This window comes from Bidens hawaiensis, unplaced genomic scaffold (assembly GCF_021521415.1).
Source record: "Bidens hawaiensis isolate Kalapana, Puna unplaced genomic scaffold, B.hawaiensis_p1.1 tig00012997_1, whole genome shotgun sequence".
Taxonomy (NCBI): domain Eukaryota; kingdom Viridiplantae; phylum Streptophyta; class Magnoliopsida; order Asterales; family Asteraceae; genus Bidens; species Bidens hawaiensis.
Window position 1 is genome coordinate 87,373 of NW_027492087.1, and position 72,089 is coordinate 159,461.

Consider the following 72,089-nt stretch of genomic DNA (forward strand, 5'->3'; position numbering starts at 1 on the left):
CCATTTAAGACACTTGTACCTTACATGCATCAAATAATTATTTGACATTCTTATAAATATGAAATAATAATGTAATTACATCAAACAGGTTCAAAATTAATGAATCTTAGCCCTAATGGATAGGTTTTTCACTTGTTTTACATCATAATCTTTTGAAAATTGTCTACCCAGTGCAAGCTGTGATTTTTCTGTTGGTTAGCGGGTATTAGCGGCTTTAGTGAGTTGTCTAGTACGTAACTAACTTCGTTATGACCAAAAATGTAAAAATCTTTTTATGTCAAGAAAACTAGTCTTACCTTTCTCTCCTTTTGTTGTCCTTTTAATGTCTATGGGATTAAAAGGACCAAGAGCCCACAATGTTTTGTTCCGATTTCTCTCTTCATTTTCAAGTAGATCCAACATGGGTTGCCTCCATGATTCTACACGAGTTATAGATGCGACCGGAGTTTAGTTTTGCGTAATCATGTTGCATAGACGTGAACTTCTTAAACTCGGCGGTGAAACAATCCTCGAACAACAAGTGGTCATTCGTTAATACTACTGAATCAGTTATGTTGTCAAATTGTTTACGAATGTTTCTTAAAGTATACAACAATATAGTAAAAGCCGATACGCTATGAAAAGTGTAGGATTCCGCATTTGGAAGGGATACAAAGTCTTGGATCACCGAGCCCATGAGTGAGTCATGGATGATCACAAGGCGGCGTGTGGTGGTGGACAGTTTACGGAGGATGGACGCCACCGGGTGGCGTAGTTGGGTGGTGGCTTCACATAAAGGTTGAAGGTGTGAAGGGAACTTGATGGTGGAATAAGGGTTTGGTGTTGGAGACACAAAGTTAGGTGTTTGTAGTTCATGGAAATGAATACTGACAACCTTGAGTGGGTCCCACCCTTGAACCCGGAGTTTCGCTTGGCGGCAGTGGGTGGTGGTGCTGATGAAGTGGACGGGGACGTTGCGGTGGGAGACGAGGCGGGAGAGGTGGAGGAGTTGGTTCAAGTGGCCTTGTAATGGAAGTGGAACCATCACCACAACTGCCGGAGACAATGAATGAGTCTTATAGTTGCAAGAAGTGAGTTGTCTTTGGTTTGTAGGGTTATTATAATAACGTTTTTAGTTATGGTGATGTGATAATTGAATGTTGGTGACGTGTTTGACCAAGTTACACTACTACAAAAATAGGCATTTGCTACGGTCAAATATGTAGCTAATCTGTAGCAAACACCCATTTTGCTACGGATTTGCTAGGATTTTAGCTACGAAATACAATTATGCAACGGTTTTAGCTACAATAAAAGACGTGGCTGTTTAGCTATCAATTTTGTTACAAAAATGTTTGCTACGTACTTTTAGCTACAAATTTTGCTTCGGATTTTATTTACAGATTTTGCTACGGTTTGGTTACAAAAAAATTGCTATGGTTTTTACTACCAATTTTGCTATGAAACTTAGCTACCAATCTCGCTACTGATTTTATATAATTTTTGCTACAAATCTAGCTACAAATTTAAGCAGGTTTTTTGCTTTGGATTCTGTATGGCTTTTGCTACCGAATTTGTCAATATTGTCCAAAGCTTTTTATTTTATTTTACTTTTTTTCTTAATTAAATTCAAATTTTAATAAATATAAAGTATATACCAAAACAAAAGTTAACATCAAAATCCAAAAAAAATATACATATATCCAACTAATATAAACAAAGATATAAATTATCCAAACACGATACAACAAATATTCCGAATTTTGGTGTTTACCGACCAACATAGACCCATATCATATCCTTGTCGGTGGTTTTGTTGCCATCAATTGGAATTTCCTATTCATGTGGACGTATAACCTTACATGTTCTTCAACTTTCTCCATCATAACATGCTTCTCTAATTTATCTTGTTCAAGTTCAGCTATTTGATCTTTCAACATTTGCACCTATAAATAATAAATTAACAAATCAAACTTAATAGCACATTAATACCGATTACTGAATACACAAGGGCCTCTTATGATACATTATAACAACTTACAGGCAAATATAACTCACAGTAAGAATGTATACCACTTATGATACACTTAAAAAAAATAACCCATTAACCCCCTTATAACCAAAGTTAACTCAATATAACCCAGTACATTGCAAAATGAACTGTCAAGACTCGTTGTCACATATTACAACAAATTATGACTTAATATAAGTCAATGCACCCAAATACAGTGCTCATCGCTTGTATGAATATGAAATACGTCTAATTGTGACTTTCTTTGTTTCGTAACACGTGTAGCTTGTGGGGCTTGTTGCTTAAAACAAGCATAACTTAATTTATGAACTTTATGCAGTAGTCTAGTTTAATGTTAATCTGTTTGGAGTTTTGTTGTTGCTTAAAACAAGCATAACTCAATTTATTAACTTTATGTGGGAGTTTAGTTTAATGTTAATTTGTTTGGAGTTTAGTTAATGTTTATGTAAGACGAATGTTATGTATATACAAATACATTGTAAGTATACACACCTGAAAACACTCACGTATGCATCAAGAGTTTGTCGTCCACCTTTGTATGTACTATCATGACCATTATCTTGCCTGCTATCTTGGCCAGCACTTTGACCCCTACTAACTCCTGCAGTCCTTCTACATAGTGTGCCATTATATCTACAAAATACTTGTAAACTTTAACAGCATAATTTTGTTATTGAGCAATCAAAACAGAGACAGGTTGGCTACATTATGATTAATAACTATTCTTTTTGTAACTGACCATGAAGAAATAAAGAATTGACTTATCCACCAACACTCATTTAAAAATTTATGTTGCAAGATCAATGGCAACATGTTGCCATGTTGGCCTTTCATATCTGAAAAAAAAAGAAGGAAAAAAAACAAATTGTGTTAGTTTTATACATTTTGAAATCATACTAATCACAAAATCTAAAAATAACATCAAAGACTACAAACCTCAAAAACCCACCTACGAAAGATCTTTCATAAAACTGTGTTATTCTTGTTCATCAAAGTCTTCCTCTACCATTTTCTAGAAACTTTAAGAAATAAAACCAATCAATCAAGTAATCCATATATTCATAAGTAAACAAAAAGCTAAAATATTAATAAATTCAAATGGATTTTCATTTCTTAGCATCAAGAACTCAATTTAACCCTCATAAAAAAGTAGAGAGCCATGGTCGTGCTTGTAAAAATCGTGACTAGGCGCCAAGTACTCAACGAGCCATCCTCGAGTACTCGGGGAGCCATCCTAGACTACTCTCTGACTATGGCCGAGTACTCACCGACTAAGGCTGAGTACTCCCAACTCCCCAATCGACTACCTACAAAATATAGCTTTATGGTTGTGAAAGCAATGGCAGAACAGACCAGTGCCTCCCCTTCTCAACCGAAACCTTCTGAGGAAAGCTTTTGTTCGAACCAAACCCATAAGCAACGTTTACTGCATATCAAAGCCATTGAACAACAACTGAGATTACAAACCCTAAAATATTAAATTCTTTTTCCTCAAAAGCTAACCTGATAGATATTGTAGGTGAAGAAGATGATCGATTGGGGATATTGAGAAGCGCGATGGTTACTTTATTAGAGGGAAGCGATCGTATAGCATAGCGGCAGGGGAGTCAATTTAGGGGAGGGTTGAGGGAAAGAAGAGATGACTGATTAGGATGAGAGTGGGGAGGAGGGAAATTAAATTTTTTGAGAGGAGGGAATTTCATTTTCCTTGGAGGGATACGATTGACTTCTTTTGGACACTACATATGATTTAATCAATGTTTCTGGACGTCGACCCAGACACTTTACTGAGTCACCGACCCAAAAGGGTGTAGCAGTGTTTAACCCGGATGACTTTATAAATAATTTAAATATATATATATACATAATTCATATACATATAAAAAATAATAATAATAACAAACTTTAATGTTTATTTATGTTTTATATATTGCTTTTTAACTTATGTTTGATCAACAAAGATATCAATAAAGTTTGATTGTTTGGCTCATTAGGTAATTATTAAAGTTTCTATCTTGAAAAGAACCTAAGTTTAAATCTCATCATGCACATTTCATTTTGAATTTAAGGAAGAAATGGGTTTTACCGGTTCACCTGTCGGGTCACCGGGTCCAGGCCGACCGCCACCAACAAAACCCGGCCGGGTTTCCAGAAACGGCCCAAATACCCTCACCCGGCCCGGTATATGGACCGTGTCCCATTCAGACCAGTCCTACCGACCGGGCCCGACCGGGTTTCAAAACACTGGATTTAATAGATTTACTAGATCATAGTCATAAAAGTCATGTGGATCCGATATAGCTCGGCTTGGCATCACGATCTATTTCGACACCACATATGATTTAAATTACTATATCATAAAGGTCAGTAACGGATCTTACATGTCTTAATGGGCTATAGCGGGCCTTGATAGCCATTATGACTTTTAATAGATCGTGATAAGCTTTATTATGCTCATATTAGGTGATTAGATTATATCAGAAATCATTATCGGCAATATTAGACCATAAATGCTTTAAGGGACCATATCGGGCCTTAACAGTTAATGGTATGATAACTATGAATGTAACATGACAAACTATATTAGGTCTTAGAGGGGGTGATATTAGGTTATAGCGATTCATCGTATATCATAAGAGCAATAACATACCATGCATAATGGATAATTGTATGTTTTGTCGGGCTATACTATGTCTTAAAAGGGTTGTATTTAGGTATGACAATGGGCGAGTATTGCTAATATCATACTCATACCTGGTTGTTAAATTTATCCCATTACCTATCAGGTATCAATCAATCAATCAATCATACCCAGTGTAGTCCCACCAACAGCAAAGCTATAAGTAGGGTCTGAGGAGGGTGAGATGTAGGCACACCGTACCTCTATCCAAAGGGATAAAGATGTGGCTTCCAGAGAGAGACCTCAGCTCTAAAGTACATATCGAGGAAGCAATACAAAGAAAACAAAGTTCAACAGTAATATAAACATTAATAATAGTAATAATAATAATAATAATAATAATAAATGTAAAGAAAATATCATTATGGTGTGTCGAGTAATTATCCATTGGGTATCGGGTATACCCGTTAGTTTGTTAGAAAAAATTCCTTTTAGGATTTCCAAGTAGCTTGTGAGCGGCTCGACTCGTTTGCATTAACCAACCAACGAGTGTATATGATTTACCAATAAGTGGTTTTGATCCATCAATATATTTTTTTCACGATTATGCTGTAATTTGTACTCGAATTTTATTAAATTATTAAAAAAGTGGGTTTTTATATAATTTTGCTATATATTTTACTATCAATTTTAAAAATATTTATTTTTTTTAGTTTGTTATGGATCTTGCTACAGATTTTGTAACTTTTTTTAATATTTGTTTTCTCGATTTTGCTACGAGTCTTGCTACTATTTTTTTCAAGTTTTTTTAAAAGCACTTATTTTCTCGTTTTTGCTACGGATTTTGTTACGAATTTGCTCAAGTTTTTTTTAAATGCCTATTTTATCGATTTTGCAACGGATTTTGCTATGAATTTTTTCAAGTTTTTTTCTAAAACTGATTTTTTCAATTTTGCTATGAATTTTGCTCCGGATTTTGCTATGGATATCATTCGCGATGGAATATCTGTAGCTAAATCATTGCTAAAGATTTCCGTAGCTAATTCGTAGCAAAAATTGCTACCAATTTTGTTTGTGGCAAAAAATTGGTAGCAAATACCTATTTATGTAGTAGTGTTACTTCATTACGGACCACAAGTACACAATGCACTTGTCTTATTAAGAGTCATGAAACACAATGTGTACACACCAAAAGGTGAATTTCGCCAGACATTTATTTGCAAAACTTTAGTATTGGTTTCTTATAAAAAAACATGCATGCAAAACGTTTTATGAATACCAATTTGGTTACTTATAAACGTACATGAATCCACACTACAACAAATTAACTTTATTGCAAAACGAAAGTCGCGGATTTGATGAGGACATGTCGTCTCTATACGGTGTAGTTTGGGGCCAAAGGATCGTACGAAATGCATGTGCTTTTTGTCGTTGCGATGGATGTCATCATAGTTATTCCAATCCCGACAAGAAGTTGTCATCTTAAGATTGTCGTTAATAGTATTTACTAATTTAAAGAAAAGCTATGTTTAAATATTCTTGGCCTTATTGACAAGTCGTTAATATTGTTGACTTGTACGCACAAAACTTTTTTCAAATAAAAAGTACGTATTTGTTTAATTAATTAATCAACTACTTTATTTATAGCTATAGCAACGACCTCTCGTCGCCATAGGCTCACTAGGTCTAATGTTTCTAGATATTTATGGCAATGTCATGTCATCGTTATAAGTCGTTCAAGAATTAACATATTATTATTATTATTATTTCATGTTTTTTTTCATACAACGAATAACAATGACAATTTATAAAATATCATAAAAAGTAAAAACCAGCTTTAGTTCTAGTTAAGATAACATATCAAAATGTTTAAAATCATTGTAAAATATCATTAATTTCATCATGTCGTTGTTGCATTTTTTTCCGCATTTCTTCCAATAACTGTTGAAATTGTTTTAAAGTTGTTGCATTTGTTGTGAGAGGTGGAGGGGGTATGTACTCGACACATCGGGAGTTACACCTATGACACGTTATGAATCACCAAACTCGCTTTTCATTTTACTTTGTTTGAATCGGCTGATGTGTAAAACAACATATGTAAATGTATATTAATTTATTGCTGAATTTCAGTAGGACTCCATTAATAGAAACAAAACTAAAAAAATTCTATAATTAAATACAAAACTTAGTCATTTTGAAGTGAGCTCGAGCCATCTTGACCCATTTAAACTAAAAGTGGGGTATTTTAAATATATTAAAGTAGGCTTGGTTCATTTTGACTCATTTAAACTTAAAGTTTAATGTATTAAAGGTATTGATGTGGGTTCGGTCATTACTTAAATGTCAAACTTTTATTTAAAAGGGTCAAAAGTCCCAAACCCGCTTTAATATAGTACTTCACATATCAATCTTTTACATTTGGGTTATTTTCACCCACCTAAATTACTAAAAGTTAGATATTTAAGTGTAACAAGATGGGTGCTTGTTATTTGGACACATTTAAACTTATAACCTGATTATAATATAACAAATATATATATAACACGTACGTGGATAAATAATGCCACAGAAGTAAGACATGAACTATTAGCTTGGTGTTTTGTCAATGTACGTAAACTACAAACTTTTATGTAAGAAATAAAGTTTTTAGTTATTTAGTTTTATTTATAAGTTTTTAATTATCTTTTTGTAAGCTTATAAATGATTGAAAATTGAGATTTTTAAAATTTTTAACGTTTCAATGTATTTCAGAATTAATGAACTTTTGTAAAAAACATAAATAAATAATTGTGATAACGTAGAAATTGTTAAAATATAAATCATGGTGAAATTTGAAAAAAAAAATTTAAAATAAAAGTAAAATAATTTGAATTGCTTAGAAAAATTATCTAGAAGGGATATGTTTAAAGAGGAATAAAAACATGTTAATAGTACGTATCCACAACTAACCTACGTTGGTCAAACACACATCACCAATCACCAATTATTCAATATTGCATCACCATGCATAAAACGTTATTAATCCATTATATAAAATACCCTACAATTCTACAAACCAAAGACAATAAGACACAATACTTATTCCGCACATAACTAAAATGGCCCATGCTAGAAACAACGAGCCAACCTTTCCAGCAGCCGTGGTGATGGTTCCACTTCCATTACAAGGCCACTTGAACCAGCTCCTCCACCTCTCCCGCCTCGTCTCTGACCGCAACGTCCCCGTTCACTTCATCAGCACCACCACCCACTGCCGCCAAGCGAAACTCCGGGTTCAAGGGTGGGACCCACTCAAGGTTGCCACTATTCATTTCCATGAACTACAAACACCTAACTTTGTGTCTCCAAAACCAAACCCTAATTCCACCATCAAATTCCCTTCACACCTCCAACCTTTATGTGAAGCCACCACCCAACTACGCAACCCGGTGGCGTCCTTCCTCCGTAAACTCTCGGCCACCACACGCCGCCTTGTGATCATCCATGACTCACTCATGGGCTCGGTCATCCAAGACTTTGTATCCATTCCAAACGCCGAATCCTATACTTTTCATAGTGTATCGGCTTTTACTATATCGTTGTATACTTTGAGAAACATTCGTAAACAATTTGACAACATAACTGATTCGGTAGTATTAACAAATGACCACTTGTCGTTCGAGGATTGTTTCACAGCCGAGTTCAAGAAGTTCACGTCTATGCAACATGATTACGCAAAACTAAACTCCGGTCGCATCTACAACTCGTGTAGAATCATGGAGCAACCCATGTTAGATCTACTTGAAAATGAAGAGAGAAATCAAAACAAGACGTTGTGGGCTCTTGGTCCTTTTAACCCCGTAGACATTAAAAGGACCACAAAAGGAGAGAAAGGTAGTACTATTTTTTTTCGTAACCAATTATTACCTTTGCTACTGAGAGATCGAGAGATCAGATAAATTACAGTTTGTGTTGGATAACTAGTCTCTAGACGTGACACCTAAAAGTTAAGATTGGTTATTTTTTTGAAGTATGAAAAATTAAATCTTCATTTTCTACACCTAAAAGTACCAACATGTTATTATATGATTACAATGATTATTACACCATGATTATATGTTTCCTATAGGGTACAAGTGTCTTAAATGGCTAGATACACAAGAACCAAATACGGTTCTTTCGGGACAACAACATCACTCACCAAAGAACAAATCACTGAGATCGCGATCGGGTTAGAAACTAGCGATCAAAAGTTCATATGGGCACTAAGAGATGCCGATAAAGGTGATGTTTTTGACGAATACATTACGGTCGAATTGCCAAAAGGATACGAAGAACGAATCAAAGGGAGAGGGTTAGTGGTTCGAGAATGGGCCCCACAGCTAGAAATCTTGGCCCACAGGGCCACAGGCGGGTTCATGAGTCACTGTGGATGGAACTCGTGTATGGGGAGTATATCAATGGGTGTGCCAATTGTGGCTTGGCCCATGCATTCGGATCAGCCGACTAACTCGGTGCTTATTACCAATATTCTCAAAGTTGGAGTGTCGGTTAGAGATTGGAAGTGGAGAGATGAGATGGTGGTGGCGGAAGATGTCGAAAAGGCGGTGAGGATATTGATGGCGACGAAGGAAGGGGAGGAGATACGGAGGAGGGCGGTGGAGATAGGCGGCGGTGTAAGGGAATCGGTGAAGGAAGATGGGGATTCTTGGTTGCAGCTTCAGTCGTTTATTGCTCACATCAGTAGATGATTATTGTAAGGAAGAAGATATACATGAACTATGAAGTGTAAAGATATTATTTTACCTGTAATTTGTCTTCCTAAACTTAAAAAGTTTATTTTATGTGCTACAACATATTGCATGCATGTATGTGTGGGTTGAAGTGTTTACGCAACCCATATTTGTATTTATATCATTTCATCATATAAACTTAAAATCGTGTTGTGTTGAGCTTGTGTTTTGGTTTGGTTTGGTTTGGTTTGATATGTTGTTCATTTGTGAATATGAGTAAGATATAGTAACATTTGTGAATATGAGTAATATATAGTGACGCAACAAATAAAAAGAAAAAATAAATTGATTACACCGCTCAAATGAAACATGTTTATGATTTGTCTTTTTAACTGCTCGTTTATACCTCCACAATTAACAAACACATGTTTACATATTTAGCTCAGAATTACAATAAATGAACAAAGAGAGAATTGGAAAATACACTTAAAACTAATCCACGAATTTTTAAGAAATTAAGTGGTACGTACTGAAGATTTCTAAGTGGAAATTAAACTTATTTCACCTTTGTAAATAAAAAGTTAAAATATAATAAAAACTTTAGAAATTCAAATTTAAACATTACCACTTTTTAAATTTTCATCTTAACATCTGTATATGTACTAAAATAAAATACTTACAAGTTAATAAGTTAACCAGTTTTTTATTAACCTTTTAATATATTAAATGTGTTGTATTCGGATTATACTATTTAATAAAACACGTAATTTGTTAGTAATGGATACATAACCTATTTAATATTGTGTCGTGTTTGAAATCGCCAACTCTAATATTATTTGGTAAGAGCATCCACAACAACAAACTCGTACGGACCGCTACATCATCGCCACATCATATTTAAAACTTTTCTGAAAAACCCACTTTCTTTCACAACAACAAAACTTGACAAACCTTATTAAAAAATATTAAATTTGTATGCATATGTGTAATATTGTATGATATGGGTGTGTAAGAGAGATAGAAGGACCCATACTCCAAGTTTGCAGCAAGTTCGAACTTACAACGATCTTTAATTCTCCATAGTGTCTACAGGTTGTCACATGAACTTGGACATTGGGACGTGTAACCTATTGTGAATGCTCTAAGCTTATTCCAAACACGATTTGAGTCCGTAATTGGTCAAACAAATCGTTATCACAAGTATATCATTTCCAAAACCAAATAATATAATATTGTTATGATATTTAGAATTATAAGCTTACGTGGTCAAATTTGCATTCATGTCCATAAGTCGTGTGGGCACCTGGCTCAAAGCTTAAGTAACGTTCTTTGAGAATTGACAACCTGTTTAGCTTAATTCTAGTTTCAACAAATATTGTTTTACTATATATAGAAAAAACAAGTCATAAACTATTGTGTATAACATCTACTCGGGAAGTACATGAGGTATGTCTGAGACAGTATTGAGCTTAAAACAAATCAAAACCGAAATATTGGTTTTCCGACTTTAAAAATCATATTGGACCATAAATCCAATAGCAAACGTTGAAACAAGTCTTGTTCATGTTCAGTTTGGTGTGATTCAGTTTTGAAACGAGGTATAACTGAAACTGAAGCATGATCTTCAGTTATTTAATCGGTCTTTTCTGACCCCTCTCTTTCGTTTCCACTTGGGATAGTGTCTTTTCGTTTCCATTTGGGGGTGGAAAAACCATAATATGACAGATCAACCGTATACGATCAATTTGAACTGTGAGTCAACCCAAATACGGCCCTTTGTTAACCGGTTTACTTCTTGACCGATAAGAATTAACCCTTTTTTTTTCAACAAAAACCATTTACAGCTAAACACTACAAATAAAGCATTCATAATATCTCAGTAAAATCCAACTTTTTTCACACAGCCAAATTATACACCACTAATAATATTCATCTTTTATTCAAACTCGTATTTTCATAATTTAAATGGCTCAATAAGATTCAAGTCGTCTCTGATTGTTTTCCGGCCTATCCGATTGTAGTGGTATGTCTCTACTTTCCGACTTATCCTATTCTAGTGGTATTATGAATTTATGTCCAAACCACTGCAATCGAATTTGAAAATATGACCCCATCCAAGAAATGACATGCGAGGTGACATAAATACAAGAATATAATCTTTTGGATCATCTTTAACAACTACATTTAAAGTACGTATTATGCTCGTTGTTAAGTTGCAACTTGGAACATGAACAACCATTTCCATTTTATTATGGGTGGTCAGGGGGTTTCTCATGAGGTTGTGCTCAAGATCGAATCTCAACTAATGGCAAATATGGGCGGCATCCATATAAAGGAGATTCGAAGTTGCGTAAGATGGATTGTATACATGTGATAAGTCGTGATAAGTCGTTCAAAGTCTCACAACAATTAGTTGCACTTGGCAGTTAAAAAAATATAATAATAACAAAAAAAAATGCAACTTGGAACAATTGATTTTCTCGCACACTTCACAACAAAAAATCTTATTTTCCTTTTATGTGGGACACGTACGAGACATGACGTAAAGAACAATATTATTTTGGTTTTTTGTTGTTTTGTCGCCTTACCTTGCCGACTAATGACGGCATGTATAAGGTTGGCAACTAATGCACATATTTAGTTTGACGAACTTACTTTAGTAGTTATAAAGGGTTTTCACATGAAAGTATCATTATAAAGTGATATCTTTACATATATAATTAACACCATCAGTAAATAGAATATTATAAAGACATTATAGGGACAGATAAAGTTCACAAACCATATATATATATACCACTCCAGGACATTATCTCTACTATATATAAAGAGTGAGTTAAGGACCTCTTAAATTTTAAGAAGTCCAATCAATTATGTAATATGTACAACTTTAAATGCTTATATTTTTTAAAATTTGAGGGTATTTATGTCTTTACTCAACCCTCACCACTAACCGTAACTTTTCATTTTAAATCTATAGTTACAATAATCACCCTTACATAGTTACAATAATTACCCTTGAACTTTAGATCACATTTGTAATATTTAAAGATAGTTACACATATAACCCTTCATCTTTATCCAAAAACTTGACAAATTTATTTATGTTTTTGTTTCCATATATATATCTTTAAATATATTACGTTTTAAAAAAAATTGAACATACCATTACGACGTGCTAATTTTTGTCGACATTTAGATATAAATTTTTTTCCAAACCAATGTGTAAATTATAATGTACAAGTTAATAAGCATTAAAGTACAACTTATATATGCAACTATAAATCTATGTATAAATTTACATTCGCTAACTATATTTACAATAATTACCCTTAAACTTTATATGACTTTTGTAATATCTAGGAATGGCTGCATATTTAACCCCTCATCTTTAGGCAATAATTTAACAAATTTATATATTTATTTTTCCCTCGATATCTTTAAATATATTATGTTTAAAAAAAACAAAACATATATTATGACGTGCATGTTTATGTCGACGTTTAAATATAAAAAATTTTCAACACCAATATGTAGATTATAATTTACAAGTCAATGAAGCATTAAAGTACAACGTAAATATGCATTATGAACTTATAAAATGTTTAAACGCATAAAGATGCCCTCTGTTTTACTTTATCAAATTAAAATTTACAAAACCACTCTTCCCATTTATATAATTCAAATTACAAAATATAAAGAATAAAATCAACTATAATTAATATTACTTTGGATATAAGTTGTAATTCTTTTGGTGACATATACATTTATGGGTGTCCAAAATCCTCGCGGCTCGCCCAAAGCTCGAAAAAAAATTGCTCCAAAAGTTTGATTAGAAGTCGAGCTCGAGCTTGGCTTAGTTCGGCTCGACTCATTGACAACCCTACATACATGTATCAACCGAACCAATTAAATAAGTAACTTAATAAACTTTTGTAAAATATTAAATGATTAAGAAAACTAACATAAGTATAGGAAAACTGTTAATTAATAAAGGGAGACAAAAATAAATAGTATGAGAGGTATTTATGACCTCGAAAAAAACTCCTAAAAATATTTCAATAAAAGTGTTAAAAATAATAACTCAAAATATAAATAAAAACTAAAAAAAACATAATATAACATAATGCCAAGAAAAAGATAACACGATGTTGAGTAATATAACACAATATCAAGAAAAAAGACACAATGTCAATAAAAAAACAATCAATAACGAAAAAAAAAACAATGATATTTTTTTCAACATTTTTTTTTTGAGAGTGAGGAAGACTTGAGGAACATTTTTGTTTTTTTTGTTTACTTTTATTTCGTTTTTATTTAAAATTTGAGTAATGAGTTTTTTTATTAATTTTTTTGAGAGTTTTTTATGATCACAAATTATTTTCAATCTTTCTCAATTTTATCTCCTTTTGTAAAATAATTTGAACATGTATGGATAAATACTATACATTATATCATAAGATGATTGATAAACTAACATAAACAAGTATCACACTGCAAATTATTATCGCCGCAGCATCGCGCGGGTTTCATACTAGTATGGATATGAAGCGGCAAGAACATTTCTACAATAATATCATATATGGCTTGAAAGAGAGCATTAACCATTACACAAGTATTTGACTAAAAAAAGTGATCCGGTAGAAAATGCCCCTAAGGCACGTATGGCCCACAAATATTGCATTAATTGGCCATTTTAATTCAGAACCTAAACACCATACTCGTCATTTAATGATTTAAACTAAGATAAAAGCACTACGTCTGGAATTTATATAATCGATATAATCCCGATCAAAGTGAACAATTTGGGTTGGCAAATTTTGTTGAATCGTATACCAACTGGTCCAATTTAGGTTTTTTAGGTAGACCGGGGGATTAACATGCCTTATTTTTTGTGTCCCATCTGCACTAATGTGGCTATCCTTTTTAAGTGGTTAAATATTTCTTGCCAATTTTCATATATATGGGCATTAATTAAAGAAAGAAGAAAGAGTTGATCCATGCCTTCACGGCATTATTTTGACTATGATTTCAGAAGTAGTTAGATGCTCGCAAATCGGTTGACAGAGAGTTACAAGTACTCATTCTAGATGGGGAGTACTCGGGGATATTCAGACATGGTAAATTATTTTTTGAGAAATTATATATAAGTCAAATAACATAAGTTTATTAACATTCATAACAAAATACATGAATATCAATATAAATAAAAAAAATGCATTCTTAAATACTTAAGTATTCTTAAAGTTGATAATAATTGTCTAAAAAAATGATATTCATTCTTCAGTATTAAATCAAGATCGGCCCTAGTTCAATTCCAAGTAATTAGGCGTACTTAAAAAGAGCCGCATCTGCACTATACCTTATAGCGATTACTTGGTCTTCTAAACCTACTTTTACAACCCGATTTTGACATATTCATGGCGAATTACGACACACTTTTGCTAATGCGGATCGTCACAAAGAATCCATTTTTTATTTCACTCGTAATTACAATTATTCTTGGGTTTCTTAATAGGAATAGGTATTATTTTTTTTAATTTCATTAATTACTATTTTTTTGGTTTGTTACGTTTATTACATATTGTATCCATATAAATAGGGGTGTTTTCGCCAACCAATATATTCTAAACATGGGTAATTTTACGAATATATTCCTCCCACTGTTCCACATGCATTATCCAATTTGGTCAATCATGCTTGATATATCGTTGTACGTGATGTACTACATTAGTAGCCGATGAGTACTAAAAGTATAAACCATACAAAACACGTCTCTTTGAAAATCCGCATAATCCAAAATATTGAAGATTAGACTGTATTTGTGTTGATTTTTGTTACTTATCATGCCAAGTCACAAGTTTAGAGAGCGATCGGAAAATGTGACATATTTATAGTTTATTATTTTTATATAATGAGATTATAAATTCGATTTTTTATATTGTCTTAGTTTATAAACTTATATATGGTGAAATTAATTGGATCGAACACACCCAATAACAACCATGTTTTATGACCCAACTTCAGGACACAACTTTTTTATTTTAGTTTAGGATCAAATTAAACCACACAAAATATACATTGACATCATTATTATACTTTCAAAAAACGTGTTTCCTACTATAACCATAATTCCTATGGATAAAATTGAGAGAATTTATTGACTTGTCTTCCATCTCCGTTAACAATTTGATAACCCAAAGTCTTTCATTGTTATTCTCCCTCATACATGTAGCTCTCCTTATATTTGATCAATCAAAACCCCATCTCACTTCATTGAGGATAATAATATAATAGGCAATAATAAAGGTTTGAACTTTCAACGACTAACCCGATATATCTAGTTTTACCATCAAAATATTTAACTCAAGTCAAACATGCTTAGTTTGATCCTCACATAATCCAAAAATCTTCAATTTGGTTCTCCTTCATTGTGAAACAATTAAGGGGCGGACTCATATTATGTGGGTCAGGGACCCGGGACCGTAATCTTTTTGAACATGAACGGATTTAGCATAGGTTAATGGTATTTTCTTGGCGAGGTACATTTTTAGTGTAAATTTTTTGTTTTCTTCATGTTATGCATTGGCTACCCTTGAACCAAATTTTTCAGTTCATGCCACCCCTCAACTTTTTTTTAAAATCCGCCACTATTTTTGAAAATTTCTTGTATATTAAATGTTTTATGTGCCCCATATCATATACTAAATGGTACCCAGAGTATCAATATCAACATTGATGTAGTTTGTATATCTCTTTGTATTATATCTTGCGTCACAAATTCAAGCCTTCCAAAAATCTCCTTTTTGTGATTTTGGAATAGCATGGAGATGTTTCATCGGGATTTGGGCTTATATTTACGTTGAGAGATGGATTAATTTGTTCATTTAATTTCATGATCTTGGTTTCTTGCTATATAGGAACATGATTTCTTGTGAATTTTGATACTTTTTGCTAATGGTTATTGAACTAATTAGGCTTGTTTATATCACATCAAGTGTTTGATGGATGGTTTGAACCAAACCCACTTGACAAACATGATCTTAAATGTATAAGAGAAAAAATATGATTTCCTATGAATTTTGATATTCTTTGTTAATGGTTTATTAACTTAGAGAATGTTCATATCGGATAGGTGATGACTATATTAACTATGCGAAAGAGACCTTCTTACCAACGTCTCAACCAAAGATTTAATGGTTCGTTTTCCAAATATGAAAACTTGTATCGGACAACTTTAAAAGGTTGTAATTTTTTTTTCACATTTCGAATGGCATCGTACATCACCCCGGCTCAATTCGAACGACAAGATACTCAAAAATTCTGACGTTGCCATGATTATCTCCTCTTCTCTTTCTTATTAACTTTATCACCAACGTAGCAACATTTATTCTCTAACCATTCAACTTTGTTATTCACCATTCTAGTCGAGGTAATTGAATACTTGCACAACTTCCATGTAATGTTATCCACCATCATGAATTGTTTGAGAAGTATCAAAAATTTATTGGTTAAATGTTTTAAGACAAATAGAAAACACAAGAAAACAAAGATAAAGCTCTTAAAGCTAACAGTATCCTCAACTTTCGCACTTTTCAAGTATTTGTACCCGGCAAAATTCATTATAACAAGTTTGATGGTTTGTGCGTGATAGATAATGATGAAATGACGTTCTTATGAAAATTTGTTGAATCCAGTTAATTTGTATGTATAACTTTTGATGAGGATATACCAATCATGTTGGACACTATTAAATGATCGAGACATGAATCTGTCCTAATTAGCTAATGATGACTTTTGAATTATGCTTTATGAACATTGATGTTTGTACATTAATGTTATACATAATGGTTTTCCCTGAACATGGGATGGTGGGTTTGGGCTACCCGAGTAGCCGACCTTTATCTGCTAGTTGTTCATTAAAATATGTTATACGTAATTGGTATATAATGATTTTAGGTGTTACTACGTTTAACTAAATTTACATATATATGATCACAACATAGTCGAATCATCAGCTTACCATTAGACGCAAAGTTCTGAATGTGAGGCTTAAAATTGTACTTAACCCTCTAGTCAACATGTTTAAATGACTAAATATAAACTGAAGGTATTTTGTAATGCTTAAAGCAATTTGGTATAGGGTAGTCTCGTTTTGGTTTTATAATAATGTTTGTTAGAACGTATATATTTAGCACTTTGTTCATGTGTCAAGTGAAGCTTGTTATTATCTTAATAGCACACTGTGTTTCACAAAATCAACTTTCATGTATGTGGTCGATATTGCGGAGTTGGCGGTTTGTGTCTTGTGTTTGAAGGGTGCATGTTCTAGAGCCGACAAACTTAACGCAATCCTTATAGAACTAATTAAGGTCATGATCGTAGGCGGTGGAAATGCCTGTAAAAGCACTAGGGTGGTTACTCATAAGGGTGGCTTTTGTAGCATGGTACATGGGTATTGGCTATAGTCCTTTTATCAATATGAAAAGTTCAAACCTTTACAATTTATGCGACTTATGGGAGTTATGGCATATAGAAGAATATTACGTTTTGATATATAACTCTAATGGTGATGTGTCCTATCAAGATATAAATGTTGAATCCGTAAGGTTGGATGGAAAATGATTGTTAGCAGGGTAGAGATTAGATCTAGCAATTTAGACACGTACACGAATACATGACAATATGACACAAACCAACACGACCTTAACATGTATCGGGTATGGTCTTAACACATTTCATTTACTAAACAGGTAAACACGAATCGACTTGTTAATTTTCATGTGTAAACAAGTAAATACTCGTTTACCTGTTAAGTACCCGTTACCACTTAATTAGATTTTCTTATAACTAAAAATATAATATTTTATATACCTAAATACTTAACTCTAAATTTTTACACCCATAATACATCGACGCATCCAGGCTCTAGAGGCATCACAAACAATAGTGACGCACATCCAGATCTCCGGTTGTCTCCCTCCTGCCTATGATTTTCCAGTCTCCCTCTCCATATCTCATTATCCACAACCACATCTATGATTCTCCAGTCAACGCCTTCACATCTCTAATTCTCCAATTGTAGCGGCACTGGCCACCATCGTCACATCTCCGATCTCTTGTCTCCCTCCAGTTGTCTCTTAAGATCTTATCGTGTATACCTAGCATTGTTCGTGCTTGGAAAACATGTAAACGATAAGTTTTCGTGTCGTGTAGAGGTTACGTGTTTTGTGTTCGTGTATTTTTGTGTTCATGTCCTATCATGTACTGGTATACACAATATTTCATCCCTAGTAGAGATTCATAAAGCCAAGACAAAAAAAAATTGATTAAATCAAATGAACGATGACAAAGATGTTAATGTCAATAGTTATGTTGTTCCTATGGTGGAGGGTGTCGACAGATAAGTACAAGTGATAAATGAATGAAAATATGAAACAATAGGTGGTGGGGAAACTTTGGAGAAAAATATATAAAATAATAGTGGAGACTAATAATACATCTAACGAAAGTCTATATTTCAAGAACTCGGAACACATGTTCTTTTCAAGTGACCAAGAATAATGAGAGATCGGTAACTCAAATGACCGATTCACGAGTAGACCATTGAATATGTGAAAGGAGAATGAAGAAACATATGTCGCTAGTCAATATGCCGGCAAATATAACAACTAGAAAACTGAATATTAAGACTGTTGATGTTCATTAGTATTTTCTAAAGAATAAGTATGAATCCCACAAATAATTAAAAAGAACAATATAATTACACATTACCAACCCTCTGTAATTACCAATGAATAACAATGGATACACTAAAACAACAAAATAAATACTTTCACTAACATATTAGCGCGAAGGACCACCGATGAACGTAAGTTCAAAGTTTGTCATCACATGTTGGAACAATTCTATTGATTAAGAAACCTTAATTTAGTAATCATTCCTAATACCAAAAGATAAGATTTGTAATGAGATTCACACCTTTGCCTTTTTAAGTGTTTGTCTATAAGAATCGTTTTCGATGGAATATCTCTTGATTCTAAAAGAGAGGTTTTTCAGTTTCTAATGGTCGATACTTAATAGTTCTCATTCATCACTAACCAGCCATCACGAATAACTGCTTAAGAGTAACTAACCACCAAGGCCAACTGATATTAAGGACTAACTGGCCATATATAAAGAAACAAATGGTCCATCTAGACCAGAGGCTAGCCCATTAGAATTTCGCCATCAGGACTAATTTATCGGCTAAAACTCAACATCAGGTTTATCATTTTGCAAAAACGGCCTCTCTCAATGCGTGGGCATTCGCAAGCGTTTTTTTAAAAAGGCGCTTGGGCCATATTACAGCTTTAGCATTCACCTTTTTTTTTAAATTATACATATAGTCCTTTTAAAGTGTTTTTTAGATGTTAATTAATATATTCTAATTGTGTAAATTGAGTGTTAACTACTTTTTTTTGAACGACCAACTAAGTAACGCCGGGTACTACGTACGCGGCCCCATTGGCTAAAGGTTGCCCGAGCCGGTCACTAGTCCGGACGGACAGAGCCCCTAGCGGTCCACCTATAACTCAAAGAAATAAAATAATAATAGTAATAATAATGTGTGCCCCACACAACCTATCCAATCCCCTCCCACTCTTGACCACTACCATCCACCCATTTGTTCTGAACCCTAAGCAACATTAACTCAACTCCATAACTGCAGACCAAAAGCCTTATCGGATCTCAAACATATACTCACAAACATTCGGAGAACACAACATCAAATATGAAGATTTCATTGCACGAATGGTTGCAAAATGATTTGTAAGTTGTGATTTCTCCATATGTTCACCTTTTTTTATGCTTAGATAACTAGGTAGATGTGTTTTTTTTTAAATATTTAATGATTTATAGAGTTATAGGATATGTATTTGATAGTTGTATTGTTGATTTAGGCCCAACTTATGGTTTATCCATACGCCCCTAAATTAGGTTTCATTTTGGATATTAATTTGAGTTCTTTAAGTTTTGAAAACACAGAATTTGCTAATTGAAGTGGTCATTTGTGTTGTGTCTATCTTTCATTATTAATTTGTGTGGTTAATTTTATACATATGAAACAATTGCAATTTTTTGTTAGTGTAAGTTGAATTTGGTGTGAAAGAGACTACGATTTCAATCAAATTTTCTTTAATGTTGATTTTGGTCAATTTGCATATTGAATAGGGGTGCAAATAAACCGATCGAGTTACTTGGAGCTTGGATTGAAAAAAATCTCGAAACGCGCCGAGCTTTTTTAAGCCCAAGTTCGCGCCTTAACGAGCCTCATATATTTTTAAGTTATGCCTCTTTTGGACTTTTGTGTATTAATTTCATGATGTACAACCTCATGATGTACAACCGACTACCGAGCTTGAGTCGAGCTTTGGCTGGTTTTAGGTAGTACACGAGCTCGAGCCGAATCTAGGCACGCTTTAACGTTTTTTTTTTGAAAGTATATAAAAGATACTTAAAATTGTATATAAATTAGTTAACAGAAAACGAATCGAGCTCAAGCTGAGCCCGAACTTGAATTGAGCTAAGCTCGAGCTCTCATAAGTCAAAACAAGCCGAGCTCAAACCTAGTTGAGCTACTACTCAACCGACCACCCAAAGTTCAACTAAATTAGTATTATTAATTGCTTAGCTAGGGTTAAGTTGGGATTCTCGTTTTATTGTTTTTAGGATGACAGAATTTTTTTTAATCCTGAATTTGAATTTAAAACCTCCTCTTTTCAAACCCATATATTTAAAAACTTTACCAACCACTACCCCATCGGTTAGTTGGGATTCTCCTCATTAATCTATATTAAATATACTTGCATTTTAAAAATAAGTTTTTTTGTATATGATCTTTTTCAATGTAAATTTATCTCCATTTAAAATTGAATTTGTATGTTAGAAAGGAAAAACAAAAGAGATGATGAGGCATATTAATATTAGGGGTGTGTATAAGTTGGTTTGAAATGGTTTTGGTCTAAAATCATAGTCATAACCATAACCATAATCATAACTGATCCATTATGATGATTTCGGTTAATCGGTTTTGAAAAATATTGTGGGCCTGTACAGTTTTGGTTAATCGGTTATGAAAAATATAATAGGTCTGTTGTGGGTTGATTACCGTGAATTTGAGTCTAACAAAAAAATATCTCAAAACAATATAATTGGGCATTGTTTGGGTTTAAAATTTTTTACCCATATAATACATTTTTATATACATTTGTATATCACACAACATTAAAAATATACATAATTTATAATATTAAAATTATATATAATATGTTCGGTTTTGACAGGTATAGAATCATGTTAACCATAAATGACCCACGCTACTGTCGATTAATAAAAAATCATTAAACCGACTCATTGGTTTTTTAGTATGATTTAGTTATATCTGTTTGATTTCATCATTTAATTTAATTATGGGTCGCTTAATTTGATTTTTTAAACACCCTGCATACATACCTTGACAAAATAATATAGTTTTTATCACTAATGTTAATCAGAAGGTAAACATTAACCCTATAATAATTAGTAGCTATCACCATTTGGTTCATATATACTTTCTTTAATTACTAGATAGCTTTCCATATATTCGATTACTTTCCTTTTTTCTTCCAGTTAATCGTTATAACCATCAGTGTTTATAATGTTACATATTGATAACTTAAGGGACTACTAACGAACTTTAATGATAAAATCACCGCCATATACTCATATATGATATATCATATAATATTATCATTATTAATAATCATTCGCAAACATTAAACGCATATTAACAAAAACCCTAAACCCTCATCACTCCAAGAACCAAGATTCAACCCCGTCATCAATCAATCTTCAATGGAGTTATCTCTAGATTACGTAAAGTATCAACCCGAACACAACCCAGAAGCCATAATCAAGTACGCTTCAGACGACGTTAATATCGGCCGAATCAAGAACCCACACGTTAAAGAAACAATCTTGAAGGCCAAGAAGCATCTCGCTGCACTCGGCTGGTCTTTCTTCTACTATCACAAGACTCCCGACCGCAGAGAACTGCGGTATCGTTCTCCCGCTGGCAGAACTTATTGTTCCCTACGAACCGCATGTCTCAATGCGGTTCATTCCCAAAACACTAAAAAACCCGAGAAAACCGACGATAATCGACCGAAGAAAAAGATTCGCGTTGTAGGAAAAGATTCATGTAAACATGCAGTTCAAACCCAAAACCCTAAAGAACCCGAGAGTAAACCCGGAAAGAAAATTAATTGTTTTCCGTTGGTTGGTAAGCGGCCGAAGAAAATGATTCGTCTGGAAGACTTCGAAGAATCGTATTTTCGACGACAAAAGGACGGATTTTTCGTCGAAAATAATGAAAACGAGAAAATTGGGGATTCTAGGGTTCAAGAAGTTGTTGTAGCGAAAACTTGTGGCACAAGGAATTATTTTAAGCCGAAGAAACTTATTAGAAAGGTGCCGGCCGGTTCGGGTTCATCTACACGCAATCGAAGATGCGTTCTTTCGTTGTTAATTGAAGAGAAGATAAATATTATCGGGTTCACGAGTGTCGTATTGCAAGAAAGACGGTCGGGTTTTGGCGAAAGGGCGGGTTTATGATTCTGGGATTCAATGTGATTGTTGTGATCAGTTTTTTTGGTTGAGTAAATTTGAAGCACACGCGGGAAGCACGATTCGTCGGCCGGCTGCCAACATATTCCTCGACGATGGTAGGTCGATTTTAGATTGTCAAACGTTGTTACAACACACCAACAAAGCTGTTCGTGTTAAGAAAACCTTGAAGCCCACGAAATCGTTAAAACCGATCAGAAACGATGATTTTTGCACGTTTTGTCTAGATGGTGGCGAGCTGGTGTTATGCGATTCGTGCACGAGTTCTTTCCATTTATCCTGCATTGGGTTGAGTCGAATCCCAGATTCGGATCACTGGTTTTGCCCTTCGTGTTGTTGTGGAATATGTCACGAAGGCGATATTGGTAGTGACGGTGATAGTGATAATCAAATTAAATGCGGGCAATGTGACCGTAAATTCCACGTGGATTGTCTTAAAAGTTAGGGTTTTTAGTAACCGGGTCGGGTGATGGTAACTGGTTATGCTCGAAGGATAGCGAACGCATATCCTCAGGGCTAAAAATGCTGTCAAGAGAAATGATCATACCGTTCACCGAAAATTTAAGTTGGAGGATATTAAAGCTCGATAGGATGAATTCGACACGTTCGAGTACACGGAAACTTATAGTAAATTAAAGGTTGCATTAGACGTAATGCACGAGTGTTTTCAACCCATAAAGCATAAATGGTCTAACAACGATTTAGTCGAGGATCTGGTATTCGGTAGAAGCTCAAGCCGGTCGAATTTAAAAGGGTTTTTTACTGCGGTCTTGGAGAAGGACGACGAGATGATTAAGGTGGCTACATTGCGGGTTCATGGCGGTAAAGTGGCGGAGATCCCACTTGTGGCAACGAGGTTTAGGTACCGAAGATTGGGGATGTGTAGTGTGTTAATGGGTGAGATCGAACGAAAACTGGGAGATTTAGGGGTTGAGAGGCTTGTGTTGCCTGCGGTGAAAAAGACGGAGATGGTTAGTACTTGGACGACGTCTTTCGGGTTCAAAGTGATGAATGAAGATGAAAGAGTGGAACTTGTTGCATACAAGTTGGTTGATTTTCCTGGTACTGTAAGATGTCATAAATTGTTAAGGTGAAAGTGAATTGTGTTATATGTAAGGATGTTTATTTTGGGCTATTGTGATTATTATGATTTGTAGAGATGTTTTGATTCATGAGTTTAATGAAACTTATATTTAGGTGGTCTATATTTGTGTGATAACCAATCGTGTTTACTGTTTATGTTTAATTACCGTTTCTTAAATCTATTCGACCTCGAATCGATAAAAAGTTCAAACAGACCGAGGATTTTCAAGCTCGAGCCGTGACCAAGTCTCAAAATCATGCTTGTTTAGCTATCAAGCTTTGTATAGGAAGCTCGTATAGACTCGTTGAACATTGTGTATTTTTAAGTTTCCCTCTTTTGGGCTTCTATGTATCAATTTCATGTTACACGGTCGAGCTCGAGTCGAGCTTTGGCTCGTTTAAGGTACCTTTAGAGTTCAAACGGAGCTTTGGCTCGTTTAAGGATTTTCTCGGTATATATAAATTAATTAATAAAGGCTAAACGAGTAGAGCCTGAACTTGAAAAAAAAACTAGCGAGCCTAGCTTGAACTTTCGAAAAATACTTCGAAACGAGCCAAGCTCAAGCACTTGTAAGTCCACGAAAAGACCTCAAGTCAAGCCCGAGCTCGAAAAAACAACTCACGAGTCGAGCTCGAAACTATAAGACTTATTTATTCATGCGTTGACAAAGAGAAGATAGGTTTAACCTAGGATTTTGTTTGTACATCTGTTAGTATAATATACTACTTAATTATCATTCCAAACATAAACTTTGTTTAGCCATAACCTTGTTAAACCAAAAGTATATCATGTGATAAATATATGGATTAGTTTTGTTATTTGTGATTCTGGGCCAAAGGTTACAAAACGAAACAACACATGAGTTGGCCTGGGAAGCAAATAAATTGGGCTGTTAACGGACCCGAAGGTCCATTAATATTATATTTTGAGAGAATGAATAATAATTATTTCTTTTATTCTGGTTTGGGTCAAAAATTTTCACTTACTAACGATTTTAATTTTACGGTTTGTGTTTTTCTTCTTAGTTATGATTTTGACAGGTTAAGTCTCTTCGGCACGGTTTTTTTTCAAAGATGATCATGATCCTTTATTTGTCGTTAAAGATACAACAATATAGTCTCCGATTATGAAATGTCATGGTCACAAGGATTTATAGGTTGTTAATTCGTTATCATCGAGGAGATTCTAGTTACCTTACGTGACACAATAAGAGAAGTTGAAGTTTTGCGAGAATATGAACAATTGTTAACCGCCAACCAATCATTCACTAGTGATTCTAAGGTACCCAAAATATTGTGAAATGGTGGAGAAATGAATGGTAGGTTTTGTTTGGCATTTCGTATTCCTGATAAATAATAAGCATAGTCGACAAAATAATGATACCTTATTTGTCGATGGCTTGTGGGACGTGTAGCAACAGCTACAAGGTGTAGGTGTAAGGCTATGTATAGCAGGAGGTTGTGCATGAGGAGATAGGCAACATAACTACATAAGCATAACGCCCATAGAACACCACTCCACGATTATGTGAACAGGGCGTGGTGAGGCATCTCGTGAGCCAGCCCATGGGTGTGGAGGAAGTGTGTTAGTAAAATGAAAATTGTGCAAGACAAATAAGTACCTCCGCTCACCATTTATTTATTTTTTTTTAATTTTTTTGTTACAAAGTTTAATTCAAGTCTGGGTTTATTTTTCTTAAATAGCAATACGCAGTATGTTTGTTATTTTATTTTTTCTGAAAATTATGATACAAATTTTGTCTAAAACATAGTTTACAAAAACAATATCTGTGGTCTCGTTGGCGGGTTTGAGTTGGATTGACATTTTAGAATACAAGTAATTGTTTAAAGATAAAGTAATATCAACTTTTTAAAAATATTTCTTTACATATGTAATGACAGAGATTAAAAGCTGGTGGTGAAGTGGTAAGAAAGAAATTTGGTGTCTCATGTGATCCAGACTTGATTCCTGCCCTCAACATTTAGTTTCAATGGCATCAGAGTGATGACGGATCGAAGACTAGACGAGTAGGTGACGTTCACTGACTGGATCCTTGAACTGAAAAAGTTTTATCTCACCATATTCTCGTGCCTTCGGCGAGTGTTCACGGGCATTGGTCTTAGGTGAGAGTTTTCCCCGATCAAAAGGCTATATCCCGATATGGTGAATTTAGCCAGTTGTCCATTTAGAGGATTTTTTGGGCGTTCAAAATAATAATAATAATAATAATAATAATAATAATAATAATAATAATAACAGATTAGTTAAGGAAATTCATAAATAAAAGCATGTATTCATACACACCACAATAATGAAATTTACTGACTTGTTACATTCAAATCAAATTTATTTTGGAACGACATCATCTATAATATCTATCTATATATAATATATATAAACGAAGACATAAAAATCCTACGTGTCGCGATGTGGTCGCTCCCCTTTTTTTGGAGTCACCAGATTTGCTTGATTTTTAAATGGAGGCTTCTCATGCATTTGACCCGAATTCATAGGTATGAGTCTTACCAAACCCAGATATTCCTTAAACGGGTTATAACATCTCATTAAATTAAAAATTATTATCAGCAAATTATTTGTGTAAAAATCCTATAAAATAGGATATAATAAAAAATAATACCTTATTTATTTTAAAAAAGATATATATATATATATATATATATATATATATATATATATATATATATATATATATTATTTAAATTAAAAAACCAATTTGATAGTAAAAAAAATAAACGGGTCTTGGGTCTCATCAAATCATAAGTATATTATTAACTTTCATAAATATTATTTATAATTAAAAAACCAATTTCATAGTAAAAAAAAATAAACAGGTCTCAGGTCTCATCAAAACCATATAGCTTTTAAATCGGATTATAACATCTCATTTATTTGTGAAACAATTTATCATCAAACCATAATTATATTATTAACTTTCATACAATAATAAAAATATATATTAAAAAAATAAATAAATATTAAAACAAACAATATAAAACAACCCCCGTAATACGGGGGATAAAAACTAGTGAAACCATAAACGTTTATTTTGAACGATGAGTTACGAAACTTATGTGACCCAAATGTCACATATATGCACTTAGTGAGAGATCCAAACCAAGAAAATTTTCTTTTGTAAGTTGATCCAAAGTTTGACTCATTTCGGTTGTAAGATGATTTCGCCAATCACCAACCTTTCCTTCTCTAAAGAAAGCATGATTAGGTATACTTATACTTAAAGTCCCATGTTTATTAACTTCGCTTAAGTTTTCGAAACTACATAAGCTCGCAATCTCTTCCACTATACCTTTGGCCTCTTCCTCCTCGGTGAAAGGGTATCCCAAGAACTTTGCAAGTCGCCTCAAATTATTTTCGGTATCCATTTTTATGTCCTCGTATGTAACGAGCATAATCCTTGTTGGTTGTTCTAACCCGACCTTGTAGTACCCTTTAACGTGATTCCAATATGGTCCATTTGGTATAACACCTTTTGTAAACATCTCAAACGCCTCCTCGAATGTCATTAAATCATGAGATGATTTCGCTCTCAACTTATTTGCAAAGTGAAACAAAGAGACTAAAACATCTTTAGGGTTTCTACACATGTAAATTATACGACAACCAGAATCAAGAATAGATTGAGGTAATGACGTGTAAGGCATATGGGTAGCAAAGAGACGTGGCGAATGCACATCAACATAAGTTGGGCTAGTTCTTAACACTTCACTCTCAACAAAAGGTACACAATCATGAGGGTTAGAGGTCTGTAGTGGGTGAGATGATATAGGCCTATTTTTGTACATGTTTCGGTTCACGATAGCAAACACAAGGGCTTTGAGCCATGTTGTGCCCGATTTTGGTAGTGTGGATAGATAGATGTCGTTTGGACGGGCTTCGAAAGTGTCTTGTGTAGCCATCACAGTTTCAACTGAGACAACGTCCTTCGACTGGTACCAAAAGCCTTGATAGTTGTATAGATCTTCAGTCATCCAACCTTTTGCTTTAGGGAAATTTGTAAATCTATCCTTGTATCGATCAAATATCATGGCCAGATTGGCCTCTTCATCTTGATTGTCTTCTAAACCAAGTTTAGTTTCTAGTGACATTTGCAAGATTTTCTTTATAAAGGGATTGTTATTCTTTACATCCTTAAGTAACTACATATATATAGGGCAGACAATTCATATATTGGGTTGGAAAATTGGTTCATGTAGTAAACGTTTACAAATTACAAGTATCTTTTGAACAAATTTAAAGAAAGTGGTCACAAATCTATAACATATCGAAGATATCTTATTTAGATACATTAAATTGATTGCACAACAAACCGTTGATTGTTTATTTAAAGTAATTGTTTTCGTGTCTCACTATTATTGCCATAAAATAAAATATTGGGAGATACACCTTCCAAATTAAATGTATAACATAAATAAATGATAAGCATCTTTGGGCTATACAACAAGGGACACTACGACATTGTAGACTAATGTAAAGCTATGTAATGGTTTAAGTATTCCCTTAAGTGTGATAGAAATCACAATGAGTTGCATGTTAGGGGTCGCACGGCGTGACATGCCCGATGTTATAAGGTGCGACAATTTTACACCTACAAGCTACACGTGATAATATGGATAAAAGAATTTCTTAATCACGTATCACATCTTTGGTTTTTGTTGGTTTGACAACTATCATCTTTCTACCATGAAACAAAATTTTCAGCGACGACATCTGTCAATGAGATCCGTCAAGAAATATGGTGTGCGTAAAGATTTTACTGATGGTCGATCGATCGACTGTAAATATCGAGGGTTTGGTGATGGAGTACACTCCTAATTCACATGTCAAATATCAACGATAGATTACTTAATTTCCTAGGGATGCGATGCATTTTATATGCACCTTGTTGAATATCAATTATGCTATACAAATGCATTTATATTGTGATAATGTATATTATCATTTAACTTCAATACATACATTGGACAGATTTGATGATTGTGGATCATAAAGTAACAAGCATGTGAATTTGATCAAAGGAGACAACTAGACAAGTTTTATTATAGATTGAATAAACAAGATAAGTGAGTTTTTGATTAACATATGAAGAAAATTTTCCTTTTTTTTTAATCAACTTCATTATATTAAATAACATATTTATACATATGATATGTAGCTTTGTTGAAAACTTCTCGCTATATGATCGGTCAAATGATGATGATGATGATGAAAGAAGAGAGATCACCATCATCATCGTCGTCTATATTAGCGGATCATCTAGTAGTATCTCGTGTCACCTTCAAGTCACTTATAATGAAGACAAACTATATAATGTAACAAACAATCTATACATAATAATTTCATAAATTCAAATAAACGACAGCCACTCGTAACAAACAATTACGAACATGAGAATAGAGCGAATAACATCACTTGTAATGAAAATGGACTAACTTATTACATTTGATATGTTTTCTAATATCAAATCTCGGCCAGGGTTGAAAGCTTAGACTTTTCACCATGGTTTTTAGAAGGAGATATCCAAACCATGAAACTGTTCTTCAGTGATTTCATCTAAAATGTTTGTCATTTCTTCAGTTAGATGGTTGGTCCAATCTCCAACTTTACCTTCTCTGAAGAACAAGTTACTAGGTATGCCTTTGCGTAAATTTCCTTGCTTGTTAACCTCACTTAGATTTTCAAAACTACAAAGTCTAACAAGTTCTTGCACCGCGCCTTCAGCCTCCTCCTCCTTTGTGAAGGGGTAGCCCAAGAACGTCGCAAGTCGCTTCATAATGTTCATAGTATCATGTGACATGTCCTCATACGTTAAAAATAATATATTCTTGTGGTCTTCCAAACTAACCTTATGGTAACCTTTCACATGGTCCCAATAAGGTCCGACTGGCACGATACCTTTACTAAACAATTGAAATGCCTCTTCAAAAGGCATTATACCACATGATTTATCTCTCAACTTATTTGTAAAATGAAACATAGAGACCAAAACATCTTTAGGGTTTCTACATAAGTAAACTAAACGACAATTGGAATCAAGAATGGATTGAGGCAATGAAGTGTAGGGTATATGAGTAGCAAATATCCGTGGCGAATATGCTTCTACATATGTAGGTGTGTTTCCAAAAGCTTCGGTTTCAACGAAGGGTATACAGTTATGGGGGTTAGATAGAAGTAAAGGGTGAGTTGAAAGACAGTTTTTATACTGGTTTCTATTTACTAAAGCAAACACGAGCGCCTTGAGCCATGTTGTACCGCTTTTAGGCAGTGTGGCCAAGAAGATATCGGTTGGACGAGCTTTGAAAGTGTCTTGCGCTTCCATCACAGTCTCGATTGAGATTCTACGCGAGGATTCATACCAAAAGCCTTGGTACATGTATACGTTTTCCATTATCCAACCTTTCTCCTTTCGAAGCGTTGCAATCTTGTCTTTGTATCTATCGAAAATGAGAGCCATATTTGCCGTTTCTTTATCTTCATTGCTATGTTCAGCCATACAAGAATGAAGAGAGAAAGCGTGAGACCCTATAGGTGTAGCCATTTTAAGGTTATTTGTATGGTATCAAACGATTTTTTTCATATTTATAGACCAAAATAATCTTCTTTATTTAAAATTGTTTATACTTGATTTAAGGAACAACAAATCTTATAATATCAAAGTAAAAGATTATATGTCATTAAAATACATGAACCGAAAAATCTTGGATTTGATCACAAGTTTAGTTTAGAATTGATCCATTAAAAAACAAAATTTCAATTATAACACATCCAAATCTGTCTCTCACGTGAAATTGAGAAAACTGCCGCGAGATTTCATTAGTTAATGAAATTCTGACACTTGTCATTGTCCTCACCTACCACGTTATATTTCCATGCAAATCCGTCTGAAGAGTTAGATTTGATCTGAAAATTACCTTGATGAAAACCATCTTGTTCGTGATGTTTGGTGATGTTTTTATCTTAGGGGGTGTTTGGGATTCCTTATTTTCATCAACTTATAAACTTTTTGAAAAGTTAATAAGGTGTTTGGGAAGTCATAAGGCCTTATGGATTTTAACTTAAGAAGAAAGCAAAATAAAGGGGTTTTGAAAAGTTAGTAATATGGAACTTATTAACTTAATAGGTTGATTTACCTATTACACCCCTCTAACCCTCAAAATACATCACACTCATTTTTAAAAAGAGTGTCATTTTGATTTCCCCCAACACATAAGGTAATCCAAACATTTTTTAAAAAAACTTCTTTTAAAACTTTCATAAGTTTATAAGTGCTTTTAACAAAAAGTCATTTTTGATTAAAATAAACAATCCCAAACTCGCCCTTAGACGCAATGTTTTAAAAATCGGTATTTTACCTATACCGGATTGGGTTAAAAAATTGTACAACCTGTCGAACCGGGTTATATCGGGAGGTTCAACCGGTTGAATAGTTTACCTTATAGTTTTCTATAAATACAGCTTCAATCCAAAAATAACATAAAAGTAAATGATTACATAACGAAAAATAATCCAAAAGTTAATCTATATTAAAAAAATAACACAAAAGCACTCAGTTTTATAAAATTAGTCCTAAAGTTTACACATTTGAATGTTAATTATTGGGTTAACTAGGTTAGGTACCCATGTCCCACATGGGTTGAACAATTTAAGTTATGTAATATATGGATAGACCTGCAATGCTATATGGAACAGAGTGTTGGGCCATCAAGAAGACACAAGTGCGGAAGATGGAGGTACCAGAAATGAGAATGCTACGTTGGATGTGTGGACACACAAGGTTAGACCGAATAAAAAACGTTGTGTTTCGGGAGATATTAGGGGTAGCGAACATAGCAGACAAGATAAGAGAGTGGAGATTGAGATGGTTAGGACATGTGAAGAGAAGACAGACGACGAGTCCTGTTAGAACCGTAGAAAATATTACTATAGAGGGGAAGAGGAGTAGAGGACGACCTAAATTGACTTGGGACGAAAGGATTATGCATGATTTGATAGACCTAAACCTCTCACAGGACATGGTTGAGGATATGAATTCTTGGAGAAGTAGAATTAAAGTTAAGGATTTTTAGGAATAAACGATTACCCTAGGGCTTCTATTTTCCTTTTTTGTCACACACCATAATGATATTTTCTTTACATATATTATTATTATTATTAATGTTTATATTACTGTTGAAATTTGATTTATCTGTATTGCTTCATACATATGTACCTTAGAGCTGAGGGTCTCTCTGGAAGCCACCTTTTTATCCCTTTGGATAGAGGTACGGTGTACCTACATCTCACCCTCCCCAGACCCTACTTATAGTTTCGCTGTTGATGGGACTACACCGGGTATGATTGATTGATAATATATGGATAGAAAGAAACAGATTGCAGTGAAAAAAAAGCGACTCATGTTTGGTTAAAGATTCAGGTGTTTTTAACAATGAACCCGCTGAGTAAGTTTTAGGAGCTAAAATGTTCCATATATCTGTATTAGTTTACTTATATATACATATATATATATACATATATATATATATATATATATATATATATATATATATATATATATAATGATATAATTTATATTAGAGTACAAGCTAAATAATGAAAATGTTCAATTTATGAAAAGGTTTATATACAAAACTAAGCTTTTCTAAAAATAATACGTTTTGTAAAAGCATATTTATAATTAATGTGTAATTAGTAGGATAGAGAGGCGGGAAGAAAACATAAGAGCATGACATGTGGCAACAAAACTGTATTTATTATATTATATATATATATGTATTGGATCATTTCAGAAATTTTTTTACAGCGAGAAGTGCGAGAAGTGAATGTGTAACTCCATTAATTCCTAATTTCACTTCCTTTCTTATTGTGTATGTGCGTATGTACGTGTGTAGGTACGTATTTTTGTATATGTTTATGTATGTTTGTATGTGTGTAGGTATGTAGGTTTGAATGTGGCTCGGTACGTTTGAATGTGTGTAGGTACGCATGTATATTTGTGTAGGTAGGTTTGAAAGTATGTAGCTAAGACAAAAATACAATTAACCTACATACATCTAGGTAGCATCATAAGAAAGATAGTGAAATTAGGGATTAATGGAGTTACACCCTCACTTCTCGCACTTCTCGCTGTAACATCACTTCTCGTAAGATCCATCCCCATATATATAAAGAACTTAAAAGTATTTATAATTAATAGGATAAAGAGGCGGAAAGAAAGCATAAGAATGCATAAGATCATGTAATGTGACAAAAATAAAAACTTTATTTATTATATTGTATAGATATGGTAAACGTTTACAAGTATCTTTTGGACAAATATAAACAAAGTGGTCACAAATATATAACGTACAAGTATCTTTTGGACAAATATAAACAAAGTGGTCACAAATATATAACGTACATACTGAAGATATCTTATTTAGATACATTAAATTGACTACACAACAAACCGATAACTGTTTATTTAAAGTAATTGCATCGTGTATCGCTATTATTGCCATAAAATAAAATATTTGGGAGATACACCTTCCAAATTAAATGTATAACATAAATAAGTAGGAGTGTTCAAAATTTGATTCGAATTCGAAACATTGAAATTCGACTTGATTCGAATTTGAATATGAAGATTCAAATTCGATTCGGTTCGTATTCGACTATAGTAATCGAATACGAATTCATGAATTTTTATTTGATTCGATTCGAAATTCGAATTCAAATTATATAGTATATTAATATATATTTAATTTATTAATTTTGTTCAAATCCGTAAATAAAAAATGTCCAAAACATATAATTAATCCCAATAACCTATACTGATATTTCTTAATTTTGCCAATACTTAATTTTAAACTTATTATCATGTGATATTGTTGCTATTTAAACTTATATTTATGTGTTTTGCATTGATGATTATGATTTATAAAGTTTTTGACATAGGTGTACTTGAATCCATTCGATTCGAGTTTCAAATACGAATAGAATCGAATTTCGAATATGGGATATAATACGAATACGAATCGAATAATCCAACTTTTAAACGAATACGAATCGAATACGAATACTAGCAAAAAAATAAATTATTCGAATTATTCGATTCAATGAACACCCCTATAAATAAATGATAAGCATCTTTGGGCTATACAACAAGGGACACTACGACATTGTAGACTAATGGAAAGCTATGTAATGATTTAAGTATTCCCTTAAGTGTGATAGAAATCACAATGAGTTGCGTGTTAGGGGTCGCACGGTGTGACACGCCCGATGTTATAAGGCGTGACAGTTTTACACCTACAAGCTACAAGCGATGCTTGATGGTTTTGGATTTGGATTATGCTCTTAGGGTTATATACAAAAAAAACAAAAAAAACTGAACAAAATTAAACATTAAATTGAAAATTTTTCAAATTTTGAACTGAAGTGGCAAAAATATCAAATCACATACATGTAGGTAGCTAAGACAATTAACCTACATACATGTAGGTAGCATGTATGTAGCTAAGACAAAAATACAATTAACCTACATACATGTAGGTAGCATCATAAGAAAGATAGTGAAATTAGGGATTAATAGAGTTACACCCTCACTTCTCGCACTTCTCGCTGTAACATCACTTCTCATAAGATCCATCCCCATATATATAAAGAACTTAAAAATATTTATAATTAATAGGATAAAGAGGCGGAAAGAAAGCGTAAGAATGCATAAGATCATGTAATGTGACAAAAATAAAAACTTTATTTATTATATTGTATAGATATGGTAAATGTTTACAAGTATGTTTTGGACAAATATAAACAAAGTGGTCACAAATATATAAGGTACAAGTATCTTTTGGACAAATATAAACAAAGTGGTCACAAATATATAACGTACATACTGAAGATATCTTATTTAGATACATTAAATTGACTACACAACAAACCGATAATTGTTTATTTAAAGTAATTGTTTCGTGTATCGCTATTATTGCCATAAAATAAAATATTTGGGAGATACACCTTCCAAATTAAATGTATAACATAAATAAGTAGGAGTGTTCAAAATTTGATTCGAATTCGAAACATCGAAATTCGACTTGATTCGAATTTGAATATGAAGATTCAAATTCGATTCGGTTCGTATTCGACTATAGTAATCGAATACGAATTCATGAATTTTTATTTGATTCGATTCGAAATTCGAATTCAAATTATATAGTATATTAATATATATTTAATTTATTAATTTTGTTCAAATCCGTAAATAAAAAATGTCCAAAACATATAATTAATCCCAATAACCTATACTGATATTTCTTAATTTTGCCAATACTTAATTTTAAACTTATTATCATGTGATATTGTTGCTATTTAAACTTATATTTATGTGTTTTGCATTGATGATTATGATTTATAAAGTTTTTGACATAGGTGTACTTGAATCCATTCGAATTCGAGTTTCAAATACGAATAGAATCGAATTTCGAATATGGGATATAATACGAATACGAATCGAATAATCCAACTTTTAAACGAATACGAATCGAATACGAATACTAGCAAAAAAATAAATTATTCGAATTATTCGATTCAATGAACACCCCTATAAATAAATGATAAGCATCTTTGGGCTATACAACAAGGGACACTACGACATTGTAGACTAATGGAAAGCTATGTAATGATTTAAGTATTCCCTTAAGTGTGATAGAAATCACAATGAGTTGCGTGTTAGGGGTCGCACGGTGTGACACGCCCGATGTTATAAGGCGTGACAGTTTTACACCTACAAGCTACAAGCGATGCTTGATGGTTTTGGACTTGGATTATGCTCTTAGGGTTATAGACAAAAAAAACAAAAAAAACTGAACAAAATTAAACATTAAATTGACAATTTTTCAAATTTTGAACTGAAGTGGTAAAAATATCAAATCACAGGGACTAAAATGACCATTAACTCAAAATAAAAAAGAGAAAGACAAAAAAACTAACGGTATAGTTGGATGACGTTAGACGGAGGGGACATAATTGGCTAATGTTTAAAACAATAAAGAATAAATTGATAAAATTTCAAACTTTAAACTGAAGTGCCAAAAATAACAAACCACGGTAACGAAAATGTCCATTTAACTCTAAATTGTTTAAAAGACTATACATTTATAACATATTATTTTAATTCTTTTTGAAAGGCCACAAAATTTGCATCTCTTTCTGAAATTCACAAAAAACCACAAAGTTTTCTTCTTGTTAAGTGTGTTTCCAAGATACTTGGGATAGGATGCATGTGATGGAAGATTTGTGACCCCCCATGGCCATGAAAACAGATCTACACCGTTTTCATTCTCAATTAAATCGATCCGGTTTTTTATTATTTAAAATAAAAGAAGCTTGAATTTGTTTTAACTGAAAATATGTAAATCTTATATTAAGGTCGTTTTGACTTTCAGAATTAAAATTAAAAGCAAGGTTATCATACGAGTTCATTGGTTAGACTGGTTGAAATGGTCTAAAAAAACCGGATGACCATATAACCAATTTATATATATAGGTTGGACTCTGATTATGGGTGTGCGATGGATCATTTACGTACTTCACTTCCAGATTTTGATCTTAGCGGGTTCTCTAATAAGGACACCGCCCACCCTAAAGCCCAACATGTTGTGGCGAGTGCCTTATTTAGTGGAATCGTCATAAGTTTAGAAGTGAAGTTTGATCTATCCCCTCGCCAAAAGGCGGTGTTTGAATGCCTTCGGGCTCCTCGGGCTCAGGATTTTCTAACGGCTATCCCCATTGAAGGATTAGGCCAACGTATGTCGGGTTTGGAGTATCTGGCTATCCTTAAGTACCGGTTAATGATCCCTATGTTCCCGACGGATGAACCTTGCCCAATTTGTCGCAAGGTCTGTTTGGATTCTTTTGGTGACCATGCGGTGCATTGCAAAGAATTGCCTGGCTTTAAATACAGACATGATCTGGTTAGGGATGTTCTGTGTGATGTTCTTAAACGGGCAGGGATTTCTGCTAAAAAGGAGGCCCTGTTAACTTTCTCACGGATCCTATTGAAGGGAGGTCTACTTTACGACCAGCTGATATTCTTGTGTTCGGGTGGGCAGGGGGGAAACACGCCTGTGTGGATCTTACAGGAGTGTCTCCTCTTGTTGGGCTCAGGGAGCGTGGGTTTGTTGTGGGTCAGGCTGCGTTGAAGGCTGAATCGGGCAAAGTTGTTAAACACGAGAAAGCTTGTTTAGATAATCAACATGTCTTTCTACCATTTGCCTTTGATACATTTGGTTTTCTGCTCCAGAGGCTGTGAAATTTTTGAGTAGGGTTCAGCGCGTCGTCCACGGAACCTCTTCAGCTTCTAGGTCTCAAAGCTTCGTTTTTAGCAGGACTGGCTTTGCTGTTCAAAAGGGGGTTGCGGCGCAGCTTGTTGCCCGTTTGCCTGCCACTTTATTGTAATCGTTTTATAGTAAATTATATATATATATATATATATATATATATATATATATATATATATATAGCAGAAATGCAAAATTAATCATTCAAATAGGTAATTTCAAAGTGTAAACAATAATATTCCAAAACTTAAAAACAATCATCTAACAAATATACATATATGTTTTGGACAAAAATCTGCTAAGGATCGAGTATCCAAATCTGTTAAGTGAGGTAATGTGCTAACTCGATAATGACAATTGTGTAATCGTAATATTGGTGAACACAAAGGTTTGATCACGAGGGAAAAAGCCTTTAACCAAGATAGTCTTACTTCGGTCAAAACTTATCAAGGTAATCTTTGGTAAAATAACTCCGGTCAAGGATTAATAAGATAATCTTTGGTCGGATTACTTTAGTCAATGATCAACAAGGTAACCTTTGGTCGACGAGTATATGATTATCGTGATCTCCGGCACAAAACCCCCCGGACGGTGAAAAGTATCACCGTCGATTATATTGATGATAAAAATCGGGTTACAAATGTTGTGGAGATATAGATCGATGTTACAAGAATTGCTAATGTGTACAGAGAGAATAGTGAGTTCAGCTCTAAGTGTGTGTGAAAAATAGTGAGTTCTCTAATCGATCATATCTCAATTGTTTATAAAGAAAATAAATACAACTATAAGTCCTATCTTTAAGGCATTACTCCACTAGCCACTCCCATCACTTTGACCACGTGCCATAGAAGTCCAGTAGTGAAATAAGTGGATGACTAAGTCTAGGAGCCGTTAATGTTGATAAATATCAACATTCATATGAGAAACAACCGTTAACAGCACCAAATACCGAGGATCCATGATCCTGACACAGCTCTGTAACTCTTCGGAAGGATACTTGATCTAGACATGTCTTCAAGAATAACATATCCTCAGTACTCAGTTATTTGTGACACAACAAGAAGTCCTATAAATGCGCCACATTCCCACTATCTTCATCCACGACTTTGACCACATGTTTGACAAGTCCAATAGCGAGATATCCGGTGGAATAAGTCTTGGCGCCGTTATACTTATTAAATAACAACCTACACACAAGAAATAATTGTTAATAATACCAATTACTGAGGACCACTGATCCTGGCAGGATCTGTCTAAGGATAACTGATCGAAGAACATATGTCAGGATAACGTATACACAGTGTCAAATTTCCGTGCCCTAACAATTGACCCCAAAATGGCGGTTGTGATAATATCGCAGCTGTCATTTTGCCTTTGAATTCAGACTTCCTTTCAAGCTATATATCTGAAACCTCTTATTCTTCCTGTAAATCATGAACAACTAGTAATACTTGTTTAACCCGGGTAGATGTTCCATCTTTCGAATAGTGAAATCCGGGTTAAGATTTTTGGTAATTGCAAGTAAGTTTAATAAATAGTATCTTTTAACTATCTGTTGATTTTCTGTTATTTTGAAAGTTTGTCTGATATAGCTTTAGACTTGTTGAAAGCTTTGAGAAATATTCTTTAGTAAAAAGTTTTTAGGGTAAAATATCCTTGCAAAAATAAACCAGGATCTTAAATCCTTATAAAAGTAGATTGAAAATAATGAATCCTTATATCTATGAAGATATAAACTGAAATCAAATAAGTGTAAACCGATAAACAGAAATCATACCGTAAGGTCTAGTTAGACCTAAGTTACCATAAGTAATGATCCTTCTGTGATCCTGCTAGAAGCAATTTAAGGATTTTGAATCCATAAGTCTTTATCTTCATAATGAACTTAGAAACTCTGTTGCAAACAACTTATAATGTTAACTGGGATTAAACCCACAAGCTGGGGAGAAGCCCAAATAATATACTGGGGACAAGCCCGTGCAACTGGGGACAAGCCCGTGTAATATGGGGACAAGCCCGTGTAATCTGGGGACAAGCCCAAACTGGGGACAAGCCCAAATACGGATGTTAAACTGGCGACATGGCCCTTGAGAAGAGGTGAAAACCCCTTAAACCTTAGGATTAAACTGGCGACACGGCCCTTGAGAAGAGGTGAAAACCCCTTAAAACTTAGGAAATGGTACGTCTACCATAATTCGTAGGATCCTCCATATATCCGGAAACAACGAAATTGTCAGCCACTAAGCGTGTACTGGTCCCGCTGCCCTGGACTATACATCGGATAGCGTGCGCAACTGGCGATCGTGAGAAAGGTGAAAACCTTTAAACCGTAGGGGATATGACCATCGGGGGTCATATCCAAACGTGGGAAAGGCCAAGGGAAATACTAAAGTACCTTAAATATAAAGGAGAGGTGGCCAACCTCTTAGATATTGAACCTCTTATTGCAATCTGCATTGTTACTTAAAAACTTGGAAAGGATAAATTGTTAAGAATATGTTATCCTGGAATTAATAATAGGAAACTGTATAGAATAAGAAATCAGATGGATATTACCGATTTTGGGATCCTTGATCCTCTAAGAATAATAGATCCTTAAAGGATAATTGATCCTGATTAGAAAAAGTACTTGAGGTGGATAGCATTCCATGTTGTTGGTAACTTGCTGTCTTCCATCGTGAGCAAATGATATGCCCCCTTTCCTGCCTCCGACTCGATCTGATAAGGTCCTTCCCATTTGGGTGCTAACTTTCCATCAGCCGGATTGGTAGTATTTTGGAAGGCTTTTCTCAAAACTAAATCTCCTTCTTGAAACCTTCTGATCCTTATATTCTTGTTGTATGCCCCAGCTACCCTTTGCTGATAAGCAGCCATTCTGATCTTGGCTACGTCTATGAGTTCTTCTATAGTATCCAAGTCTTCAAGAAGGATTTCTTCATTGGCTTTAGGATCACGGATGCTCGTTCTTGCTGTAGGAACCACCATTTCTGCGGGAATTACTGCTTCTGATCCAAACACCAACGAGAAAGGAGTTTGGCCTGTTGCATTTTTAGGCGTAGTCCTGTCTGCCCAAAGAACATAAGGAAGTTCTTCAGCCTATTTTCCCTTCTTGGATCCTAGCTTCTTCTTTAGATTGTTGATGATGATCTTGTTGCTAGACTCTGCTTGACCATTGGCTTGAGGATGAACCGGAGTGGAAGTAATCATTTTGATGCCCAAACTGTCACAAAAGTTAGTGGTTCTATTCCAGACAAACTGGGAACCATTGTCACAAACAATTTCAGCAGGAATACCAAATCTAATTATAATATTTCATTTAATAAAAGATATTACTTCCCTTTCTTGTGTACAAATGCTTCTGCCTCTATCCATTTTGAAAAGTAATCAGTCAGTGCAAGCATGAATACTTTTCCTCCTGGTGCCTTAGGTAGTTTTCCCACAATATCCATACCCCATTTCATGAAAGGCCATGAAGAGGATATAGGATAGATAGGTTCTGCTGGCTAATGAAGGATGTTTGCGTGTCTTTGACAAGCATCACATTTCCTTGAATATTACACTACATCTTTCTTCATTGTTGGCCAGAAAGTATCCAGTTCTGAGTATCCTGGAAAATAATGCTCTTCCACCTGTGTGATTGCCGCAATCTCCTTCATGAAAATCCTTGAGTACTTCTTGGATCTCAGGATCCTCAATACATCTGAGATATGGACCTGCAAGAGATTTCCTATATACCATATCATTTAACAAAATATATTGGGATACCTTGAGTTTGAAAGACTTGGGATTTTCTGTGGCTGGAATTCCTCCAGTCTGAATGTAGTTTTTGATAGGATGGATCCAAGATCCTTGGTTGTTCGAGGATGATGGATCCCAACATACGATTTGTTTGTCAGTTGTTATCTCCCCAACTTCTTGTTCTCCTATTGCTGGTTAGAGAACATGAATGATTGGAATCTTCGTGTCTTCTGGAATTTTCAGAGATGAGGCTAAATTTGCCAAGGCATCTGCCCCAGCATTCTCTTCCCTTGGTACCTGTACAATGCTAAACAATTCGAAGGATTTTGCTAATTCCTTCACAACATCTAGATATGTGATTAGTTTTTCACCTTTAACAACATATGAGCCATTAAAGTGGTTAGCAATCAATAATGAATCTATGTATACTTGAAGATACCTGATCCTCATGCACTTAGCTAATTGCAAACCTGTGATCAGAGCTTGATACTCTGCCTCATTGCTCGTTGCTTAGAACTCACATGCTATAGACTGGGGTAATATGTCCCTCTGTGGCGATTTCAGTACTGTTCCTCTTACAATAGAGGCTCTATCGGTGAAGAGTATTCAAGGATCCTTGGTCTCTTCTAGTTGTTGAACTTCTAGATCAGCTTCCTTTTGCATATCACTGCTGAAATCAGCCACAAAGTCTGCGAGTACTTGTGACTTGATGGATGTTCTTGGCTCGTAATGAATATCAAATGCACTGTAACATCCCCAAAATTTCGATCCAAATTTGACAACTTAGGAAAGTTGAGGGATCAAAAATAATATCAAGACAAGACATGAGAAAATATTTAATAAAGAATTATAATAAGGAAATAAAAATATTTACTAAGTTAAGTTTACTTACATAAAGGAAACTAATAAAACTCCATCCCACATTGGAAGATGTAAGAAAGTGGAAGCATTCCACCAAGGTATAAATAAGGGAAATAGAATCCATCCCACATTGGAAGTGGTAAAGAAATGGAAGCTCTTTATAAGAGATAGAATTTCCATAGTTATATTCTTTTATGAATATCATACACCAAGTGGTCCTAGCGGAGGGTGCGTAGCACCCGACGCGCACGCGCACGGGCTCGGGCGAGGACGAGGACGATGGCGATGGCGATGGCGAAGGCGAAGGCGAAGGCGAAGGGTGTTGGGCGCAATGTGGCGCTTTGATAGCGCACTTTGCACTTCGCATCACCGAGAGCCGCCTTAGTATTTTTGGACAACGAGAGTTAGACCAGATATGACAAGTTACTAAAGTACAGGGACTGAAAATGAAAAATAAATTTCAGAGACCCATCGCGCTACACGATGAAGTCCAAGAAGACGGCCATCGCGTACCGCGATGGGCCGTGATGACTCATGGACACGTGTCACATCCGGGTGACACGTGGCAGCATACCAGGACACGTGGCAAAATGTGTCAGACCACGTGTCGGTCGCGCTACGCGACGAAGTCAGGAAGAGGACCCATCGCGTACCGCGATGGGATCCAAAATCAGCTATAAATAAGAGGGGGTCCGGCTTATTTCATACACACCACAGCCGCTCTCTCTCTAAGTTACTTTCTCTCTCTACCTCGGTTTGCGTGCCGAACACCGTTTTGCATGCCACCGACCCGAAAATCATTACCTCGTAAACCGTGCCAAATACCCGACGTTTTTCTCGAAGTACGTACACGACTCGGCGACACGTGAATAACGCCTCGATTTGCGTGCCAAAGAAGGTGGATCAAGAACGCCTCGATAAACGTGCGTATAGAGTAGAAGTGCTGCTCGTATAAACTTAGAAATATCTAACTCCAAATACCCGTGCGAGGTAAGGGGTTCTGCCTAAGTTATTATTTTATTATTATGGCTTAGACCATAGTCAAAGTTATAGCCGAACCTTGATTACGAATAAGAATAATACAACTTTTATTGAGCAAATGTTATAGTCAAAATAGTATTCCTTTATGACTAAGAAATATAATACAAGAGATTATAGTTATGAAAATTAATGTTTCTTCTTGAAGAAGAAACTCAGAATAGACATTTCTTCCTGAAGAAGAAACGTAGCATTTGATTGGTAAATGAAGAAAAGGACTAAAGGTCCAAATGTTTTATATAAACAAATGCTTTTATCAAGGTTAAAAGCTATACGAAATAGACTAAAGGTCTAAAGCTAGATCGTTGATTTAGTTATTTATACAAATGTTATTCTCGTACTATAGGTCCGAGGTAACAAAACAAGAAGAAGAGAACAGAAAACAGGAATTAGTAAAAGAAACTGATTATAAACAGACAAGGTGAATACGACCAAACCTTTTTATAATGAGTCTGAATGTTTGCATAGGATTTACGAATCCTTAAAAACTTTTTGTACAGTAATAAGAAACGGACACTCTGATTAAGAGTATACATGTGTCTGGATCCAAACATACATGGTGACTCGGCATTTCCCCGAGGCCATGCATATCATCAACATGCCTCTGAAGGTCTACGGGACTGTTCAGAGAAATGATATTGTGTATATAATTAATTGTACATGGTACTTAGGGTAATTTGATCCCAATTTAGTTGGGTGCCTAATGAGTAGTCACAAAGGTATTATTGTTGGTTTCACAAAGGTATTAAAAAGAGATTTTAGAGTCAGGGTTATTCACCAGCTTTGTGCTGACGTATTTTTCCCACCCATGTTACAGGGATCCAAGAAAGGTTAGAACAGACAAGCAAGAAGGAATAGAATATTGGAGTTATTGTCATTAGATGCTATCTGATGGCTCAGATATTCTATTTCAAAATATTACAAAGAGTTATGTTTTATAAAGAAATGTATTCGAAATATTAAACGGGTATTTTAACCCGAGTTTTTAATAAGTTTTCAATATAAATATTTTAAAGACTTCCGCAATAAAACCGCAACTCTGATGTATTTACAAAACAGGTACCAACTAGTGGTCACACGCCTAGGCCCTAAACTGGGGTGTGACAGGCACTCAGTTTTACAGCCCACTTGGCCATTCTACCTGATAACTCTGGTTTTCTAAGGACATTCTTAACAGGATAATTAGTTATCAAAATAATAGCGTGAGTCTCAAAGTAATGTCTTAATTTAGTAGAAGCCATAATAAGTATAAGAACTGATATTTCTAAATGAGAATACCTGGCTTCTGCATCTAAAAGACTTTTACTTACATAATAAACGGGATGTTGTTCACCTTCGTGATCCTTCACAAGGAAAACACGTATAGCATTTCCTGAGACAGCCAGGTACAGGTATAAGGATTCTCCATCCACAAGCTTCATCATAGCTGGAGTTGAGGATAAGTAATCCTTCAAGGCTTCGAGTTGTTGATTCTGAACGAGGATCCTTTATTTTTGTCAGGGGATTCTTGCTTCGTTTGAGTCTGTGACAACTGCCCAATCCGACCCGACCCAGGTACCCGTTTTCGAATCTGATTCTTTTTATGATTTAAAATTTGATTATTAATCTTTGTAAATTTAACATTAAATAAATCATATATATATAAATATATTTTTATATTACTTACTAATAATAATAATTTCTTTTCCGCCGACCCGTCCCTTTCTTTCTTCTCTCCGCCGTCCCGCCTCCCTTTTTCTCTCTTGTCGCCGTCCCGCCCCTCTGCTTAACCCTTAAGCCTGGAACCCCTTTTTCTCTTAACTCTTTGCTTGTCCTTTGGTTCTTCCCGCCTAAGGATGTCTGCGCAGCTCCACACGCCAGACTCCTTACAAGGAAACCTGCGTGAAGACCAGCTGTTCCTGCGATACGCGAGGCGAACTGTTCCCGCAGCGCGCTAAGAATGGTAGTTCTTCCCATGGCGCGCTAAGGATTATAGTTCTTCCCGCGGCGCTCTAAGAATCGTAGTTCTTCCCGCGGCGCGCTAAGGATTGTAGTTCTTCCCGCGACGCGCTAAGGATTGTAGTTCTTCCCGCGGCGCGCTAAGGATTGTTCTCTGTCTGCCTTCGCCCTCGCGCGCGCTCGAGTCTTCTCGCGCTAGACCTTAAGTCTTTTCTTCAGTTTTTGTCAGCCTGTATGCTTTTGAAATATCTTATCTTTGTTTTGAGCACTGTAGGTCAGTTCTGACATCTGTCCGAAAAGCCACTTTCGGCGCAGCATGCGCACCAATCCTATTGGTTGACAGAAAAAGTGACTGACATAATCTTTCGAAATCTTCTTTTGCATGTCTTGAACAGTGCTTTATCTGACACCTCCCATGCTTTGATCTGTAACCTGTCAGCTTTTCCCCATCCCCCTGCAGCTGCCACCATATCTTTTGATATCTTTTGCTTTTGGTTTCTTGTGCTTTTTAATATCTTTTGCTTGATTTGATAAGATCTTTTCCCCTTTCAAGGGATTGTGTTCCCTTGGGTTTTCCTATAAATTAAGCTAATTTCTTGTTTATTAACAATACACACACTACACTTAAACACTCCCCAAAATCTCTCTCCCTTTGCTCTCTACCGAAGATCTTCAGCGACGCCACTCCTCTCTTTGCCTCCGTTTTCTCTTCTGTTCTGCCCAGAATCTCGGTAAATATAAATATATATATAGTTGTTTTAATTTGTTTAACTAGCAAATCGATACTTACTGCATATATTCAAGACATAAAAACCAATCGTTAAACCAATAAACTCTTATTTATAGGTTAACTTGTGCTTGTTTAAAAGTTGGTTCTTGCATTATCTTTCATCGCACCGTTTACAAGTGAGTAATCTCGTACTTAATCCCCTTTTATTTTTAACGTTTTGGGATGTTCATGTGTTCGTACAACTTGAGTCTTAAAATTGTTTATGAAATTTATGTGCGCAAAACCCCATGTGTTATGGACGTTTACTTGGCTGTTTATTTGTATGTGTGAATCATTAACCGCTTTGTTCGGCCTATTCCGAAGTTTTCATGGATCCATTAGATGAACACGGGAGACCTATCGTTTACGGTTTTCTTGTTTTGTTTACACATGCACGTATGATTATTCGTTTTTGTGCTCAATTGGGAGCACGGATTAAACTATGAGCTATGATCTATTTAGGCTTGATCACAATCTGATTACACCCTATGATAAACCCCAGTTAAGCACATGTTGCGCGCAGTGTTTGTTATTATCTATTTATATCTATTAAACTTGATTTCTCACCGACACGCAAGTGTTGACGTTTTATTTTAACACATGTTCAGGTTTGCTGTAGCTGCTTTTGGGAATCTCAAGGACACGTAGGATGTTTTCTTTTTCTTTGGACCTAGATTAAAATGTAACAAGACAAATTATGTTATTTGAATATTTTGAGTTATGATATGATTTATGTTACTTTACGATTTGTGTTCTGCGCGTGCGCAATGAAAATGTATTTATTAAATATTGACACCCAAATAGTGTCGCGAGTAATGAAACAATACGTGGCGCCCCGATGTATAATCCGCCATCGGTCGGGGTGTTACAGAGTCCTCCAAACGATCCTGGATCCTCTTGTCATCTTCCAACCGTATGAATCTGAGTGCCCTATTTCTGACTTCATCTAGAGACCTGCAAGGAGTCATCACAAGATCATCATAAAAGGGGGAGCCCCTCTGAAGTCCCATCTTGAAGGCCTCAACAGCAGTAGCCATGTCAAGATTAGGAATTTCCAGAGCTTCCCTATCGAACCTCGTAACAAAATCCCTAAGGGATTCATCACTTGGTTGGATAACTCGATAAAGATCACTAGTTAACTTCTCGAATTTCCTGCTACTAGAAAATTGAATGTTGAACAAGTTAACTAAGTGCGAAAAAGAAGTAATTGAAAAGGGAGGAGTACTTAGCAACCATTTTAATGCAAATCCTGTTAGTGTGGATCTGAAACCCTTGCACAGACAAGCCTCCTTGAGTCTCGTGGGGATTGGATTGATCTCCATTCTTTCCTTGTATTGGGCTACATGCTCTTCAGGATCAGTGGTACCATCGTACACTTTCATGTTGGGGGTTCGAATGCGTTTTGGGATCTCTGCGTCACATATTGGTGGAGCAAATTTCGATAGTTTGTGGCTTCCTTTTGGTATCTCAGGAATTGGACGGATCACCCCTGGTACGCTGGATATCATATCCTTGAGTTTCTGTAGTTCCTTAGCTATAGCTTGGTTGATACCTGCATCCTGCATGGAACCACGGTTAGCATCTAAGGATATAGGATCACACAAGTTACCTCTTTGTTGCGTGAAAGTCGGCATGCCAGAAGAGTGGCTGATGTAACAAGCGTCTGCTACAAGAGTTGGTCCACCAGAAGCTATGGTCTGCATGGGGATTATATGTCCTTCATGGATTTCAGAAGATAGTTGGTGTTGAACTTCTAAGGATCCTTGGCCCTGGTAGAAGGATCCTTGAGGCTGGGAGTTGTAGGATCCTTGGTGATACACCCCAGAGGACCCTTGTTGAAGGATTGATGATCCTCTCTGGAACATGGAGGATCCTTGGACCTGCTGACCCATCGATCCCGGATTAAGAACTGAGGATCCTTGCTGAAACATCGAGGATCCTTGAATCTGCTGACCTATGGACCTCGGATCTAGAATGGATGATCCTGAGTGAAAGGTCGAGTGTTCTTGAGTCTGTTGACCCATGGACCCCTGCTGAAGGATAGAGGATCCTTGCGGGAAGAATGAGGATCCCTGAGCTTGCTGACCCATGGACCCTTGTTGGAGGATAGATGATCCTTGCGAGAAGAATGATGATCCCTGAGCTTGCTGACCCATGAACCCTTGTTGGAGGATAGATGATCCTGGCTGAACCAACGAGAATCCTTGAGTCTGTTGACCCATGGACCTCTGTTAAAGGATAGATGATCCTGACTGAAACATTGAGGATCCTTGAGCCTGTGGACCCATGGACCCCTGTTGAAGGATAGATGATCCTTTCGAGAACTGAGCCATGGATCCTGGACTGGCGAAATCCAGCATCCTGGGCATCAGAGGAGTGTGATCCTCCGTTGGCCTCTTAGTCTTCTTGAGATCTTCTATCTCATGAAGGATCCTCTGGTTGATATTGTTCTGCTGCTCCATATATGCTTTAACCTGCGAAAACATAGATGAAACATCATTGTTAGTATTAACCACCGGCGCAATAGCAGCAACGGTTTTAGAGCTTTGGAAGACTGGTTGTTGCGTCTTGCCCCCAGCAGCAGCAGCCCTTGGTGCTCCCGTGATTGGCGGAGGCATCGGTGGCAAAGTCCTTAATGAGAGATAAACCGAAGACGGCATGGTTGATGAAGCAGAGGTTGATTGAGAGGCCATTGAAAGTGATATGAGTATGAAAGGTTGGAAACTGATTGGGAATAATCTGGATTAAGCACCAATTGCCCCACGGTGGGCCCCAAATTGTTTTGGACAAAAATCTGCTAAGGATCGAGTATCCAAATCTGTTAAGTGAGGTAAGGTGCTAACTCGATAATGACAATTGTGTAATCGTAATATTGGTGAACACAAAGGTTTGATCACGAGGGAAAAAGCCCTTAACCAAGATAGTCTTACTTCGGTCAAAACTTATCAAGGTAATCTTTGGTAAAATAACTCCGGTCAAGGATTAATAAGATAATCTTTGGTCGGATTACTTTAGTCAATGATCAACAAGGTAACCTTTGGTCGACGAGTATATGATTATCGTGATCTCCGGCACAAAACCCCCCGGACGGTGAAAAGTATCACCGTCGATTATATTGATGATAAAAATCGGGTTACAAATGTTGTGGAGATATAGATCGATGTTACAAGAATTGCTAATGTGTACAGAGAGAATAGTGAGTTCAGCTCTGAGTGTGTGTGAAAAATAGTGAGTTCTCTAATCGATCATATCTCAATTGTTTATAAAGAAAATAAATACAACTATAAGTCTTATCTTTAAGGCATTACTCCACTAGCCACTCCCATCACTTTGACCACGTGCCATAGAAGTCCAGTAGCGAAATAAGTGGATGACTAAGTCTAGGAGCCGTTAATGTTGATAAATATCAACATTCATATGAGAAACACCGTTAACAGCACCAAATACCGAGGATCCATGATCCTGACACAGCTCTGCAAATCTTCGGAAGGATACTTGATCCAGACATGTCTTCAAGAATAACATATCCTTAAGACTCAGTTATTTGTGACACAACAAGAAGTCCTATAAATGCGCCACATTCCCACTATCTTCATCCACGACTTTGACCACGTGTTTGACAAGTCCAATAGCGAGATATCCGGTGGAATAAGTCTTGGCGCTGTTATACTTATTAAATAACAACCTACACACAAGAAATAATTGTTAATAATACCAATTACTGAGGACCACTGATCCTGACAGGATCTGTCTAAGGATAACTGATCCAAGAACATATGTCAGGATAACGTATCCACAGTGTCAAATTTCCGTGCCCTAACAATATATATAAACATAAAACATGTACAAAATAGATAGCAACTAAACTGAACAAACCGATTTCAGCAAATTCCCGTCGGTTCGTTGTAAACTGGTCCACTCGGTCCAATTTGACTAAAGATAGTCAACAAAAAATAAGTTTAGAAAGATAAGTGTTCTTGCTTTTGATATAAGCTTAATCGTAGTGGTTTAACTAAAAGGTGTAAAAGGGATTGGCACGTCACTACCATGTATATACGGGGTCTCTCAGTAACTTTTTCCTTAATAACACGTAAAATGACAAAAAATACACAATTACTTTTTAATCTTTTTTTAATAAAAATTGTAAGTTAAATGGTTATTGGTCAAATAATAGGCCAGCCCCACACCCAAGCCCTTGGCATCCAAACCCTCACACCATACGCGTTTTGATGTTTGGTGCGTTATGTCGTTGATGTGGATAGGGGCATTAACTCGGATGGTTAATGAAAAGTTCTACGTATTTCTAAATATATCCGCATTAGAGAAGAACAATAGAAAACTTTGGATATATATAGAAAACTACCTTACACATGATTTAACGAAAAGTTCTAAGGGCGCGTTCGTTTCACATCAGGGAATGGAATTGGAATTGGAATTGGAATTGGAATTTGCATAGGATTGAAGTTGAAAGAATTGGATTTAGAATCTAAACATTCCAATAGGAATTGGAATTGGAAGGAACTGAAATCTAATTTCATTCTTGATGTGTTCGTTTGACCAATGAATTGAAATCTATCACCACAATTGAATTAAAATCGTTTTTTTTTTAACGAGGATAATGGCGAAAACATTTTAGTTTTTTAGATTTTTTGTCTTTTTATATATATTTTGTGTTATGATTTTTTTATTATTTTTTTAAAATTTTTTTATATGGGTTTCTATTAAGATCAAAAATCCCTTAAAAAAATATTCGAAGATAATAATAAAAAATTCATAACTCAATATATAAATTAAAAACAAAAAAGTAAAAGAACTAAAATGTTTTAATCGTTGTCCTCGTTTAAAAAAAATCTCGAGAAAGGATTCCAATGAATATCCTTAAATTCCTCCACATTTTGGAAGGATTTAAAATTCCTTTATTTAAAGGAATTGAATTTCAATCTAATTTCAATTAAACTGAACACACCAAAATGAAATTATGATTCCAATTCCAACGAAACGAACATGCCGTGTAGTGAAATTTTAATTCCAATTCATTTGAATTCCCACGAATTCCGTGAAACGAACACACCCTAAATGTATCAAAGATTACGCCTATCTTAAAAGATGGAACAAATAATTGTTGATAATAAGTTTGTTCGTTGGGGTGTGGTAGGAAACGACGTTAAGCACCACTTGATCGCCGATGTGGCTTGCTTTTTGCATAGACTATGCCGTCTCCGGCGTTACGCCATGCCTGGGGCGTTGTTTGGTGTTATTTGCCTCAGATGTTAACGGACAGAGAGAAAAAGGTGAGGCGCTATGGTGACGTGGCAGCCAGCTCCGACGTGGATGATGAATAACGTCGATCAAAGTTAACACAATGAACAGCCTAATCAAATTTGGTGGGTTATAATTCTTTATTTTATTTAAATATGTTTTATACTTTATATAAGAAACTATAAAGAAATTGAAAGTAGCACACACATAATTCCATATGTTGGAAGTAGCATTAAAAATAACGAACAATTTCACTCATAAAGAAAATGGACTAGTTTTTCTACACACGATATGTTTTCTAATACTACATAATATATTATATGGTTAACCATGATTAAACTTATGAACTTTATTAGTTAGGGAAGGATATATCCAAACCACGAAACTTTTCTTGAGTGATTTCATCTAGTATATGATTCATTTCATTGGTTAAATGTTTCTTCCAATCTCCAACTTTACCTTCCCTAAAGAACGAGTCATTAGGTAGAGCTTTCACCAAATTTCCATGCTAATTAACTACAAAGTCTAACAATTTATTGCACTGCGCCTTCAACCTCTTCTTCTTTTGTGAAGGGATAGCCCAAAAACTCTGCGAGTCGCTTCACAATATTTGTGGTGTCGATTGTCATCTCTTCGTACGTTAAAAATAAGACTTTTTGGGGGTGCTCTAAGCTAAATTTACGATATCCTCTCACATGTTCCCAGTACGGTCCATGTGGCGTGATACCTTTAATAAACAGCTTAAACACCTCCTCAAATGTCATTAGACCAAGAGATTTATCTCTCACATCTCTCAATCTATTCGCAAAATGAAACAAAGAGACGAAAACATCTTTAGGGTTTCTACATAAATAAACAAAACGACAACCTGAATCAAGATTGGATTGAGGCAATGAAGTGTATGGTATATGGGTAGAGAAAAGGTGGGGTGAATCTCCATTTGTGTATAAAGAAGGGTTTCTAAAAAATCCGACGGTAATGTCCGGTGCACATGCATGGGGGTTGGAGACAAGTAGAGGGTGCGTTGTAAGATTGTAATTCTTATACTGGTTCCTCTTTACCAAAGCATATACGAGTGCCTTGAGCCACGTTGTACCAGATTTAGGCGCAGTGGCCAAGTAGATATCACTTGGAAGAGCTTTGAACGTGTCTTGTATGGCCATCAAAGCTTCAATCGGGCTTATAGGACCCGATTGATACCAAAAGCCTTGATACATGTATAGATCTTTGGTCATCCAACCTTTCATCTTTGGAAGCATCGCAATCCTATCTTTGTATCGGTCAAGGGCCATATTTATCCTTTCTTCATCATCGTTAAGTTGAGCAATAGGAGGAGGAGAGGACGAATGAGAAACCTTAGGAATCGACATACGAAGATTATTTGTGTGAAATCATATGATAATTTTCTTATTTATAGACCAAAATAATTCTTATTTATACTTTTCTTAACTTTTATTTTCCATGCATGGATAACTCATGACTAGTTTATAAGTGACTAGTTTATAGACTATAAATATTTCTTTTAGTTTAATTTTTTATATTTTATTTAAAACCATTCATAATGCATTATGTATAGTCTATAAACTAGTCACTTATAAACTAGTCATATGATAGGTATGTAAGGAATAAAATATTTTATAAAATCACAGGAATAGATTGTATGTGATTACTGATTAGTTTATAGATTGAAATAGTTCTCTATTATTTTGGAGCATTAGTTTATGCCCGTGTATTACATGGGTAATTGTTGAAAAAAATAAACTTTGACCATTAAGTGAAATATAGTTAACAAATTGATCGTATATTGTTAATACAGTTACAATTAAATTAAAATTACAAAAAATATATAACTAAGATTACACAAATATGTTACAAATAGGTAAAAACTTTCTTTTACATTACATTTGTGATTGTATTAGCAGGTATACACTATTTATCAAAAACAAAATTTTTAGTTCATATCTGCTTGTAACTCTTAATAAAGTAACATGTATGCATGCTTATAACTAGGGATGAGATCGGGACCGTACCGGTACCGACCAGTCCCGGTCCCGAATTTCGTGGATTCTTGGTACCAGTACCGGTACCGAAATATTCGGTTCGGTACCGGTACCGGTACGGGACCAGTTTTTAAGGTAAAATTTCGGGAAATACCGGTCCCGTACCGTACCGGTACCGGTACCGAAACTCAAAACGTTGGTACCGATTCGGTACCGACGGTACCAAATCGGTACCGATTTCGGTACCGGTACCGGTACCAACTGGTACCAGTCCCGAATTTGCCCATCCCTACTTATTACTCTAGATATAGCTATATATAGTTGTCCGTGAGACAAAAAAGGTTCTCCAAGTACATACCAACTCTATATAAATGATAATATATATCCATGATACTAATAAAAAAATATTCATACACATAAAATATCATAGTTTTTAATCAATTAATATGATGTCATTTAAGAACACCATCTCATGTTTATCCAAAAAAAAACATGATTATCCCAAAAACCATAGACCTAAACTTTGATGATATAATATCCTTAAAATCTTAACAATTTGAAAATGATTGATCATTATAAATTTGTTGTCATTAATATTCTGTGGACAAATTTTTAATTGACTTTATATTTTACTATTAAAATTTCTATAATCAAGCAACATAAAAATCAACAATTTAAATATAACAAAATGATTTGTTTATTTATATGAATATAATTGTCAGGAAAATACAAATTACATACTAACATTAGAACCATGTTCAAATAATAGTGATTATTATAAGTTAAAATAATATTAGAAGATTTAAAGTTGCATAAAATGAAGGTAGTGATTCTTGTTTATAATCGTTGAAAGTAGGGCTGCCACTTTTACCCGTAACATGAAACAGCCACCCAAGAAAACCGGTACCTGAACCCAAACTAACCTGACCCGAGAAACTCGAACCCAAGAAAATACTAACTCGAACCTGAACCGAAGTAATTCAGGTTGGTTCTTGGGTCTGAATTATAGGTTTCAGGTCAACCCGAAAACTTTTAGTTTTAAAATCATATGTATTTTTAGGTATTAACGGCTAAGCCTTAGCTGCTGATGTTATCAGAATTTAGTCCCAGTCGATTGTTTCTCATTCCACATATTATGAATCGAATGTTTATTGTTTATTATTTTGAATATATAACATAATAAACACTTTAATTAACACTTCATAATTCACTAATCATCTCTTGTCAATCCATACGAAGAATACTTATTATATGTAGTAATGGATTCAGTTGGAATAAACCTATAATTTTAATGTCATATATTGAAATTACTTAAAAGATAAGGATCATATATGAAAATTGGTTGAAAAAAAAGGTGAGGAGGGCTATAATCTTGACAAGTGACAAAAATGGTAGTCTTTTATTAAAATAGATAGATTCCTAACTCATTCCTCATAATTATGTGAGGGGAATTGGTAAATTATAGGGTGAAGTTTTGAATGGTTGTGAGTGTAAATTATAGGGTGAAGAGAGAAATGTAGTGTTTTTTTGTAAATTTTTGAAAACAAAGTTTGTCTCTATTTATTTTTTAATATTTGTTAAATTGATTGTGAGTAGAGAAGAGATAACACTGTAATAATAAAAGTATAAAATATATTATTTAATTAAACAAGAAAAAGAAATGTAGTGTTTTGTAGTGTAATTATAGAGATAGAGATGGATGACGGGCTATGAATACTCTTAACACTTATTGTTCATACAGATTGCACAAGACTTCACTCCTATAGTTCACTCAGTTTATATAGTGGCAAATATACGACCGAGTGTGAAAACCAGCTACTCATGCAAGTAAAATTATGCAACTTCGATAACTTAAAAGATGAAAAAAACAACATGTGCAACCCATAGCTTCTTATATATTGATTTCATAAATTCAAATAAACGACAATCCATCACTCATAACAAAGAATTTACGAAAAAGAATTAAAAAAGAAATAAAGTCAGTGATGGATCTTGGAATTTTAATTCATGGTCTGAAAACCCACTTTGTGCACCTCTACACAAGCAAGGTTTGGTGATACGATTACTAATGGATATTAATAATAATAATAATAATAATAATAATAATAATAATAATAATAATAAAACTATGCATTTATAACATATTATTGAATTTTTTCTAGAAAGGCCACAAAGTTTGCATCTCTTTCTGAAATTCATAAAAGCCACAAAGTTTTCTTCTTGTTAAGTGTGTTTCCAAGATCCTTGGGATCTGATGCATGCGATGGAAGATTTGTGACCCCCATGGCCATGAAAAACGATCTACACTACACCGGTTTCGTTCTTATTTAAATCGACCCGGTTTGAAGCCATTTATCAAAATAAATATTTGAGTTTGTTTTAACTGAAAAGACGTAAATCTTATATTAAAGTTGTTTTAACTTTAAGAAACAAAAATAAAAACCAGGTTATCCCACGAGTTCATTGGTTAGGCTGGTTGAAATAACCAAGGTTTTCGTTTCTAATTATGCATGGAAATATGCATGGTTCGGTTTGGATATCGTTAAATCAGTTAGCCCTGCCCGGGCTACAAAAACGAAACCAATTTAAAAATTGGCAGTATTAAACTAGTGATTAAAAAATGATGTGGCGGCCGTCTCCGACGTGGATGATGAATAACATGAACAGCCTAAACAAATTTGGTTGGTTATAATTCTTCTTTTTATTTAAATATGTTTTATACATTACATAAGAAACAATAAAGAAATTGCAAGTAGCACGCTGTGTTCCCGAGTCTTATTTAAAGAGGGGAGGGGAAGGAAAGGAGAAGAAAAGGTGAATGAATCATGTTCCAGAGATATTTTAAGGGTGGGAGGGGATGGGAAGGGAGAGAAAATACTAGAAAATTTAAGTGTATAATCATCTTTTCAAATTGGAGAGATTATGAGAGAAAATGTGTTTGTATAATTAATTGTCTATTAACTCCTACATTTTCTTTCCATTTCCTTCCATTTTCATTAAACTCGGGAACACGAAATAAAGTGACACATTTTCCTCTCCCTCTCTTTCTTTTCTCTTTTAATTCTCCTCCTTTTCTTTTCTCTCCTTAAATGAAACTCGGGAACACAGTTAGCAAGTAGCATTAAAAATAACGAACTTCACTCAAAGAAAATGGACTAGTTTTTCTACACACGATAATATTATATGGTTAACCATGATTAACCTTATGAACTTATTAGTTAGGGAAGGATATATCCAAACCACGAAACTTTTCTTGAGTGACTTCATCTAATATATGACTCATTTCATCGGTTAGATGGTTCTTCCAATCTCCAACTTTACCTTCCTTGAAGAACGAGTCATTAGGTAGACCCTTCACCAAATTTCCATGCTTATTAACCTCACTTAAATTTTCAAAACCACAAAGTCTAACAATTTCTTGCACTGCGCCTTCAGCCTCTTCTTCTTTAGTGAAGGGGTAGCCCAAAAAATTCGCGAGTCGCTTCACAATATTTGTGGTGTCGATTTTCATCTCCTCATACGTTAAAAATAAGACTTTTTCGGGGTGTTCTTAGCTAAACTTACGATATCCTTTCACATGATCCCAGTACGGTCCATGTAGCGTGATACCTTTAGTAAACAACTTAAACGCCTCCTCAAATTTCATTAGACCAAGAGAATTATCTCTCACATCTCTCAACCTATTTGCGAAATGAAACAAAGAGACAAAAACATCTTTAGGGTTTCTACATAAGTAAACAAGACGACAGCCTGAATCAATAATGGATTGAGGCAATGAAGTGTAGGGTATATGGGTAGACAAAAGGCGGGGTGAATATCCATTTGTGTATAAAGAAGGGTTTCTAAAAATTCCGGCGGTAATGTCAAGTACACATGCATGGGGGTTGGAGACAAGTAGAGGGTGTGTTGCAAGATTGTAATTTTTATATCGGTTCCTCTTTACCAAAGCAAATACGAGTGCCTTGAGCCACGTCGTACCAGATTTAGGCATTGTGGCCAAGTAGATATCACTTGGAAGAGCTTTGAATGTGTCTTGTATGGCCATCAAAGCTTCAATCGAGTTTACAGGTGCCGATTGATGCCAAAAGCCTTGGTACATGTATAGATCTTTGGCCATCAAACCTTTCTCTTTCGGGAGCGTTGCAATCCTGTCTTTGTATTGGTCAAGGGCCATATTTATCCTTTCTTCATCATCATTATGTTGAGCAATAGGAGGAGAGGACGAATGAGAAGTTTTAGGAATCGACATATGGAGATTATTTGTGTGCAATCAAATAGTAATTTCTTTATTTATAGACCAAATAATTCTTATTTATATTTTGCTTAACTTTTGTTTTCCACATAATGATGGCATACATTTACGGAAAAGACAATCTTATAAAATCAAAGGTAAGATTATATGTGAGTAGTTTATATAGACTAGAGTAATTTTCATTTACTTAATTTACTTTCTTTAATTTTAAAATGTTCATAATGATAGGTATTTAAGGAATAAAATATTTTATAAAATCACGGGAATAGATTTTATGTGATTAGTTTATAGACTGAAATAGTGTTCTTTTATATCACTCTTTTAATTCTAAATTGTTCATACATGATGACAAACCTTTAAAGAATAAAAAATGTAATAAAATCAAGGGAAGAGATTATATGTGATTAAAATACATGAAATCATGAACCACGAATTCTTGGATTTGGTCACAAAGTTTACTTCGATCATGATTAAAAATAAATAAATAAATAAATAAATAAAAGAAAAATCAATTTGTACAGTAGTTAAGTCAACAGTGGATTTCGGAATTTTCATTCGTTGGGTTGTACGAAATTCGGTTTGGTTTGGTTTGATTTTTGGTTCTACCGAAGCCAATAACCAGCAAGCTTTGGTATATGGCGGGTTCCTTATCCGTATTCAATAACCAAGCTTCGGTTATAGATGGTTCAATGTTTTCTTTTTTTCTTTGTTCCGACTGAAAATGGTTTAGTTACAAACTTACGATATTCCAAGCTCGGTTATGCAAGAAATATGCATGGTTCGGTTTGGATATGGTTAAATCAGTTAGCCCTACCCTGGGAACAAAACCGAAACCAATTTAAAAATTGGCAGTACTGAAATTAGTGATTAAGGTCGTCCGGCCCACTTTAAACATAAGAACATTGGACCTTAATCCCTAATGTAGCTTAACTAGACCATACTAAAGCTTGGGCCGAGATATCATTCTTTATAGTATGAGGCCCAGTTAGGATATCAAACACAAGCTGACCCTGAACAGGACCCAGTGTTCCTGACCCGTGGGTAGAACCAGGTTTCAATTCCTCATAAAGACCGTACTCGGAACCGAACCAGACCCAGCGGAACCAGATGGCCAAAACCCGCTAAGGCAAAACCGGTCAAAAACCCAACCATGCCCGGAACCGGTTCCTACCTGGTTCCGGTTACAAATAAAAACGTGGTTTGTGCACAGGTGCATAGTAGCTAAACTGCTATAGGCCCAATGCAAACCAAGACAATTTGTTTGTTGGAAGACTATAATTGTACTATCAATTTCTTGGTTTGTGATCAACATGAAAATTCAGCTTTTGCCGTAAACCAATTTTTAACCCTCTTCAAAACTCAATTTATCTTCTTTAGTTTGATCGTTGAAGTCAACAAAAGCGTTCGATCTTTGCAATAATCACTGAGCAGTGTGTATCACTTTCAATTTACCAAGTTAATGCAGAAGAGTTCATTCCTATAGTTCACTAGTTCATATTTCGACTAATAAACGGCCGAGTGTGTGAGCCAGCTACTTGTGCATGTAAAATTATTCAATGTCGATACTTATGAAAAGATGAAAAACCGATACATGCAACCTGTAGTTGCTTACATAAACAACGCCTGACAGAAAGGTACGTTTGTTGGCACCTAGTAAAGTGCTTGTGTCTAGAGTTGCATAAATTGCCCCTCTTTAATGACTTTTTAACATATTATTGGTGTTCACATATAGTCGTCATAAAAGAGATGCTTGATGACTATACATGAAAATGCGATCGCATATCACATGCATTTACAAGTATTTTCCACACCCTTCTTGAAAACGGGTTTATTTCATACCTACAAGGCTACAACCTTCAACAACTTCGCAATAACGAGTCGACAACACTTTATTTAAACAAACACATCACAAAACAAATTCAACGAAACATTAAACAAAACAAACAAATGTTTTTTAAACGAAAGTACTAGGCAATGAGGAAGGGCAAAACGGTCAACATAAACGCTTCATATGTAAATGTCGCATTCCCTGAGTATGTTGTGTCCTTCTCCTTGAACTTCTCTGTTAGCCCCTGAAATCACCATAAAAAATATCTTTATATAACATCCAAACTACAATATTAACAACTGATTTCATTTGGATTATCAATTGCATGTCAACGGGTCTAATAACAAATTGGTCAAACAGGTTAAACTCAAAAAACATGTGTTAAGACAAAAAACTGATCCGTAACCGAGGAGACAGAAAAACCGGACCAAAACAAAATTTTGACGTTATATATTTTTGTAAAAACCGAAATTTTGATTCGGTTTTGGTTTTGCAAGTTATTAAGACGGTAAAAACCAAACCGAATGCATAGTTTTTTTATTTGTTTTGATTCTGAATGTTAATAATTTACAAGAATTTAACATAACCCAAAAAATTTGGCCCAAAAGTATAATAATCATTTAACCCTTAACTAACAAAAAGATTTGGACTCACATTCATTATTTTTACTAGTTTCGATTTTGGCCCAAAAATTCAAAATCCAAATGCTAAAAGCGAAAAAACATAAACCAAAACCAAATGGTTTTCAAAAACTCTCGGTTTTTTGGTTCGGTTTTAACCTGAAACAACCCAAACCGATATCAGACCCGTTTTGACCATCCTGGCCTGTCATTCTACACCCTCTAACTACAACAAATGTAGTTATGAGTCAAAGTTTGACCAAAAGTATACCAGCTTTTTAAGTACACAAACTTTGTTACATACCTTAACGGTCAAACAGCACCTGAAATCATCAAACATAAAACAAGAACGTTGTTAGAGATGATAAAATTAAAAAAAAAAAACCTAATAAAAAATAAAAATGATTATATATCAATTTAACATACTCGATGAAGTTATCATATTCAATAGCCTTATTCTTTCCACCAGTTTTATCAAACTTGGACACCAGTAAATCCAAAACCACAGGTGAAACCGCAAAGCCAAGGCTCAAAAGAGCTTCTCGTAATTCATTCACATCAATCTGGCCACTACGATCACGATCAAATTTCTCAAAGTTTGCCTACAAAAACAAGAGATATGAATATTATTTGTTTGTTAGGATATTAATAAATAGATCTTGAAATGGTAATAATGAATCTTGTTAAAAGTTGAATCTCACCCTCCAGTTTTGTAAACTGTAAAAAACTTGGGTAAATTCTTTGGGTCCTGATTTCATCAAGAATAATAAGTCAGTAACTCAGTACAAAGTTAATATCACAATAATAATCATTTAGTGTTTACGCAACACATTTTTGCCTCTATAGTTACAAAATTCATTAAATTATTTTACATTTCGTGTATTGTACATGTCTGAAATATAAACCGATAAAACAGAACCGAAACAAAAACCAACAGTTGGGTTTTATGCCAAACTTTCAGTTCGGTTTTGGTTTTGCATGTAATAAAAACCGAAGAGACCAAAACTGAACTGAATGTGTATTTTTTAATTTTATGTGCTTCATTAGAGAACTTAATAAATACTGTAACTCAAATGTATAATAGTCATTTAGTTATTAATTAACAAATTTATTTAAGTCAATTAATTATTTTGAGACAAATTGTATTCGGCTCAAAAATATATAGCTTAAATGGTAAAACCAAAAATACTTCATACAGACCAGTATGGAAACCAAAAAAAAATAAAAAAACCGCAACAGTTTTCAGTTTTCGGTTCCAAAACTGACCCATGGAAATACCTTACAAGAATAACCATGGTAAATTCACTAGTTTTAACATTGCAAACAGCTTATGAAAAATATTCATTATCATGATTTTCACTAGGGGTGCAAACGCACTAAGCCGCTCATGAGCTACTCGAGATCGGCTCGCTAAAAGCTTAAATCAAACCAACCTTAAACGAGACTTGCCTAAAAACGAACTTGTTTAATAAACGAGTCCAAGCCTAAGCTTTACTTGTCGAGCTCAAGCCAGCTCGTGAGCCTAAAAAAGCCTATTATTTATTTATTCATTTATTTTTATTTAACATATAAATATGTATTTTTATATTAGCAATTAATGCATGAAAAAATATGATAAAAATAAGTAAATAATTTATGCCATGTTATATATAAAAATATAATTAAAATTAATCTATAAAGTAAAAACATAAGTAAAATAGTTAATAAACATCAAACGAGCCAAACTCAAGCTTGAAAAACTACTCACGAATCACGATCCAAGCTCAAACTTTAAAAATAGAGCTTGAAACAAGTTGAACTCAATCTCAAGCTTAAATAGCTACTCGTGAGCCGAGCTGAGCCCAGACAACCGAAGGCCTGTTCACGAGTCGTACCAAAGTGGGTTTGATCTCGAGCTCGAAATTAAACATCGCAGCTCAGATAGGCTCGATCTTGATTTTAAAGTTAAACGAGCCTAAGATCAAGCCAAAGAGCCGAGCCGAGCTTATCCACTAGAAGAGAATAATTAAATTAACACACATACGGGGACACGTCATTATCTGCACACATGCAACTCGTTTTACCGGGGCCCACATAGTCCACGTGGATCCAAAAACTAGCCTCTTCCAACGCGTTAATGCTTAGACCACCCGTAGTAGTGGCTTTGGCCCTAGCGTTGTGAAGCAAAACGCGGGGGGTACACCGCCCCCCCCCCCTGCGTTATGTTGATTTCCATTTTGTGTGCGTTGTATATAAAACGCTGAGGAATGGCACGTAAATCAAAATTTGACCGTTTTTTTTAAACCATTTGACCGTTGGATAATTAAAAAAAAAAATTTATTTCCTATATATTAAACCATTTCATTCCCAATCAAACCTCATCAAATTTATAAAAATTCTCTTTCAACTCTATAAAAATTCCTTTACACCAAATTCACTATATATGGATCCTCCATCTATATATAAACAGTTTTTCAGGCCCGACCAACAAGCCGAGGACGTGGAGGAGGAACAGGCGGTTACGAGTGCGATTATGCTCGCGACACAGTATATGAGTTCCGTTACGGGTGTGATTAGCTCTCCACCCCCCGTTTCAACAAGAGCATATATCGAACGAGATCATGCCGAAGCCAACAACCGGTTGATGGCGGATTACTTCTGCGACACGCCGAGATACAAGAACCCGAAGACCTTTAGGCGCCGTTTTCGGATGTCTAAAAATTTATTTATGCGCATCGCCAATGATTTGGAGCGTGAGTTTGATTACTTTAAGCAAAAGCCTAACGCTCGAGGGACGCTAGGATTCACGGCTATTCAGAAGGTTACGTCAGCCGTGCGCGTGCTCGCCTACGGAAACACGACCGACATCAACGACGATTATTTAAAGATGGCCGAAAAAACAACCTGGGACACCTTGGAGTATTTTTGTTACGGTACGTTTTGTTTTTTTTTTTAATAGTTTATCACTTGTTTACTGTGATCATTTATTTTATAAAAATTTTGTAAAATATAGGAATATTTAAACTATATGGACCACATTATCTGAGAGAGCCCAACGTTAACGATCTACAACGTCTTTACGAGGCACATACAAGGGTGCATGGTTTCCCCGGCATGATAGGAAGTGTAGATTGCATGCATTGGGAATGGGCTAATTATCCAACTGCATGGCGAGGTCAATTCACACGAGGTGACCAAAAGGGGCCAACGGTCAGCCTTCAAGCGATCGCTTCATACGACCTTTGGATTTGGTCGGCATTCTTTGGTGTTCCCGGTTCCAACAATGACATAACCGTCTTAGAGCAGTCTCCTGTGATGGAGAGTTACATATCTGGGACCGTTCCCGTCGCTTCGTTTTGGGCTAACGATAACTTCTACAATCATGGGTACTATCTGGGTGTTGGAATATATCCAGAGTTCGCGATAATTGTTAAAACATTCAGAGACCCGATGGATGAAAAAAGACAGTATTTTAAGAAAGTGCAAGAGTCTGCGAGAAAGGATATCGAGAGGAGTTTTGGTGTTCTTCAACAACGATGGCATTATGTTAAAAATCCTTGTCGTCTGTGGTCTTTAGAAAGAATGAGATGTGCTACGTATGCGTGTATCATAATGCATAACATGATCATCGAGGACGAGGGAAGAGCAATATGTCCAACTTTCATACCGGACTCGGATCCACCACGGACTCCGGCAAGTATGGAGCAACGACTCGAAAACTCGGATTCCGTGCGGTCAAGAGAGATACATAACGCACTAAAGGAGGATTTGGTCCAACATCTTTGGACGTATCGGCCCCTGCCTGGTGAAAACGATGATCAAAACGAGGGTAACAATGAAGACGATGATGAAGACAACGACGACGATGGCGAAGACGATGAAAACGACGACAAGGACGACGACGACGACGACGACAACAACGACGAATAGTTTTTTTTTATTTTCTTGTAATATTTATTTAATAAAATATTATTGTTATTTGATTATTCTTATTAAAAATTAAAAAAAAAACAAAAACTGTAAAAGTGACTGGGCGCCACGTGGCGCATAACCCCTGGATGTGAAGAGTTATGACTACAGCCTGTTCTTGTACAAAAACCATTACTCTGACTGGGCGCCTTGTGGCTCATAACCACTGGACGTAGAACTTTATAATAACATCCAACAAACCACTCCCCTAATTACCGACACGTGTCCAATTTCCCCCAATTCAATTATAATCAAAATCAAAATCACATCTAGAGAAAGAAAGAAAGCAGTTTGTTATATACTTAATAATAATAATAATAATAAGTAATAATTACTTACCGATCTTTCTAGTGTTGTTATTAGCAAACAGATACATGAGCAGATGAACTGTACGGAGGCTGAAGCTCTGGTTATACGAAGACAACGCCCTCTGCAACTCCTTATCATCAATCACACCGCTGCCGTCCTGATCCGCCACCTGAAAACACGCCACCACGTTCGGATCTGTACCCGGCGGAAACGTCGACGGTAACAGCGCCGAAAACGAACTTCCGTACGATCCCGCCGGCGCAGGATAGCCTCCGCCTGGTTGCTGACCGCCGTACGGCTGTGCAGGCGCACCGTATGGCTGTGCGGGTGCACCGTAAGGCTGGTGTGGCTGTCCTGATGACGGTATGTTCTCCTTTGGAGGCTTGTTTGGTGGAGGTGCACCGTAAGGCTGTGCCGGTGCACCGTAAGGCTGTGCGGGTGCGCCGTAGGGAGAGGCTGCCGGTGCGTAGGGGTTTTGTGAGGGTGCGCCGTAGGGTTGTGCGGGTGCACCGTAGGGCTGTGAGGGTGCACCGTAGCCGGAGGGATTTTGAGGATAACCAGACATGGTTTTGATGATTTTGTGAGATATAAGAAAATGAGTGAGAGTTGATGTAGGATATATATGTACTTTTAAGGGGATATTTAGGTATTTATATTATTTATTTTGGAGACTTGACTTTACGCGTTATTGTAAAAGTTAAATTATTGGAATGGAAACTCGATTAAATTTTTTATTTTTAACGATCAATCAAAATTTTATTAATAAACTATATTATCGTTACAAGAAAGACACTAGCAACGAACCAAGTACAAACACCAACCCCATACGCTATACACAATATACACAAACAAAATAAGTTAGAGACGCTTCTCGAACACGTGCTATAACATGAAACTAAAGCTCCGTCATTTTTTCCATGTGAGACTATGGTTCTTTCCCCGGTTCTTTACCCACAAAAAAACTCAGTTCTCTAATCGGTTAAAGTTTAATTAAAACTGAAATACGAATGAGATGAAGTGAATCGACAACGTTCCTAAGTCGAATCATTTCTGTCAATAAGGAGACTTGCAAAAATCGTGATAAATGTTGCATTTCATAGTGTTTTAATCTTTACTCTTATTATTTTGTACAGTGACCTATAAAAATCGTGATTAATTCCAAAGGTAAAAACTAAAAAGTATACTTTTTAAAAAGATTGATTGATATCAAAACTAAAAAATGGGTGTTTTTTTTATCTATTTTAAGTCAATCAGTATTACATCGCTCAAACTATTACACATGCCCATATTTACGACATGTTTCACCGATAAATAAATAACGATCTATTTTTCATTGATCGATAAAAGTCGTCTGCTTAAATAGTGTATCTCTATTTTTATTAGCATACAAGTAGTAAATTGACATATTATTTTGGTTATTAATCACATCACAACTTATCAAAATCACCCCACGTTTCACTTTTAAGAAGTTTATTTGTGTCGCTAGTTTTTTATAAAACTAGTTGTTTTCTATTAATAGATGTTACGATTAAAAACAGGTTTTTAAAAAGCTTTGTGAAAAAATAGTTTTATGTCAAAATTAGAAGAAAAAAAATGCATTGATAAGATAGGCATGTATAATTGAAGCTAGTTAAAATCAATGGGAAATGAGAAACATGAAACTAGTTGCCAGCACGCAATTACAATGTGACAAAACGTATTTTTGCTTTTATTAAGAATTTGATCATGAATACTGTTTTGTAATCATAATCATGTTTAATTCAATGGATATTCACAAAACTAAATTTAAAATAAATAAATAAATCTTCAAATATTATGGTACTCATCTTAATATGAACTAATTATAATCTGATTTTACTCCCTTTCTGTGTATAATATTTTATTCTAATAAAAATTAAATTATGAAACTTGTTTTATAGTATTAGATACTCGTTTTTTTTTTATGTATACAGTGAAGTGATAGAGAATAGAAAATGAAATTAAAAGGAAAAAAACAAGAATAAAAAAGTACTTTTAACCAGCATTCAACCATCGTGATCTATCACAATAATACTTCTCTCTTACTAGGCATATTTGATATTTTCCTTGCAAATGCGACGCTTTTTTCTTATTCTACAATCCACTTGTCACGTTCACTTTACTATTTAATAATTATTTATCCAATTTATTTTCTCAACTTGTGACAGCATAATATTAAAATAACCACCTAGTTGACTTTTCTTTCAATATTCTAAAATTTATGGTACTAAGAAATTATATCTTAAGTTTTCATGTGCATTATTTTAGTTTCAGACACAAAAATCTTAATCCATCATTAAGTCTCCATTCTGGCCCATCTAATACCATATTATCAAACTTTAATCATCTAAAGTGTGTGTTGGTGTGGACTATGTTAAACTTTTGTAGCCAAAGTTAAAATGATAAAACTTTGTTAAGTCATAGTTTTAAGGCTAATAGTATATGATAAAAGTTACAAGGTCAAAAATTTCATTACCAAACTTTATGGCCAAAAACAAAGACGCTAAACTGAAGTTGAGGGATCACAAAGTTGAGATGCGAAACTTTTATGGTTAAAAATAAAACTCCAAATAGCCAAATTTTAATGAATGCATCAATAAAGTTGAACACGTTTTTTTAAAATGTTAAATCTAACTCTACTTCTAAATTATTACACTTTTTTATATAACGACATGACTTGAAACTTCATTTTTTGTACAAAGAGAACTTTATCCTAACACCTTGATACTATGAGGTCAGAGACCCTTTGGTAATTGTCCAAATGTTTTAAACGGAAGAGTTTAAACATTGAATCAAACTCGAAGTTGTATGATCTATTTTTGGGCTCGGTATTTTTTATTTTAAACCATAATTTGGATCATTGACGAATCATTGAGCCACCAAATAATCTCCATTTCCTGAGTTTGGAACATGGGGTGCTAGGTTGGCACATTTTTGAAGAGAAGCTCGTACATCAGTCCACTCCATCCACCTCGACTCGACCCGGAGACCACCCTCAGAAGGAAACCCATTATACGTGAGAAAACTCACAAGTCCAGTCTGAAACTCCTATTTTGTTATAGTCAAAACTTGGTCGGGTTACTGTAGCTAACGACAATTTTAATTCTATAAATTGACCATTTATGGATTGCTGTTTAAACGTGCCAAGCCGCAATCTAAGAGTTGAATTCCAAAGGAGTTGACTTTTAAGAAAAAGTCAACCATTCCTTAGCCTCCTCGCACCAACCCAATGAATATTATGATCCACTGAAGAATAACTTGACTTTACAAAATATAATAATCTAATGTATTTAATAAATTAAATTGAATAAAAAGAATAATCACACTTAATCCATCAAAAATAGAGAAAGGATCAAGTAAGCAAACTTGGGTGGTTGAAGACTTGGAAGACATTTCTTTTCAATTTCATTTTTTAATTAAAATTAATTGAAAAAGTTACCTAACCATAGCCCTTTTAGTGTTATGGTTTGCCAAATCATTAACATCTAAAGAAAAATATATATTTAATAAGACCAAGCGTTTTGCTCTATAACGCCGGGGGCACACCTCCCTTCCCCTTCGGCGTTTTGGGTAAAAAAAATTTCCGGTGTTTTGTATATAACGCGAGAAATGGCACCATTTTCAAAATATATATATATATATATATATATATATATATATATATATATATATATATATATATATATCCGTTGGATATAGTCGTGGAAGGACTCGTGGTGAATCTGCATGGTTTTGATGTCGGGTGCGGTGATCTTACAGTGAGGGCATTCGAAGTTGGCGTGGCCGCCTTTCAATTGGTCGGTCCGATCGGCGACTCCGGCCTTGTCGCCGCCTCTGTTGGTGGTGGCCGCGTCGACCTTCGCCTGGATTTCCTTCGCTTTGCCGATCATGGTTATGGTTTGCTTATGAATACGAAGATATTATTAGGGTTAGGGTTTGGGGGTCGATTGAGGATGAGGAAGGGGGAAAAAGAGGGGAATGAAAAGGGGAACAAGTAATGGTTACCGATTGGTGGTGCAGCCATTGACGGTGACCGGAGATGGGGTGTTGAGATTATAATATTATTATTATTATTATTGTGGCCGGAGATGGTGGTTCTTTTTTGTGAGTTTAACGAATTATTATTTAAAAAAAAAGAAAAAAAATTAATAGTGACTAGGCGCCACGTGGCGCGTAACGCTTGGGGGTGGAGAGTTATGATTGCACCCTGTTTTTGTAAAAAAAACATAATTCTGGCTAGGCGCCACATGAGGCATAACGCCCAAGGGTAGAGCTTTATGACTACACATGGTCTAATAACTACGTACTAGTCGAGTATATCCACCCAAAAATCAATAGTAAAACCTAAATTGATTGTTGTTTGATTGGTTGAAATTTTTCATAACTTATTTTACAAACAATTTTTTTTCTTTTTAACAACAAATTATATTTTCTATTTAAACTCACCACCTTCATTTTGAAAGTGTTGACACCATACCTTCATTTTACAACCAATTAACGCTAAGTTTTCGAAATAGAAACCTTACAAAACTTAAAAAAAAAAAAAAACTTTGTGTTCCCTATTAAACAAGAGAAAGGAAAGAAAAGATTTTCATTCCTTTCTATTCTTTTCCAGTTTTTCTTCTTTCCCTCTTTCCTTTCTTTTCCTTTTTATTCTTTCCATTTTGAAAAGAAATAGATTCCATTAGTTTTCTTTTTTATTTCTCATACTTTCCTTTCCTTTAATGAATCTTGGGAATACAAAATAATGTTTTTTTCCTTCCAAAAAAACTTGGGAACACACTAACCCTTTTCTTTCCTTTCATTTCTTTTCCTTTCCTCCCTTTAATGAGACTCGGGAACGCTATTGTTGTTCAAAAACATCCACCACGTTTAAACCAGTTCGAACTTCCCAACCTTTTTTCCCCTTCTCTCTACGCTCTTCTTTTTCTCATCCTCCTATGCTACAAAACTCGCTCTAGAATCAAAAGACGCCTTTACAACAGGTTCTCTAATAAATTTGTTTTCACATGTAAAAACTATCAACAAATGCTCATGGTTTAACTTGAGTGGGCTTGACAAATACTTTGAACTAAAACCGCGTACTACGATAATGAGCTTACTACAATAACTAACAACGAGCCCATTATATCAAAAGCATAATGTTGTATTATATTAGTATAAAATATGTTCTAATGGCTCTATGCAATTGAGAATAATTTAAATATTATTCTCAAAGGGCACATTTCATAATATATGATTTTTACTCTTAAGCAACAAGCTCATAAAACGATCCAGTAAACCATAAATTCCTGCTCGAATTATAATTATAAGAAGAAAATATATAAGTATAAAAAATTATATATAACCTGTACAAGACTATCATACAAATTGGCTATCCATGGTTATCTTATCCTTGTTCTCCCGCCAAAAATAACAAAGATAATAAAATCAATTTTGTAATCACTCGAGAGAGATTTTTTAATATAAATGTTGTAGATTATATATTTAGATTTAGCATTCATTTCAGTCTTCAGGCGGAAATGTTGGGGCTGTAAATGCAGATTCAAGATTCCCATTTACAACCTCATCATGTCATCGGATTCTGCTATCGAATTGGATATCGAATTGGATGCCGAAGAATCAGGGTTTTTAGGAACTTTTGGAAGCCTTGATTTTGGTGGCCCTTTTTCAGCTGTAGATTTTCTCTGCAAATGAAACATGTTTGTGAGTTAATCGAGATTGACACGTTAAAAGCTGGAATCGGGCCTAGTTCAAACGAGCTCACACCCTGAAAATTGAAATAAGCTTGTTTATTAAACGAGTCCATGCCCAAGCTTCTCTTATCGAGCTCGAGCTGGCTCGTGAGCATAAACGAGCAAATTATTTATATAACTTTTATTTGGTGTATTAAATATATATTTACAAAATAATATTTGTTATGCATAAAATTGTGATAACTGATAAAAATAACTAAACATTATATGTTATTTTATATACAAAAATTATAACTTAAAAATATATAGAAATAGCTAAACATGTACATAGAGCTTGAAAAAATGAATCACAAGTAGAGCTCGAAACAAGCCAAGCTCGGGCTCTCGTTAGTCAATATGAGCCGAGCTTGGGAAACGGCTCATTTATATCCCTAAACTTGTAAATTAAATTTACTTTTTAGTCTTCTCACATATTTGATGTGGTGGCTAGAATGGCATCATCTAGAATCACATCAAGCAATTTACACAAAATCAGTTAATGAAGCTGGTTAAATATCAGGAAAATATAGTACACTTATTATTTTTAAATTAGGTAAACTAAAATAGTTTATGCCATAAGACAATATTTTCAGCAACTTTCAAACTGTTGACCTATTTGACCCGGATTCCATACCTTCTTACTAGACGTTGGTTTATCAGCAGGGGAGGTTGTGTTTGCATCTGGTGTTGGTTCCGGGCCCGTAATATCTTCAAACCGTGCATCGCCTTCATCATCTATCCTTATAGCTTTTGTCCCGCTTTTTCTCTTATTTCGGTTAACCTAAAATTTGAACAAATGGACGCATGATAAATGATAATCAGATATTATAATAAACTAACTTTTAATTTTTTAAACATTCCCACTATACCTGCGGAATTTCTTTTAGCTTTTGCTCCATTTGTGCGTCATCAATGAGCAAAGATATAACATCTTCAGGAGCTAATATGTCACCCTGTATGTGACCACCTGTCATTACAAGTTGTTGAACTGTACTTTTTTGGCTAGCTCTCTGTAAAATCTTTTCTTCAACTGTTTCTTTGCAAATTAACCTATAAACTGTTACCTGCATCACCAAAAACATAAGTTTCAGAAACTCAATTATTTATGTAAAAAATACAAAAAAGAAGTTAATAATGAGAAACTAACATCTTTTGTCTGACCCAAACGGTGGGCCCTATCCATGGCTTGTAAATCCAATGTTGGATTCCAATCACTTTCATAAAATATAACAGTGTCAGCAGCAGTCAAATTGATCCCGACACCACCCGCTCTCGTGCTCAGTAAAAACACAAAAATATCATTTCTACAAGAAAACAAGTGTTAACCAAAGGATAAGTGTACCTTCTAGAAGGGTCTCATAAAATAATAAAATAATAATAATTTAATATTGATTTACTATTCTGACCTTAGTTGGAAGTCTTTGACCATATCCCTACGGTCTGTTATGGTAGATGATCCATCAAGCCTTAAGTATCTGTACTTCCTATAGTTCATATAGTCCTGCAAATTTATAAAGAAACCATCAAGAAAATAGAAAATATGCAAATGCATCCAATAAATAACTGAAGTAGTTTTTGATACCTCAATAATATTCAACATCTTGGTCATTTGTGCAAACAGAAGAACACGATGATTTCCTGCACGCAACCGCTTCAAGAGTATATCCAGTGTTTGAAGCTTCCCTGAATCCTAAATAATGAATCAGAATCAATTCAAGTTAGAAAATGACCAGAAATGGACAGAGTATGCAGATTACAGGTGGCAAATTTGACCAATGTAGAACGGGTCAATATGGTTATGTTCTTTCTATCTCTTGCAAGGCAATCCCAATTAAGCTAAAATATTTAACTCCATCCGTCCAAAAATAAAACAAGATGCCATTTAAGAAATGAACAATTCATGAAATTTTTATTTAGCAGAATGTCAAACTTACCCTTGATGCATTTAAGACACCATTAGCTTACAATCGTTTGTATATTCATTTAAAATAATTATTCTCATTACAATTAGTCTAATTCTATGAAATTGAAATATCACCTTTTACAATTTAGTTTAGCTTTTTAGGCCCAACAGTTTATGTTTACGTTTACTTTTAATTGGTGTTCACCCGGTTATATCCGCTCATCTATGTTCGTGAACCGTTCATTTATACCATTAACAAACAAACATAAACGAACATGCTCATGTTCTTAACGAACGAACACAAACAAAAAGAGCCTGAATATTTAATTGTCCATGTTCGTTCGTTCGTTCGTTTACAAGCCTAAGTTTCCTATTTTCAAACTCCCCAATTTGACCCATTACTCATTTTTTAAACGACCCGTTTCCACTTCTAATAAAAAAATA

General features: G+C 34.9%; 4 protein-coding genes and 6 pseudogenes across 5 annotated transcripts in view; 3 read left to right on the plus strand and 7 right to left on the minus strand.

The window, feature by feature from the left end:
* The window catches only part of LOC143542787 (zeatin O-glucosyltransferase-like), a 5,210-nt pseudogene extending 782 nt beyond the window's left edge, over window positions 1-4,428 (minus strand).
* Window positions 4,429-7,608: 3,180 nt separating this feature from the next.
* Window positions 7,609-9,442, plus strand: LOC143542799 (zeatin O-glucosyltransferase-like; annotated as a pseudogene).
* Window positions 9,443-22,219: 12,777 nt separating this feature from the next.
* Window positions 22,220-23,435, plus strand: LOC143542788 (uncharacterized). Its single transcript, XM_077035293.1, has 2 exons — window positions 22,220-22,970; window positions 23,035-23,435. The coding sequence occupies exons 1-2, from the start codon at window positions 22,220-22,222 to the stop codon at window positions 23,433-23,435; spliced, it is 1,152 nt and encodes a 383-aa protein (XP_076891408.1).
* Window positions 23,436-23,643: 208 nt separating this feature from the next.
* LOC143542789 (increased DNA methylation 1-like) lies at window positions 23,644-26,059 on the plus strand. Its single transcript, XM_077035294.1, has 2 exons — window positions 23,644-24,057; window positions 25,976-26,059. The coding sequence occupies exons 1-2, from the start codon at window positions 23,644-23,646 to the stop codon at window positions 26,057-26,059; spliced, it is 498 nt and encodes a 165-aa protein (XP_076891409.1).
* A 1,119-nt stretch (window positions 26,060-27,178) lies between these two features.
* LOC143542790 (cytosolic sulfotransferase 13 pseudogene) lies at window positions 27,179-28,420 on the minus strand (annotated as a pseudogene).
* Window positions 28,421-29,610: 1,190 nt separating this feature from the next.
* LOC143542800 (flavonol 4'-sulfotransferase pseudogene) lies at window positions 29,611-30,652 on the minus strand (annotated as a pseudogene).
* Window positions 30,653-51,236: 20,584 nt separating this feature from the next.
* LOC143542802 (cytosolic sulfotransferase 13 pseudogene) lies at window positions 51,237-52,411 on the minus strand (annotated as a pseudogene).
* Window positions 52,412-56,211: 3,800 nt separating this feature from the next.
* Window positions 56,212-57,550, minus strand: LOC143542803 (cytosolic sulfotransferase 13 pseudogene; annotated as a pseudogene).
* A 1,466-nt stretch (window positions 57,551-59,016) lies between these two features.
* Window positions 59,017-64,635, minus strand: LOC143542817 (calcium-binding protein CBP-like). 2 transcript variants are annotated; one of them, XM_077035308.1, is made up of 6 exons: window positions 64,386-64,635; window positions 64,020-64,316; window positions 60,434-60,480; window positions 60,159-60,334; window positions 60,037-60,055; window positions 59,017-59,356 (listed from the first exon to the last, which is right to left on the minus strand). In XM_077035308.1, the coding sequence occupies exons 1-6, from the start codon at window positions 64,552-64,554 to the stop codon at window positions 59,252-59,254; spliced, it is 813 nt and encodes a 270-aa protein (XP_076891423.1). In that variant the 5' UTR covers window positions 64,555-64,635; the 3' UTR covers window positions 59,017-59,251. The 2 variants fall into 2 exon arrangements, with proteins under 2 accessions (XP_076891423.1, XP_076891422.1); XM_077035307.1 differs by having other exon boundaries at window positions 64,020-64,635.
* A 4,244-nt stretch (window positions 64,636-68,879) lies between these two features.
* LOC143542824 (chromatin-remodeling ATPase INO80-like) overlaps window positions 68,880-72,089 on the minus strand; it is a 12,667-nt gene continuing 9,457 nt past the window's right edge. Inside the window, exons 18-23 of the mRNA XM_077035314.1 lie at window positions 71,325-71,432; window positions 71,149-71,243; window positions 70,890-71,046; window positions 70,612-70,806; window positions 70,377-70,523; window positions 68,880-69,694 (exon numbers count right to left, since the gene is read on the minus strand). Of these exons, the coding sequence (XP_076891429.1) occupies window positions 69,566-69,694; window positions 70,377-70,523; window positions 70,612-70,806; window positions 70,890-71,046; window positions 71,149-71,243; window positions 71,325-71,432 (831 nt within the window). The 3' untranslated portion in view covers window positions 68,880-69,565. The remainder of the gene's footprint in view (window positions 69,695-70,376; window positions 70,524-70,611; window positions 70,807-70,889; window positions 71,047-71,148; window positions 71,244-71,324; window positions 71,433-72,089) is intronic.

What these genes read in the sequence shown, in the direction of transcription:
- LOC143542788 (XM_077035293.1), top strand. Translation starts at nt 22,220, where the DNA reads ATGGAGTTATCTCTAGATTACGTAAAGTATCAACCCGAACACAACCCA. An exon ending in GGGTTTTGGCGAAAGGGCGG is followed by an intron (nt 22,971 to 23,034) that starts GTTTATGATTCT and finishes GTAAATTTGAAG; the next exon opens with CACACGCGGGAAGCACGATT.
- LOC143542817 (XM_077035307.1), bottom strand. Translation starts at nt 64,554, where the DNA reads ATGTCTGGTTATCCTCAAAATCCCTCCGGCTACGGTGCACCCTCACAG. An exon ending in TAACAACACTAGAAAGATCG is followed by an intron (nt 60,481 to 64,019) that starts GTAAGTAATTAT and finishes TGATGAAATCAG; the next exon opens with GACCCAAAGAATTTACCCAA. An exon ending in ACAGTTTACAAAACTGGAGG is followed by an intron (nt 60,335 to 60,433) that starts GTGAGATTCAAC and finishes TTGTTTTTGTAG; the next exon opens with GCAAACTTTGAGAAATTTGA.
- LOC143542789 (XM_077035294.1), top strand. Translation starts at nt 23,644, where the DNA reads ATGCACGAGTGTTTTCAACCCATAAAGCATAAATGGTCTAACAACGAT. An exon ending in TGGTTGATTTTCCTGGTACT is followed by an intron (nt 24,058 to 25,975) that starts GTAAGATGTCAT and finishes ATGTAATGACAG; the next exon opens with AGATTAAAAGCTGGTGGTGA.